The 72,089-nt window shown below is 42.9% G+C and overlaps 2 protein-coding genes and 1 long non-coding RNA gene across 6 annotated transcripts in view; 1 reads left to right on the forward strand and 2 right to left on the reverse strand.

Annotated features, from left to right (window-relative positions):
• Window positions 1–18,600: 18,600 nt before the first annotated feature.
• On the reverse strand, window positions 18,601–21,830 carry LOC144589090 (uncharacterized). Its single transcript, XR_013544996.1, has 2 exons — window positions 20,631–21,830; window positions 18,601–18,989 (listed from the first exon to the last, which is right to left on the reverse strand). It is a non-coding gene; the product is annotated as an uncharacterized LOC144589090 (long non-coding RNA).
• Window positions 21,831–22,074: 244 nt separating this feature from the next.
• Window positions 22,075–48,826, forward strand: VASH1 (vasohibin 1). Of its 2 annotated transcripts, none has more exons than XM_020793897.3 (8): window positions 22,075–22,210; window positions 22,612–22,953; window positions 31,353–31,441; window positions 32,248–32,304; window positions 33,362–33,436; window positions 37,470–37,851; window positions 40,418–40,530; window positions 42,808–48,826. In XM_020793897.3, exons 2-8 carry the CDS (start codon window positions 22,684–22,686, stop codon window positions 42,878–42,880), a joined length of 1,059 nt encoding a protein of 352 aa, XP_020649556.3. In that variant the 5' UTR covers window positions 22,075–22,210; window positions 22,612–22,683; the 3' UTR covers window positions 42,881–48,826. The 2 variants fall into 2 exon arrangements, with proteins under 2 accessions (XP_020649556.3, XP_078249138.1); XM_078393012.1 differs by having other exon boundaries at window positions 22,145–22,214.
• A 10,030-nt stretch (window positions 48,827–58,856) lies between these two features.
• Window positions 58,857–72,089, reverse strand: part of ANGEL1 (angel homolog 1) — a 26,347-nt gene continuing 13,114 nt past the window's right edge. For all 3 annotated transcript variants that reach the window (XM_020793892.3, XM_072986463.2, XM_020793895.3), the window contains exons 9-10: window positions 70,686–70,849; window positions 58,857–62,316 (exon numbers count right to left, since the gene is read on the reverse strand). In XM_020793892.3, the coding sequence (XP_020649551.3) occupies window positions 62,156–62,316; window positions 70,686–70,849 (325 nt within the window). In that variant the 3' untranslated portion in view covers window positions 58,857–62,155. The remainder of the gene's footprint in view (window positions 62,317–70,685; window positions 70,850–72,089) is intronic.

Below are 72,089 nucleotides of genomic sequence, written 5' to 3' on the forward strand. Positions count from 1 at the left end.
CTGTATTCTTAGAGGCTAAGTGATTAATTTTTACTTTAAAAAATTTGGTATTTTTTCGTGCTTTTAAAGGTAAAGAAAATCTTTTTTTAAAAAAAAACTATTATTCTTATTCTCGAAGGCTTTCATGGGCGGGATCCAATGGTTCTTGTAGGTTTTTTGGGCTTTTTGGCCATTATTCTTTGTCTTTTTTATATTCGCATTTGCCACTTTTAAGCTACTGTATATGCTTTTTAAATTTTTAAATGATGTCTACATCTTAAGCTTTGTATTTGAATATCTACAACTTCTCATACTAGTAAGGCTGTTTGGATAGAAATCACACTTACCGTATAACTTTTACGTGTTGCAATGATGTACTTTTAAGTACAGTTAAAACTAGGCCTACAATTTTCTTCATAGTTGTAAGCTATTGGATTTTACAACAACTCTGAAGTATTTTTTGCATATGGAACACAAAAGTAATGTAGATAAATAAAGGTTTTAGAAATGGACAAGCTGATATTGCCAGTAATTATTGCAATAAGACTTATACTTCGATACTCAGAGGAATTTTGACATGATTATGATTGCTTGGTTTCATTCTAGAATTTATCTTTATTGGGATAAATGCCAGCTTTGACGAACACAGGCTTCTGATTCCCCCTCAGGAGATCTGTGAAATCTTGTACGACTCCTGGCTGTGTTCAGGCATTGGCTGAGCCAAACTGACAAGTAGGCAGTGGCAGCCACCTGCACAATGTAAATGTGGGAAAATCACCCTCATCAGAGGAACAGACTTTAAAATGTAAAAAAAAGAGAAAAGACATCCACAGATGGTAGCCCAGTTCTATGGGGGGAAATAATGAATATGAATGTTAAATATGAACTTCAGGTAAAACATCTCTCTGTCCACAAGTGACCAAACTGGGGTGGAGGTGAGGAACACAAGAGGGTTTAAATGCAATGGTAAATCAATTTCTTCACGAAGCCATAAATTAATAGAAAATATTCATATGAGTGCTTTTAAAACTATACCTCTGATTTACATATACTGTATGTACTGATTTACATATACTGTATGTATTCTCACAGTGAAGGGAAGTTTTAGAAGAGGTAGTTGTGTTAGTCTATGTTAGCGTATCAGGCAAAAACAGGAGAAAAATTTTAAAAAAATTAAAAACCCACTTTGGCACCCTAATTGCTATATTTTAATGTAATGAAGGGGAACACAGACTGGAAACAATTCTCTACACAACACTTTATAGGGCTTCTTATGCGACTTACACAATCCTGATTTGACCTATATTTCTTTCATATTGTGTTTCTGGTTGGGGGGGGAGATTGAGAATGCCTGATCCAGAGCAAGGTTGGGCTGAGGACCATCTCCAAACTAGACCTGTGGTCCTTCAGAGAACAAACCCATTCAAAACAGGCTGTATTTCCAACAGTTGAACCTCTCAGGCAGCAATGGATTTACCAAATCATCTTCAACCATGTTAAAAGCTATTATGTGTCTCCAATAGTAGAAAGATATACTGTACATCTGTTTCTGAAGGAGCTATGCTGTTACAATATAAATTGGTCAGAAGGGCAACTTTCTGGGGGTTATTTTTTTTCTGATCACATTGCTTCAGTCTCATTAAATCCACTATCTTCTGTGTCCAGTTCAAGGTATTAGTCATCAGAAAACTCAGAAATCTGTATTCTACTGGGCTCCTAATGGGCTAGTCCAAATCATACATTTCACAGCTTCAACAATACCTACTAAGAACAGAACTTATTTGAAATGTTGAGATTTCATGCACATGCAGAGGCACAGTGGCTGGTATTGCCTTTTGTGAACCTAACAATAACTGGTGACAAAGAACATATTGATTAATACTATTTCAGCCTGCTTCAAGGACTGTCCAAACAATGTGAAATAAGATTTATTAAATAAGTTATGAGAATAAAACCCATTCACATTGATTTAAATGATGGCTCCGTTAATATTGTTCAATCTGTTCTAATAAATGACAAAACATACTCTGCAGAAATGAAGTTCTCTGCCCTCCTCCAGCAACCAAACAAGGCAAAAACATGGGACTGCTTTGTAAATTGAAACTTTGCCTAATTAAATTGATGCACTTTGCTATGTTCTATGCAAGCTTGTTATTTATAGATATTCTGGAGCAGAGGGGGGGAAGAGATTGAAATCTCCCACTTTGTTTTGAGAACAAGTGCAGTTTTAGATGACTGAACTGCTTACCCCCCCCCCCACAAGACTTTGGCAGATATTTGTCTCAAAATTCTGAACACAATTTTATTGTTTTAACAAGATGTGTCGCATATGAACAGACAAGAGGGAGAAAAGGCACTTCATGCATATTTCAGCATGTGTTCTTTTAACCACATTCTGTTGGGCTTTTAAAAAACTTACTAACTCCAATACTCTGAAGATCTGGGTTCAGTGTGGATTGCCCCTCTACTGATACACACAGCAACTATTCAATATCATTGCTTTATTCATAGCTGTTGCAAGATGGGGAACTTAGTAGAAAAGGATTAACACTTAGTCCCAAAACAATATCTTACAATGGCGGTTGTTGTAGGTTTTTCAGGCTGTTTGGCTGTTTTCTGGAGGTTTTTCTTCCTAATATTTCGCCAGTCTCTGTGGCCGGCATCTTCAAAGGACAGGGGTTAGTACTCTGTCTGTGTTCTGGTGTAGTGTGTGGGATAGTTGAGTATTTGTAGCTGTGGGATCAGCTTTTTGTCCTTTTCAGGAGATTGGGTGATTATGGTGATCAGGGTGTTTTTTGTTATGGGTGTATTGTTGTGATAAGGGGGGGGATGATCTGTCACTGTGATTGATGGGTGTCGTTAGCTAGTCTTTTGTGTGCAGTGACCATCAGTCCTTGTGATTGGGTAGAGTTCATTGAGCTTTTCACAGGCTGTATTTTTCAGTACTGGGGGCCAGGCTTTGTTGAGTTTTAGACTTTCTTCTTTCTTGTTGAAGCTGTGCTGATGTTTGTGGATTTCAATGGCTTCCAAGTGTATATCTTACAAACTAGAAACTGAAACAATATTAGTGTTACTTGTAGACCATTGTGACTGAGCAATCAATCATACTTGCAAGAAAAGCCCAATTTTCCTCCCAATGTCAAGGTCAAATGTATGACACTCAGCGTTCCTTCTGAGACTTGTAACACCCCTTGATAGTTTGAGTCTGTGGTGGTTCATCACAGCTGACACTTATCTCTGAAAGGGGTACTGCCAATATGAAATCAGATAATCTTTTCTAATCATATCAATATTTATATAGGTTTCAAGGTATAAGTTATTTCATTAGTGAAATGATTCCAGGCTTATCTATTTCTCCAAGCTTTATTCATCTACATTGTTTTTATGTTCCATATGCATAAAGATAGTTCAAAGTTGTTGAAAACTTGTAACTTTTGAGAAGTCATAGGCATGTTAATGTAAAAAAATCATTCTTACAGCTATGAGAAAAAGCTATAGGTACAAATACTTCAAAATATATGGAGAATGAACTTAAGTTGCAGGCAAATACTTGTCAGAAAAATGTACTGTGGTATCCACAGGAGAATTGGTTCCAAGTGCCCCCTAACTATGGATGCTGAAAGCTGTGGATATGTAAACCGTATATATAGCATAGTCTCTGGTTCCTTCTAGTGACCAGTTCTGGTAATATACCTTGAAAATATGTATTTCTCAGGTTTTTAATTTAATATTTTAGCAGATAATTGAAACCATAGGTATTGATCCCATGGATATGGCAGTCTTGCTATATTTCAATTACAAGCTTTAACCATAAAAGTTACAGAAAAGAAAAATACAGAAGCTTAAATGGCATATTCCACTTACCTTTGCTTCTCTACTCCTCATGGAATTCAAAGGGGATTAACCACAATTACTTGATAGCTGTATAGTATATAGAATGAATGGGAAAGTGTGGCTTCTTTGTCTCACTCCACAGTCTGGCTGCAAGGAGGGAGTCATGGGTGATTCCATCCAAGTGAAGGTTTTCCCATGACTTGTGAGTACACTTATGAGCACGATCCCTAGATTTTTTTTCTAGATAAGAGTAAGTTCTTCGGTTCTGGGGATTTCTGTTTCACAAGCTGTAATCTGTATCCAGCATTTCATGATTTTTGAACTGTTTTCCCTATCTAGCAATATCCTTTTTGTTTCCTTAATTTCCTTTCTATGCTTTCTTTTAATAAAGTTTATAAAACTTGCAAGCCTGGTTTGGTGAATGAGAGATGGGCGAAGGACTTTTATCTAGTCCTTTCCACTGGGCCATTTTGCTGTTATGTAAGTGTTTTTAAGGTGTTTTTTTTTTTTTCATTTTGAATCCAAAGGGACGTCTCTTCATACAGAGTGGTGGCAGTGATTACCGAAGATAGGAGAGCAGTGCAAGTTCACAGGTATCACCACAACCACCAATCACAGAACAAAGCAAGCTCATTTGTAAACTTTGGGGGATATGAAAAGCTTTTACTGTGATGATAACACATCGTTTAGCACTTAAGAAATTCCTTCTTCCAACAGCATGCTATCTAACACATAATCTGAAATCCTGTGGAACTCCCTCCCACTGGAGGCCAGGCTGGTTCCCCATCTTTGCTGCCCTTCCACAAGCAGGAGATACATAACACTGTGTAAGGCTGATGATGTCACCAACCATGGCATTTTTTAGTAATAAAAGTTTCCTGATTCCTGCCCCCATCTTAAAGTCCTGAAGTCTTTTCATCATCAGGAAGCCATTGGGGACCAAGGGATAGAGGGAAGTCTTTAATTATCAGAAATCACCACCACTAAGATGACTTTCTTCTGGAAAAGTGAGGGAGTAACCCAGTTCCTTATCCCTCAACTGTACTTAGCTAGAAATAGGTTTTCTAGTACCTTTCCTATCTCATGGTATCTCTGTGACATACAGTATACTAGATTTTCTGATTTTCTTATAATAAGAACTGGGGTGTGAATTCTTTCCAAACGAAATGTGCTCTACCAATTATTCTAATTACTAGAGGCTGCCTTTGCAAGTTAATTCAACTACTGTTTGGTACTGCTTCCTTTGTTGGCAGGTATGATAGCCATTTTTAAAAGAAGAGAGAGGAAGACACACTTTGGATCTGAAAGGGAAGTGTGACAAAGCAGCACAAATTAAACCAAGGACTTTAAGATGGATAAAACAGTGCAGGAAGATATACACAAACACACACACACACACAAAATTTGTTCATACCTGTATGTACCAAGAAAAGGAGTACATTGTCTAGATGGTAAGAGAAGCACCATTGCATTTTGTTACTAATCAGAACTTAAAGGAGTACAAATACCCAGTCTTCAAGAGCCCTAATCAGCAAACCAAGAAAAAGAGATATTATGTCTCTAAAAATACTTCTAGACAGCAATCATATGCACATTTACCTGCAGTCTATCTGTAAATTCAAATGAACTCTATGGGTTCTGCTTCTTAGTATACACATACTGGCTGAAATCCAGTAGTATGTTTTAACTAGAGCAGGCCCAAAGAATCAATGCAACTTATAAATGAATCAGTGGAACGTAACAAATCCCTACTGATTCAATAAGCCTACCCATTAAGATCATCAGGAGAGTTTTTCCCTCAGTCCCACTACCTTCGTTTGATGTGTTTAGTGGGGGGGGGGGGGACACAAGCACAGTTTATTTTTATTTATTTTATTTATTTGATTTATATCCCGCCCATCTGGTATAATTATACCACTCTGAGCGGCTAACAACAGAACAAATACAATTAAAACAAAAATAAATCCATAAACATCCATTATTAACAGACATACCAAAAATAATAAATGATAGATAAGAAAAAGAAAAAGTTAAATTAAATAAATTAACTTAAATGCTGGCAGGAGGGAAGGCCTGGACATAAAGCCATGTTTTTAGTTGGATTTTGAATGTACCCAGCGTAGGGGCCGCGCGAATCTCAGGAGGAAGATTGTTCCAGAGGCGAGGAGCGACCGCCGAGAAGGCCCGGTTTCGAGTCTTTTCCCTCCGGGACTCCCTCGGCGTGAGGCTCCTCAGCCTCACCTCCTGGCTCGCGCGGGTGATCCGGGTAGATCTTGGTGGGAGAAGGCGTTCCGCCAGATATCGAGGTCCCAAACCGTTTAGGGCCTTATAAGTAAGCATTAAAACTTTGAATTCGATACGGAAACGAATGGGCAGCCAATGCAATCTGGCCAGTATAGGAGTAATATGATGGTATTTCCTCCCTCCCGTAAGGAGTCTGGCCGCTGCGTTCTGCACCATCTGAAATTTCCGTATCAACCTCAAAGGCAGCCCCACGTAGAGCGCGTTGCAGTGGTCTAATCTTGAGATTACGAGCGCGTGCACCAAGGTAGTGAGAGCCCCCATGTCGAGGTAGGGCCACAGCCGGGCAATCCGCCAAAGATGGAAAAAGGCGGAGCGGACAACCGACGCCACCTGTGTTTCCATGGTGAGCGCCGGGTCCAGGTGTATGCCCAGGCTGCGGACCCCACTCGCCGGAGCCAGGGCCGCTCCCCCAAACGAGAGAGAGCCACCCAAGCCACCAACCACGGGCCCCCCCACCCTCAGAACTTCCGTCTTGTCCGGGTTCAGCCTCAGACCGTTCTCCTCCATCCATTCCAGTACAGTCCCCAGGCAGCGCTGAAGGGACAGGACGGCATCACCTGCAGTTGGAAAAAAGGAGATGTAGAGCTGAGTGTCATCAGCATACTGGTGACACATCGCTCCACACCCCCTGATGACCCCAGCTAGCGGCCGCATATAGATGTTAAACAGCATTGGGGAGATAATCGAACCCTGCGGGACCCCACAGTTGGAGCTCCACGGGGCCGAGACACTCTCCCCAAGCTGGACTCTCTGGGGACGATCCTCCAAGAAGGAGCGGAGCCAGGCTAACGCCAAGCCACCGATTCCCAGCTCGGAGAGCCTCCCCAGGAGGATACCGTGGTCGACAGTATCAAAGGCCGCTGAAATATCGAGGAGGACCAACAGAGACATTTTGCCCCTGTCAGCCTCCCTCAGCAGGTCATCGTACAGGGCGACCAATGCCGTCTCTGTACCATGACGCAGCCTGAAGCCCGACTGGAATGGATCCAGGGCATCTGTTTCATCCAGAAGTGCCTGAAGCTGATCTGCCACCACCCTCTCCACCACTTTGCTCATGAAAGAAACATTGGTGACGGGCCTATAATTGCCAATTTCGTCCGCCGCCAAATTAGGTTTCTTTCTTATGGGCCTAATGAGTGTCTCCTTGAGGGCAGGTGGAAACCTGCCCTCAAGGAAAGACCCATTTATTATTGCAGTGGCCCATTCCGTTGTTTTCGGCCTGGCTGCTTTGATTAGCCAGGCCGGGCAAGGGTCCAAGGAGGAGATGGTGGCCCGACAGCGGTCAAGCACCCTGGCTACAGAATCGGACGTTACCGGCTGAAAGGAGTCAAAAATGACCGGGCAAGACGGAGCGCTGGATATCTCAGCTCGACTCGCTGCGTTCAAAAAAGGAGAGAGCTCCCGGCGGATGGCCTCCACTTTAGATTTAAAAAATGCTGCAAATTGGTCCGGTGAAAGACTAGGGGGAGGCCCATCTCCCGGACCAACTCCGGATAGGTCGCGCACTATGCGGAAAAGCTCCGCCTGCTGGTTGGATGCTTCGCTTATCCGGTTAGCGAAGAATGATCTACATGCAGCCTTCACCTTGTTCAGGTAAAGATTAGTTGCGACCTTAACAGCTATCCAGTTATAATCCGTCGGATTCTTCCTCCATCTGCGCTCTAGCCTTCTCCTTATTTGCTTCATCGCTCGAAGCTCCTGGTTGAACCAGGGGGCCGGGCGAGTTCTGCGCCGGAGAGGGTGTTTGGGCGCGATCGTGTCTATGGTCCTGGTGGCAGCAGTGGACCAGCTGTCAACCAGGGCATCGACAGGAGCGCCAGCCAGGTCAGTTGTAATCCCTCTCATGGCATCCTGGAATCCATCCGGATCCAGTAGCCTTCGAGGGCAGACCATAGAAATAGGTCCCTGCTCCCTGCGAGGGGGGAGAGCCATTGAGAGGTTACGTTTTACCAGATGGTGATCTGTCCATGACAGGGGGACTGACACAAGGTCAGTCACCCCCAGACCACACTCGCTCCAATTGGTGGAAAAAACCAGGTCCAGTGTATGGCCACCCACGTGGGTGGGGCCGATGACATGTTGGGACATGTTCAAGGAAGCCATGGTTTCCAGGAACTCAAGAGCTGGCCCGGTAACCTCTGCCTCCGCATGCACGTTGAAATCACCCAAGACCAAAAGCCTCGGGGATCCCAACAATGCCACGGAGACAAAGTCGGCCAGCTCCAGAAGGGAAGTGGCTGGGCCGCAGGGGGCACGGTAGCCCAGCAAAATCCCAATTCCATCCCTGGCCCCTATCAACACGTGGAGTGCCTCTAGACCCGGCCTTACCACTGAGGAGCGCCTGGTAACCTCCAAGCTGGATTTGTAAACAATGGCAACTCCCCCCCCCGTCCTTCCAGTCTACCCTGGTGCTGGACATCATAACCGGGCGGGCAGATGAGAGCCAGGGGAGGGCCACCCTCCCCATTGAGCCACGTCTCGGTTATGCATGCCAGGTCTGCATCCTGCTCCAGGATAAGATCTTGAATCACCTGGGACTTGTTAGATACAGACCTGGCATTCAACAGGACCAGGGTTAGAGTGGAAGGCTGGCTGAACTGGCTACCTCGATATTGAGGGTTGGTCACAGCCTCAGAACAGTGAACAGCCTTCAGACATCTGTTCACTGTTCTACTGACACGAGCAGTCCTTCTCTGTTGCTGCTCCAAGACTGTGGAACTCCCTCCCACTGGAGGCCATGCTGATTCCCCATCTTTGCTGCCCTTCCACAAGCAGGAAAAGCGTTTTGGTTATTTTTGAGGAAAACATGTAATCACAGAGGCAGAATGCCTTGATAGGTCAAGGCAGGAGAATTACTCAGATAGATACCCACACCTGGATATCTGCAATTGGTCTTAGAAGTGGTCTGAGAAGCTGAGGCAAGGAGTAGTGAGAAGATATACTATGGATAGAGCTGCACTGAAAGACATTTCTGAGTCAAGATGGTTCATGTCTTAAAAAGCTTAAATATGGAAATAATCTTCTAAGAAAAACATGCAACATTTTCCAAAGACCGGCCTCTGGTACCAACTTCTGTATTTTGACACCAGTTGATTTAAAACCTGTATGTTGAGAAGAGTCACAGGCCAGTTACTTAAAGTCTCTCCCAAGTAAACTGGTGGGTGGGGAAAGTTCTTAAAGATAGAAGTGCCAAGTAAATAGAAAAGCAAACCCTGCTGAAAAAGGATCAGCACAGTTTTTGTAAAGATAAGCCCTGCTCCAATAATCTAGCAGAGTTCATTGAGAGTGCAAATAAACACAGAGGTGGCTTGGTCTGATAAAGGTTGTTTTCCTGGACTTTCAAAAGAAGTTTGCCAAAGTCTCTCATCGAAGATTGCTGAAGAAACCTAGGAGTCATGGGACAAGATGAGAGATTCTTTTATTATGAATTAAATAATTAAAGAAGAGAAAATAGGAACAAATGGACAGTTCTCACAATGGAGTCGTGCAATCTCTGCTGCTCCACATCTCAGTGTGTGTGGGGGGGGCTGAGTGCACATAATGGCCACAGAATGTAGGATGCCTGTTGGAAAACCAAAACAAGGACACAACAACAAATGGAAGGTCCTGCCTGGAATGGCTAGTTTGGCTTGAAATTAGAACAAAAGCACCTCTGTTAGAACAGAAGACACACTAAAGCATTTTGTTTTCCATTCCCACTTACAGTTGTATAATGATGGATTTCCTGTGTGAATCACAGGGGGCAGAGCATACTTCCTGATTAATTAATTACTTGGTGATTTTCTTTTCTCTCCCACTAAATATCACCTCTATTTCAATTCATTCCCAGCAATGTAAACAGAACGGCTCTTTTCTTTTCTTGCTAGTCTCTCTTAAAGCAAAATAAACTTTAAAGGATGGGTGGATTAAATTAGGTTGGAAACCTAATCAAACTGGAAACAACTGCTAAGTAATGGCTTGGACATGTGGATGTACACTAACGTTTAAGGAACAGGATGAGCATGTCCTCAACCTAGGAATTGTGATCAGTACGAGAACCACATTCAAATGTCTTTTATCACAAAGATCCACTGCTAGTGCATTCTTTTCAGCAGCCTGCTTTCAGTGGGTAACGTTTTGTTCTTGCCACTTTTAGAGAACCGGGAACCAGAAAGTCTTGCCAGTTTATTGTAAATCTGTGGATCTTGATCTGCTTCCTCATTCCTCCCCATAGCAGTCTGTCTGTCTGTCTGCCTGCCTGCCTGCCTGCCTGCCTGCCTGCCTGCCTGCCTGCCTGCCTGCCTGCCTGCCTGTCTGTCTGTCTGTCTGTCTGTCTGTTCTGGCTTCTACAGTGAACATTATCAAATGTGTTCCTCAAATAGTTTCAGCACCTTGGATAGCTCCTATAAGGTTAAAAAGAAAGTCTGGTGCTAATTCACGACCCCCACAAAATCCGACTCACCAACCCAGAGTAAACAGACCTTAGTGGTGTGCTTTCCTCCTAATTATTCTTTGAAGAATATGAACATAAGACCTTCTTTTTAAATGTCTGTTGATTCTAACTGATTTATGTCTTCCCATCCATAAAATAAAAAAGTGGAATCAGGCTACTACACCATTCTCACACATAACAAATTCTTTGATTTCCTTGCCAACCCCCCCCCTTCCTGTCTGACCTAATTGTTAGGATGGTGGAGGCTGAGTGGGTCCTCAGGTGCTCTGGAAATGATGGATGGCCTACGGCCAAGTGGAGGAACAACACTACAGCTTCAAGCCAACATAGCCAGTCTCCATACTAGCTTGGGCTTTCTGGAAGGTGTAGTCCAAAAAAGTAATTTTCTGAATAAGATAAAAAGGAAATATTCCATGTCTGGTGAATGGTCACTGGGTGAGGGAAATGGCCCAAATAGCACATCCTCCGATAGTGGCTTCAGCCTTGCAAAGATCAAGCACAACTGGGTTCCCTTTCCTGGCAGTCGTCCTATCTCATTGCTAGAACATCCATCACACACAGTCACCAAGTATTGGAAGTCCTTTGAGCAAAAGGAGGAAGCTGATGCATTTTTTTTTCATTCTTGAGTGCTCAGAAAAAAGAAGTAATATTGAGATTGGGAGAGAAAAAGTGCTTGGTCTTGAAGTTGGCATTACGGCCTCCACTTAGATGTAGGTCTTGGCCTGGACCCTGTAATATCAATTGGAATATTTGTATTTGTATCTCTGGGGATACAACTATGAATATTGGCACCACAGGTGCCTGGAACAACTGGACCCTCCCCCCTGAACTGGTAGGTCCAGTTACCACTTGCCACACAGTGCGGCTGCTTTCCAGTTTGGTGTGAGGAAAACGGTGTTGGCTGCGCAGCCAGTAGTAAATGGACCTGCTGTTTCAGGAAGAGAGTCTGGTTTTCCAAGGCACCTGTGGTGCCAATACTTGCATTCATATCCCCAGGGATACGAATACAAATATTCCGTGTCCAATATCAATACTCAAATCAAAGCTGGCACGGAAGGTGACAGATTCAGTCCCTGACATCTCCATCAAAAAAGATCAGGTTGCAGATTTTTTTTTTTTAAAAAAAGAGACCTTTCTTTGAAGCTATAGGGAGCCACTGCCTGTCAGAAATAGCAATATTGATTAAATGGCCATATGTTCGACTCACACAATGGTACTCTATTTGAAGAATTATCAGAGGACAGTCCTCTATTTCAACTTGTTCTCTATTTCAAAAGGTGAAACATTTAAACATTTTAAACATTTAAACATTTTAAAAACACACCAGAAGGCGGTTCAGGGGTCACAGCATTGCCTGTCTTGAGTTCAGTCTGGATAGCAGATTGAACAGACAGGCATATCAGCCACCCGGCTATCATCTTTCCAACTATGGTCTTAGGGTTGCTAGGGCTGCAGCATCCCGTTCCCTGAGATTCCAGGGCTGAAACCTGAAGCCAGGTGACAGGTCCTTCTGATGTGTAAGAGGAGAGATCATGGGATATCCCAGAGTTGGGTCATTAGAGTTTGACATGCTGTACTGCAGGACAGGGTATTTTGTACATTCGTAGGGTTGCTATAATTTGAAGATGACTTGATGGCACATAACAGCAACACTGCTTTTAGAGTGCTATAGCAGCTGAAATCCCGCTGCTTTCTTATGCATGAGGAAGGCAAATACTGCACTATTTAGTTGCTTCTAGTTGGCAATTAATGAATCCCCACTGGGATTCTTGAGCATGTGCTAAATCAGTGAGTGGGCCTGCCTCCAAGAATTTCAGCAGCAACTTATTAATTGCCAACTAGAAGTGACTGAATATTAGGCTATCTGCTTTCCACATGCATAAGAAAGCAATAGGATTTCAGCCAATATGTATTTCTAAAACTGTATATGTTTAACTTCCAAAGAACTAGCCACGTGAGTCTGTCTCAGCATTTCGGCAAATGCAAAGGGGGAAAAAAGATCAAAAAAGGCAAAAAAAAAGAGAGTGGATTTTGATCCATGAAAGTTCACATTGAAACAAAACTGTTGAAGTACTACAATATTTCACTTTCCCCCCTTCCCTTTTCTGTATCATTCAATTAGCAGATGCAACCTGTAAGTCAATCCATGCCTTTTTTTTTTGTCCTGTTAAAGGGAGATGACATATAACTGTCTGTCCTCTGCAGACTAAGAAATAGTCTGACCTGATACAAGTCTGCTTCCTGGGAATTGCCTGGGAATTCTACATGTGCCACAGAGAGTTATTGAAGAAAAGTGGGCAGTCTTTTAAAGAAATAAATTAGCAGAATGACAATCCGATATATTTTTATCTACTGCCACACAAAGCCTGCAAACCTCACAAACATGCACACCCACAAACTGTTGCTTAAGTTGCATATAAACATAATTAATCTCTGTGGGACTGATTTTATAACAGTAGATGTAACATGGGGATAATTTCTAGATAGCTTCATTAAAGTCTGCTGAAACATGCTGTGTGTCTTGTTTAGGACCTCTAATGCTGAAATCAAGGTTATAACCTGTAATAAGGCAATTGCTTACGCTACCAGAGACAGTAACATTGTTTGAAACATAGTGATCACTCAGAGGTTTTAACCATTTCCCCCTGTTTTTCCCATCTGAGTTCTTACATTTTTTATTCTGTTTCATCTTTAAAGTTTAGGACAGCTTACAATGCATTTAAAAATCTACTATGTAGAGAAAAACAGTGAATGGTATGGTTATTGACTCATAATTAAGCTGCACTGCATCCCTAATCAGTGGGTTAAAAACTGCAATTTTAAGTGAGCAAGTGAGTTTAAGGTTATACAGTGGGGTCTTGACTTAAGAACGACTTGAGTTAAGAACATTTTGACTTAAGAACCGCTCTCATAGGAAAATATTGACTTGACTTAAGTACTTAGATTTGAGTTAAGAACTGAAAAAAACCCACGTGAGAGGCAGGGAAAGTGCAAAATTTGAACTTTCGGTTAACTGTTGGCCAGTGAAAAGGGTGCCTGTCTGCTTCCTCACTCCTCCCAGCGTTTAGAGAGTGGATTGGGAGTCTTCAGACTGCCTGGTACTGCCTGGACTGTATTTTCCCTGCCTTCCCTGAACCTTTCTTGACCTAAGAAAAAAAGAAACAAAATATCCCCCTCTAGTGGTCGAAGGCGGAATAGCAGCTTCCCATTAGTTTCTATAGACTGAAAAGAGCAGATACGGATCAAATGGTTTTCAATGCATTCCTATGGGAAATGCAGATTTGACTTGAGAACTTTTTGACTTGAGAACCGCCTTCCAATACGGATTAAGTTCTCAAGTCAAGGCCCCACTGTAATTGTATTGTATGAACAAGATTGAAACTCCAAATATCACCTAACTGCAGGGACTGAAACTCAAAGCAAATGAAAAAAGACTTATTTCCTACTGAGAAGTCAGGGGAATCCTATTTCTTATTAGTGACAGTTCTGCCCCATTTGGGTTTGTGGGATAGAGGGCAGGCCAAATAATGGTAAATGGAGCCCGGGGGTCACATTAAATGGAGTTCTTTGAAGTGTGGGCAAATGGAAACACCTTTAATTGCAAGATCAAAAATGCAAACTAAAGAAAGGTAGGAGAGAGAAATAGCACAAAAATGCAGTGCTTTGGAATTACATTTTTTGTGTGTTCAATAAAAAAAAAGCATGCTGCTTACATACCACCCCATAGCTCTTAAAACAGTCTCTGGGCAGTTTACAAGTTAATTATGCAGGCTACCTTGAGCCAGCTACCTAGGACTGAACTCCAGATCGTGAGCACAGTCTTGGCTGCAATACAGCAGTTTGACCACTGTGCCATGAGCCTCTCTAATAACAGCAATCTTTTACATAGTAACTCAGAACTGGCACCTGACAATCATAAACCACTGGCAGCAAGTGACTCCAAGTTTGGAGGTGCTCTGAATCAATTCTGTATTTTAGTCCACACTTTATAGGAGCTATTCAAGCTGCGGGACCTTATCCCCTCCCCCTCCCCCTAGCTTCAGCCTTTTGTTTAACTTCTCTAATGTTTAGGCTAAAACCTGGAATGGGCTGGTGATATCTCCAAAACTGAAGCTGTGTGCCACCTCTGTCAGGAGAACGAAAGCCAACCTGAAGCAGCCTGAGTGACTTGAGGTACTTCTGACCAGGCCGAGTGCCATAATCCTAGCCACCAATGTGAATGGTCCCCACAGATGGCTGAAAGGCAAGACAGCCGAGGGGAGTGGCAAGATGGTGACGTGGGGGCATCTCCAGAGACAAGGTCTGAATCAAAGCGAAGGTAGGAAGGCTCCACTCTGGCAGCTCATAATGGGGTGGTCTACCCATTTCTTTTGCATACAATCTATACACCTGCAATGGCACCCAACCATCATGCTAACAAAATACCAGCTTTGGGGCCTGCTTGACTCCAGTTGGTCTTTGAAATGAAAATGTGGGCGATATAATCAAAAGAGTGCCCTTGGTTCCTCTTCCAGCTCATTGTAGCTCAAAAGCAAGAATGTGAATTGTGAGACACGAGTGATTGTAATGCACCCAAAACTGGGGTTGCCTCTGGAAAGTATTCAGAAACTTCAGCAGGTCCAGAACATGGCTGCCCGATTGCCAACTGGGGCTGGCCGCAGGGGCCACCTAACCTAACCCAACCCCACCCACACCCTGTTACAGCAGCTCCACTGACCGCTGACCTGTCTCCAGGCACAATTCAAAGAGATGGTTCTAACCTACAGTTATATACATTAAAGATTCTGGGTAAATGTTCCAATTGTCAGAATGTTCGGTCCTTGCAGAGTTTCACAGAAACCAGTTAGCCTATATCAGTGAAGGCTTGTGTGTGTGTGTGTGTGTGTCTGTTTATGAGAATTGTAGTCCAAAACCAGGAATTTTTAAATCTCCGTATTATGCACAAGTTGGTGATTCTATGACCTTTCAGAAACATCAATTCCCTTTTATTTTTCATAGGCTCTAGGGAGCTTGGCTAGAAGCTTAGGTTGGTGCTGCACTGAGGAAAAGAGCAACTGACAAAAATCGAGTAGGAAGTATGAGTGTTTATCAGCTTCCACTTGTTGTTGAGACTGAGTTTATGGTTGTTATGAATATTACAAGTCTGGAAATATCTTTCAAAGAAATATAATGAAATGACTGTGCCTTTTTCAAATAATTAATTCTACATGTATTTAATTTGGCAGTACGGTTTGGCACTTTGAATGGCCCATTCAAAGCACATATCCTAAATTAAACAGATTTTACACCTTAGCAGATGTTTTTAAGCCATAAATATATTTGTATTTATTAGGAACCAGAATTAGGAAAAGTTATTTTCTTCTAGAATCCCCCCAGCCAACATGGACTGTGACCCTTCCAGATGTAGGATTCCAGATGGTGCAATGTAAAAACTTTTTCTTAAGTTCATATTTTAAATTGTCTCCTGCAGCCACTGGATGGAGCAAGACAGCTGTGGATATCAATTTCTTGTGGAATTTGATTTCCTTCAGCAAATGCTCTCTGAAGTGCTTGTGATTCAGAAAGGAAGGGCAACACTTCCAATTAACACTTTCAATAAATTACAGACAATGAAACTATTTCTTTTGGAAAACCAAACAGAACAATTGAATTTCAAAAGAAGGTAATCAAATTCCAGTCTCTGCACTAATGAAAAAAACAACTGCTGGATAGCCCAGTAGTTTAGGTATCTGGTTGTGGACCCAGAGATTGAGAATTCAATTCCCCATTTCTGCTTTCTTGACCCACAGGGTCTCTAGCAGTTCTATGATGATGATGATGACATGATTCCCATAACAGAGCACACCTGGCTTAGGCTCTTCTGTGCAAATTAATACAACACACTGTAACCGAAGAGTGAAGCATCAATGTTTAAAGGATTGTAGTTTAAAGGAGTGGTTCACATGTGATCATCACACTTTAAAGTTGCAATCCTATGCTCACTTTCCTGGAAGTAAACTTCATTAAATTAAATGGGATTTATGTATCAATAGATAAGCCTTTAATTTGTTTTCTTTATATTCTGTGTTTAGAGTTCATATTGTCATCATCCTATATGGTGTGCTGTGAGATCGGTTAGGCTGGGACAGTGTGACTTGTCCAAAATCTTCCAGGGAGCTTCATGGTAAAGTGGGGATTTGAATTGATACATATTTGGCCTCTCAAATCCTAGTCTGGCACTCTGCAAAGCTTCAACTGAGCAGCCCTCTCACCTGACCTCATCTTTAACAACTGAACGATGAGCTTTTGTATCTTGGAAGGAACATGCAGCCAGCAGAATGCCTGCTTACAGAATGCAGTTGATACAAACATGAAATCTGGGAAAGGCTAAAGGCAGCAGGAAAAGAGGAAGATCAAATATGAGATGACTGACTGACTCTCTAAAGGAACCCACAAGCTTGAGTTCACAAGAGCTGAGCAGGCTAGTTGAGGACAGGACATTTTGGAGACTGCTCATTTGTGGGAACACCGTAAGTTGAGAGTGACTTGATGGCACATAAAAATAACAACAGAAACTGGGGAGTCAGGAAATAAAATGCCATGAAAAGTTACTTCCTGATTCCTATTTACCAAGTTATTGTTAAAGGCACAAGAGCAATCCATCTTGATGCTTCTCTTCAGCCTAGGAAGAAAGCCAGGAGGTCCATGTTTGCCAGGGTGCAGGACAATTACTTTTTGGACAACTTCCAGAATCCTCAGCCAAGTGTGGTCCAAAATGTTGTTTTTCAAAGCTTGGCACTTGGCCAGGTTGGATTGCCACTGAAAATGCTCCTCACCAACAATCTCTCAGTAGATGCAGAGCATGTAAAAGGACCTTAAGGCATGTCCACCAGAGAACTGCATGTTCAGTGGCTGTGAGATCCCAGTTACCTTATGTGGGAACAGTGAGGACCCTGCTCCCAAGGCTGGTCCAATGGAAAGTGGACTGCTGACCTCCCAACCCCCAACAGTGGACCTGCAGTTTTCCAATGGAGTGGGGCTGCAGTGAGGAAGCGGAGGAGTCAGCAGGCAGCAAGATCCAACCACAGAAGGTGGAGCTGGGGGGACAGAGAACCATCCCCAGCCGAGGAAGATAAAAGGGCTGAGGAGGAAGATGCGGAGGAGAATCGCTGGGAGGAAACTTTGCAGACTGCCAACTGGAGGGCTAGGGAGGCAGAGGAAACTGCAGAGACAGAAGATAAATCCTAAACTGGCTGGCTGATGGTTCACTGTCATGACCCCTGGATGGGCGAGTGGGTGAAGCTGTCCAAAGAGGCCAAACGTGCACGGTGGGCACAGCATCGCTGGATGTGCTAATCAAGATGTGCCAGTGCAGACACTTCTAAGATGCCAATCTAGAGAACTAGGATCACACAGTGATGCAACCCTGTGTGTATATTGCTAGATGCTTGTCTAGCTTTTGCATTCTGGTAAATAATCTATGGCTGGTGGAGGATGGCTACATGGGGGGGGGGAAGGGTGCAACTGGTCAGTCCAATCCAACTTGTCTTCCTCATGCCTTTTTGAATACTCAGAGAGGTTGTACAGACTCTCATGCTTTGTATGACATAAAGATAACTTGATCCTGTTTGGGGCATCAGATTTCCAGAAGTGAGACCCATGTCTGTTGCAGCAAAACAAGAGACATGAGCAGCACCTTAAAGGTTAACTTGTTCTTTATAGTACAAGCTACTGTGGACTACATGCATGGAGTACCCTTGCAGGACACACATTATTACACTGAAGTGAGGTGTGTGCAGATAATGCTTTGAATGTTTAAAGGAAGTAACTTGTCAATTGTACCCAAATATGGTCTAGCAACCAGTTAGCAACACCAGGGACTCCAGAGAGTCTCCACATACGAGGGTTTAGGGGTATCAGGCAGATTCCAGACAGATATGAGCTCTAGTGTCATTTTTATAAGCACAGAATATACAACCTATTTTTTAAAATGTGTGACAATGAAACATTTGTTGAGTGTTGAGTACAGGAATTGTTAACATATGTCCGTGGGGTGTGCGTGTGTGTTTTCATCTGCAAGGTCTGGATGATTTCACGTGTTAAAAAAGACGCCATTGATTAAACAACAAAACAGCACTTCTTCTCTCAGATGCTTGTGGCTCCATAGAGTGAGAAGGAAATAAGAACAGAGGCAGCTGACTCTGCTCTTGCGCATTTGTGATGGCTGTGTTACAACAGAGCATTAGATCATAAAATATATCATTAACGTAATTCTATTACACAATATATCTGAAATAGGTACTCAGTGGCTGTTTTCTGAATATAGTGCCTACAGTGGCCTCCTTTGAGAGAAGAAAAACAGAGGTGCAATGGGATTCTGCTTTCTTGTGGTTCCTCTGATGTCCCCAGCAAATCTGATCTGAAGAATCTTCCAACGCTCTGAAGCAAATGGATGTATGTACTGAAAGATTCAAGGGAAGAGGGTTAGTTTTCCCACACTGATTGCAATCAGACACCATTAGATGCAACCCATCTAGCTTTGGTAAAAGACCTTTGGCAGTTGAAATGCAACTTTTAGCTTTTAATTACACGTGCACACAATCTTCAAACAAGTGTTATTATTTAAATTTTTAAGAGTGACGTAGGGACCCTACCAGAGAAAAGAGGTTTGTTACTTTTGCTTGTTTGTTGTTCCTTTGACTTCATCAGTGCCAGCCTTTCCCAATCTGAGGTTCTCCAGATGTGTTAGATCATAACCACTATTGGATTATAGGAAATCCAGTCCAACACATCCAGCTGACACCAGACATGGACATTAAGAAGACAGCAAGTTGCAAAGGGAATCTATCAATTGCCTTATGTGTCATTCTCCTTCCTCTTCTACTAGAGGCTGAACACTGTCATGCCTTATCTTGACTAGGGATGTGCCAACTCTTAATGATGTTGTATTGCAACCAAGTCACATTATTAAACCAATTCATTTCTTCTCCTTTCTGCACTTTCCCACCACTTACCTGATCTTGAATGATCGTCTGCAACTATCTGTACAGTTATTTTATCATTACATGACTGACATAACATTTCTATATTTTGATTTCTTGGTCTTTATTCACCTGCTCAGTCCAGGAAATTCTTAGCATCCTGTAATAAATCCATATTTCAGATATTTCTGTTTTACAGTGCTAAGCTGTACAGTAACATCAAGAATGTGGAGCACCATTTCCAAAGCCATATTTAAGTTTTAGTTGCCTATTATATTCTTCAAGTGGAGACTGCTCCAGGCCACCTCTCTACTGACTATTCAATGTTCCTGCTCTGTGTTGGGGACCGGAAATGGTCCTGGAGTGGCTTCCTGCTGAGCTCCCACTACACTAGGTCACCAGAGGCATTTGAACCAGTTGACCTTCTACTTGACCTTATGATTAAGGATATATATTGAAAGACAGGAAGCAGCGGGTGTACAGGAAGGAAATGATTACAAATGCTCTAGATTCAAGAAGTTAATTAACCAGGATGTGCCAGATTACAAGAGGAAAACAAGCGAAATATATTGATGTAGCTAACTGTGCTTTTTGTGATAAAAATTAAAACACATGTTGTAAAACATCTTCATCTCTCTTTAACTTACATGCCAAGCCCACATTTTTATATGGAAGGAACTCACTCCTCTGAATATTAACAACTAAATTAGGGGTGGGGAAAACCTTTGGTTTTCCAGATATTTTAGACCTCAATTCCCACAATCCCTTGCAATTATCTATACTGGTTGGGACTTCTGGGATTTGAAATCAGAAACATCTGGATGGTCAAAACTTCCCCATCCTTGTCCTTAATCTGAAAAACAGATGCATTGCCCTGTCAGCTCTAAATTTTGCATCCTCCTTTGGAACATGATTGTTGATTGATTCTTGAAGGCCTCCTTCCTGCTTTCCTTTGGGCGGGGAGGCACAGAACTGTTAGTTAGCCTGCCAATATAGTATGCTTTTAGCTTTACAGGTTGCTAAGCAAGAGCCTTTTAATGGTTGTGTTTTGCTTTAAGTCATGTTTTTTATTTAACTGTGTTTCAGTATTATACCTTCCTTCTTTTTTTTTAAAGCTGTACCTGTTTAAAGTCATGTTGTGAGCGTCTTCAGGTTGTGCACAGGAAGAAAGTTGGAATATAAATAAATTTTGGGAAGGATTTGTCAACCTAGTCTTCAAGAGGTAACTGCAAAACAGGGACAGAAATCCACCCATAAGGTTGTCAGACACTGGATGATGCATTATCCACATTTAGTGCTGATTATTTTGCTGTCCACCATACACATAGTCCTCACACAGAGTTGTTGTCATGTTCAGCAGCACGACACGTTTCTCCTATCCAGGGAGTGACCAGAAGCAGGCCTGCTCTGTTTGAAAAGTGTACCCTTGGTCCTATGGTTTGGCTCTGTTACTGAAACTAATGCAAACCAAACAATTTTCATTTCTGTTCCCTCACAAACATTTTCTTCCAGCCAGGATTAAAGGTGAGCCCAGTCCAGAAACTGGCAGAGTTCAGGTCCAGAGCACGGGAAATAAAACATGAAAGAGGGATGGCTTTGAGCATGTACAGAGTGCCATTCCTTCCACTTAGTGACAACGATCAGTCTCAGAGTTGTGGTCCCAGAAACCGTCTCCAGGGAGATGATCCGTTTCTTATCCTCAGGCTTGCAAGCGAGCCAGCTAAGCCACAGATACACGGTCCTGACCCGACCACCCCCCTCCGCCTCCGGGGGTCCTTCCCTCGCCTGGCTCCAGCAGGGGCGAGGCTGGATTATGGAGGAATCTCTGTCCCTTTAAGCAGCCCCGGTCGTTAGGAAGACACGCATGCGCAGGAGCGTTTGGCTCCTGGCATGGGTGGGGTATGGGGGGGACACCCAGTGGTGGTCGCCGCCCCCCCCCGGGCACAGAAGCCCCGGCGTGGCAATAGCCGCCTTTTTCCTCTCGCGCCCCGCCAGGAGGCGCCGCCTGGAGGTCCACGAGGACGCGACTCTCGCGCAGTGGCCGCAGCTTTAGCGCCTTTGTTCCTTGCTTGCAAGAGTCTAGCAGGAGCAGCGCAGCAGAGGCGGCGGCGGCAGCGGTCCAGCCTCCGGCTCCTCCTCCTCCTCCTCGCCCAGCGGCAAAGCGAGCCGCTGCCTCAGAGGCCGGCGGGCCTTTGTCCCTCCGGTCGCCTGCCTAGTTAGCCTGTCTGGCGGGGAGGAGGCAAGCGCCGGGCTGCCTTCTGGCCCGAGCGCGCCTCTCCCGGGGGCTCCAGCCGGCCGCCTCCCGGCCTTTTGCCCCGCCGCCGCCGCGCTCGCTGCATTGTGACTTGCTCGCTGAGCTCACCTGCCCCTCGCCGCGGCGGCGGCGCCCAAAGACGCCCACCCTACCCCACCCCACCCCACCCGGAGGGCGCCTCCTCTACCCACGCCTGCCCGCCCGTCTGCGCCCTTCGGCTTCTTGCCCGCCGCTTGGGCTTTGCTGCTCCCTCAGCCTCTTTTGTTCGGCTTCCTTATCATCTTTTGGGCGGCAAGGGGCTCCGAGGTTCTGGATCCCGGCGCTCGGCTGCTAGCCCAAGGGCGGCAGCGCTTCTCCTGCTCCGGCGGGATTTGGCGCCCGGCCCTGGCGATGGTTGCTTGGGACCTGCGGCTGCTGCGGCGCCCGTGGTTGACGATGTCCTGCTAGGTAGGTGAGCGGGATGTTCCGTTTCTTACCCTCGGTCGGATTTTTGCATGGCATGTATTTCTTATCGCTGCCCCGCCCCGCCCCAGTTTCCCTTAATCGCCCTATTGTTGTTTGTGGTACTGCATCATTAAGGAAAAGTCCCCTGATCTAAATGAACAAGCAAACGTGCATTTTTTCCCTTTTTCTTTTAACTTTTCTTGAGTTCTTAAGATTCTGCACCAGCTGCCTCAGATTCATGGCTGTGTTTTTTTTTTAAAGCAAGCACTTGATTTCTCTTGGGTGGTGTGTAAATGAACCACACCCTTTTTGTCTGTCTGTCTGTCTGGTCTTGTCTTAAAGGGCCTCCTCGGCTCTCTTAAGCGCCATGCCTGCAGTGTCAGTTGTGGTCCTTCTCTCTCTAGCAACCTGAAGAAGCCGAGGGGACGGACGTGCTGTGCTTCCAGCAACAGAAGGTCAAATTTACGGATGCTGGGATGCCAGGTGGCAAAGCGGATGCTGGCGGCAATGCTGCCGCCGTCCCACGGAGGTCTGAGGCCAAGGAAGGGGTGGCACAAAGAGAGGAGGAACAGGAAGAAGATGGAGATGAAGATCTCCGAGATGGGGGCGTCCCTTTCTTTGTAAACCGGGGAGGGCTTCCCATCGATGAAGCCACTTGGGAAAGGATGTGGAAGCATGTGTCCAAGATCCACCCAGAGGGCGAAAGAGTGGCGCTGAGAATCCGGGGAGTTGCTGACCTACCCAAGGTGAGAAGGTGCTTTGTGAGAAAAGAGGGTTATGGGGAAACTGCATGTCAAGAGTTGCTGAGCAAATGCCCAGTGGGTGGGGAGGTAATGAAGTGGAATTGAAACCATGCAGTGCTTTAATAATTAAAGTATGTTTCCTAATGATGTGACAGAATGAGACAGTCACCTCAAGCAGAAGCAGACTAGTAGTGTAAAGGAAGCAGTAATGGAAACCCTTCTCCAGTGTAGAACATAACTGAGAGTTTCTTGGGTAGCCTGTCTTGCAACCACTGGGCTAACCTGCTGCCCAAAATTGACAACTGTCTTGTCACTTATTATCTGCCTAGTTGGTGAAGGGCGTTTTGTCCTTCACTTCAGATGGCAAAATGTCATGGGACAATCTTCAGTTCCAACTCATATGGATATACATCATTAGAACACTTGTGAGAGTGTTTTTCCTACTGTGACGGGACATTAGTCACACATGGGCCTCAGCATTGCTTCTCCTGGTGCATATAAGAAACTGAGCTGACCACCTGTGCTTTCTGGAAAGGGCTGCCCTTCTTGTTCTGAACAACTTTGTTAAAATATTTAAAGAATCCCTTCTAGTGCTAACAGCATATAACACTGGGGCTCACCATGGGAAAGTAACTACATTGTGTAGGCACCACCGCCCTAATTCATTTTGAATATACTGAGTTGGGCAGTATAGAAGTGTATGAAATAAATAGATAAAATGAAATAATTTCTGAAGGGGGCTTGTGAAATAGAAAAACCAGCTGCAGCACTCTGGGACTGAGGATGGAATAACTCTGAGAAAAAGATAGTGTTTGGGAAAGTTTATCCATAACTTTTAGCACTGGATTGTGAACAAGCAAGTAAGATACTTTGGATGCTTACAGATCTCCTACAGCAGGTTAGGGCACCAGTTATCTATTCCTAGAGAATCACTTAAAATCTGTAAGTGTCTGAGACAGAAGAATCCTATTAAGAAAAAGCACATGCTGAAGGGCAACGATGCAGCACTTTTTCTTCACTGGCTGGCTGGCCTTTGCCTTGTTTTGCAACTAGTTCATAACTAGCCACATGAAGGAGAGTCAGCTGAAGTGAAGAAAACATGTTGCTTCTCTTTCCTGACTGTATAAGTGAACAGGGTTCTGCCCGTTGTCTTTCTCATCAGGGAAATATATGTGGCCTCTAAGAGTGAAAATAGCCATACCAAAACCACATAAATACAGATTGAGGATTCCTCTTGCTGCTGCATGATTCAAGGGATCACTAGAACTGGAGTGGGGAATGTGTGGCCCTCCAGATGTTGCTAGGCTGAAATTTGTGTCATCCCTTGTCTCTGTGGCTGTACTGCCTCGGGCTGATGGGAATTGTAATCCAATAACACCTGGATCACTTTCCTTCCCATCAGTGTTATTCAACAGGTGTAGTTGGTGGAGTGGTGCACAAATGTCAGAGAAAGCAATGAATCTTCACTGCCATGTTGTTTTCTTCCCCAATGATGCATATCTGCACCATTTCCAATACAGGCGCATAAGATGCTGAATTAGCCATATTAGGCTGGAATTTACGGGAAGAGGATCCTCGTGGAATAGACCAGTGGCTCGTTTAATCCAAGAGGATCTTTCTTTTGTATGGTGAGCAGCAACACCAGATGGCTGAGCTGCATGAGCAAAGGGAGGTAGGACTCTGTGGAGGGGAGAGACAGATGGGAAATCTGATACAGTATTGCCAAAATGATGACATGAGCTTGGGCTCCATTGAATACAGACAGAACCTGCTAGTAATGGCAGTATTGTACAGGGTAGGAAAAAAGGATCTATGGCTGGTAATAAAGCATGCCACTTTTGACAAGAGGTGTGTTGTCTTATTGTCAGCTTGCAATCATGTAGCAACTCATGCATTTCTGACAGTTGAAATACAATTGCCACTCCCTGAAAAAAGAAGGCTTGGAAGTTTGTAGTTGAAAAAGTTACAGCTTTTGTACACACGCTGCTTACTAGCCAGGTCTCCCTCTGTGCAGGTAACTTCCCAGCTCCTTGTATGAATGAGGTGACTTGACTCCATCTTAGCACTGCCTGCCTTTTTTGTTGGCTGCCTAGAGGTGGCATCACTACAGCTATGAGGCATCTTATCTCTCAGTCTGCTGGCTGTCCTCAAGTACAGTGGAACCTCGCATTACGACGTTAGTTCATTCCAGCGAAATTGCTGTAGAACGAAAACGTCATAATGTGAAAATAAAAAGCCCATTGAAACGCATTGAAACCCCTTCAATGCCTTCCAGTGGGTTGGAAACTCACAGTCCAGCGAAGATCCTCCATAGGGCGGCCATATTTGGTGCCTCTGCAGCGAGGAATCCATCCCAGAAAACAGCGGGGAGCCATTTTATTTATCCGGCGGCCATTTTGAAACCGCCAATCAGCTGTAGGAAAATTGTCGTTTTGCGAAGAATCAGTTCCCGAAGCAGGGAACCGATCATCGCAAAGCAAAAATCCCCTGTTCAGACCATCATTTTGTGATTGCAAAAGTGATCGCAAAAACGTCGTCGTAATGCAGGGCAATCGTAAAGCAGGGCACGACTGTAGGTTATTTTGCTTTGATTCCCCCCCCCCAGCTTATAGAGGCAGTTTTGTAGTTTGGCAGTTCTACCCCCTCACTGAATTAGACACAGAGATTCTTGTGCCAGTGCAAATTGACTACTTTGGTATTTTACTGGGAACAAATCCTAGCTCAGCTGCAGTCACAGATACTGTTGGATGACCCTGTGATGTGGCTTGGCAAGGGTCACTTGCCAAGTCACTGGAGGTGGGCAGGGGACAGACACTAGTCCACTGTTACTGCCTTCAGTAGGATTCTAGGATCTACTATGATATTAGTGGCAGATATTAATGCATCCTGATGCCACTCTTGGCCTAAATGGCTTGATAGTGGCTTTCCCTTGGTTGGAACAGGGTCAGATTGCCCTGCTTCCCCTGCTAGGGAAAAACATTTGTTTCTGCATCCCTCCTCTTCTGTCTTTGGCTTTTCTGTATTCCCCTTGGAGATATGGACAGCTTCTCAGAATGGTTGTTATAAAGCAGTGGTTCCCAACCTTGATCCCCTGGTATTCTGGGACTACAGCTCCCAGAACTCCTGGCCAGTACAGCTAGTAATGAAGCTTTCTGTGAGTTTTAATCCAAGAACACCTGAGGACCCAAGGCTGGGCGTCATTGTTACGGAGGATACAAATGGACTGATTTGTTTTGAAAGAAGCAAGCAGAATGGGTGGCATGAACAGAAATGCATTTTGTTGGCTTATAGTGTATACTGTATTTTATGCTTCCTAAAGGCTCCCTGGAGGGATTGAAGACATCTCTCGTATCTTGTTCACTGTGTTTTTTGCACATTATTGCCAAGCATTGTTTTCCCTAGATGCTTTTGGGTTTTAGTGCTCAGTTGTCTGCATATGCATGCTAGACTTGCCAAATCTCTACAATTCCAAAGCTTGGTTGTAATCCTTGTTACGTAGGCTTCCTGGATGAAATCCAGTCTCAAACTTTCTGAGTCAGATAATAATGTCTGGCTGGTCCAGTAGACCAGTGTCAGGAGTTCACGTATAGATTCCTAATGGAGGTTGTGCCTGCATTGTAAAAACTGCAGGGATGGTTGGAAACTTCCTTGTCTCTGGGAAAGTCCAAGCTTGCAGCAATGCTTTGCAAGTCTCCTACAATTTTGCTTCTCCAGTCATGGGCTCTTTCTGCTGGAGTCCTTTTAAACAGTAGCATCCAAAAGAAAAATTTGCTACCAATGCACTGTGGTGGAAGTCCGCTTATTTGTGTTGCTGATTTGATTGATATCCCAAATTCCTCCCAGAACTAGGACCCAAGATAGCTTGCAATATATTTTTTAAGTATTAATTTTCAAAAAAGGTTATTCTCTTCCAACCCAGTTAAGTTAGTTGTAGCGTTGCAACACAATAGAGTTAATATTTTAAAGCAACTCAGTTAATATAATAATAAGAATTAAAAGTTAAGAATTAGGTTTTACACCCATTAAAAGCTCTGTCTTTAACATCTCGTCAACCCAGTTGGCAACTCATAGTATGACCCTTAGCCCTCTTCAGGGAAGACTTGTGGAGAAGAATCATAGAATAATGAAGTTGGAAGGGGCCTATAAGGCCATCAAGTTCAACCCCCTCCTCAATGCAGGATCACAAATCAAAGAATATCTGCCAGGTGATTGTTTGAATTTCTCTTGAATGCCTCTAGCGTTGGAGCACGCACTGTCTCTCAAGTTGATTCCATTGCTGAAGTGTTCTAACAGTTAGAAAATTTTTCTAACTGATATTCAACTGAAATCTGGCTTTCTGTAACATGAACTCATTGTTGCATGTCTTGCATTCTGGGATGATCACAAACAGATCCTCCTGCCCCTCCTATGTATGACAGCCTTTCAAGTATTTGAAAGTGCTATTATATTTCCCTTTCGTTTTCTTTTCTCAAGGATAAACATGCCAAATTCTTTCAGTCTTTCCTCATAGGGCTTGGTTTCCAGCCCCCTTATCACCCTTGTTGCCCTCCTCTGAATTTGTTAGCATCCGTCTTGAAATATAATGTTCAGGATTGGGTACAGTACTCAGGATGAGGCCTAACAAGTGCTGAATATTTATTTATTTATTTATTCATTTGATTTTTATACCACCCATCTGGCTACCAAGGCCATTCTGGGCTGTTTACAAATACCATCATTATAAAACAACAATTCAAGAATACTCTATTAACAACTTAAAACAAAGTGCAACAGTTCCTAGCAAGGAGTGCTAAGATAAATTTAAAGACATCCGTTCAGTAGTCCTATCAACAACCCCTCAAATTAGTACCTTGTGGTATTTGGAGACTGTACTTCTGTTAATGCAGCCTAAAATAGCATTTGCCTTTTTGGTAGGCACCTCACACTGCTGGCTCATGTTCAGATTGTGATCTAGCCGCCTAGAGTGGTTGTTTTGACCAGATAGGCAGGGTACAAATAGAATAAATAAAATAAATAAATAAATAAATATGATGATTCCAAGATCCTCCTCACTTGTAGTATTGCTGAGCCAGGTATCCCCCATCTTGTAACTGTGTGTTTGAGTCCCCAGCCCAGGTACAGTACTTTACATTTATCCCCTTTAAAATTCATTTTGTTTTCAGCCCAGTCCTCAAGCCTATGTAGAAGCATGAAGGCTCCCACCTAACACATGCTCAGGGTGAACCTGTACTACAGGGAGTATTTTCCATTTGTGGGTATTCTCCATGCAAAATGAAACCCTGGAAAATTAAAGTTCTGATAATATGAAGAATTCCCATTTATACAAGAGGTTCCCAGTTGCAGAGGTTAAGCTTCCATATGAGGAGGGCAGTGGGATCAGAGCTATTTAATTATTTGTAGTTCTAACCTGCCCTGTATCAGCAGATCTGGAAGTGTCACTTTTAAGATCAGTTGAAAGCAATTTTAGTGGAAACACTTGAACCTTTTAAAAAAAAGTGGAGAAAATTAGCTCTAACAACACAAAACCCACAGCCTGACCTGCTTTGATCTTGTTGAACCCCAGATGCTTGTGTGAATGGCCAGGTTTCACCTGTGGGCTAAAAGAAGGGCAATGTCAGTGCTAATCAAGCCTCCAGGGAGGGACATTTCACCTCAAGGCTGTTACAGCCAAGAAAGCCCACTTGCATATCTATAAAGTGTCATATTAACAGTGTGGAACGAAGAGGTCCCCCTACTCAATCCCTTTGCAAACCAGGCTGGTAGAGAGAGAACAAGGAGACATATCTTTGCCCTTACTTGTTGCAAATAACTTTTAGAATGCCCAGAGGAAGTTCCATTTCATTACAGGTAACCCTCTCGCCTTCCAGTCTACATTACTTTACTATAATGAAACACGTTCTAAACACAATAGTTGAAGATTCATTTATGAGGTATGTATATAGATTTCTCTTTTCTCCCAGGGAGCCATATGTGGCTCGGCTCCCTTCTCCCTTTGTCTTTGCAACAATGGTTGAGGTAGATCAGACTAAGTGAGTGAATGACCCAAGGTCACCAGGTTCATGAGGGAAACTTCATAGGAGCAGGCTGTCTTATGATAACTGTGACCATTGCATGGAAAACCATGGTAATATGAATCTGCCCGCAAAATTTACTCATTATTTGAGATTTGTTGCTTTGGGAGTTTACACAACAGCCGGTGAACAGGAGAGCTTCAGGGGTCTCTTCTTAGCCATGTCACAAACTTTACTGCATAATCCATGAACAAAACAATCTACCTGTCAAAACTTTGTTTGGAAGGAAATAAATAGCCAGCAATAATGTGACATAACATTCGTTTCTATTTAGCAGTTGCTTAGATTAACTGAAACTTGTTCTGAGTGAAAGAAATTGCAGAATGAATGATATCTCGACAGAGCATTAATGTTGCTTGTCAGTTAGCTCTGAGGTGAGAGAGGGACGGATCATTCTCTTCTCTCACCTTGCCCCCCCCCCTTCAGGGGAATTACTGGAGCCCTGCATCTGCAGGAAACATTAGCTGTGTCTGGGCTCTAAGCCCAGGTTTGTGTATATTGAATTCCTCATCAGTCTAATTGCTTAAGTGAGGGCCTAACTATAGGAGGAGGTTCCTCCTTACTTAGTATGGTTTCTATTACATTGTCCAGGGATATTGCATGTACCTTAGATGTAAATGCAGTTGGGGAGTAGCAGCTGCTGCTGCTTCCATAGTGAAACAATCAATTAAAACAGCTGTTGCTAATCCAGCTGAAACTGAGATGGGGCTAGAATTCTGCACAAATATATTTTTCCCCTTCCTTCTCTTTCAGTTGTAATAAAGAGCTTAGATCATTGATTTGAGCAGTCTGCAACTGACTTTTGAAACACACACACACACACACACACACACACACACACACACACACACACACACACACACACACACACACACACACACACACACACACACACACACACACACAAAAAAATTTGCCCATTCCTAGACAGCCCTCTACTGCACAGCTTTTGTGGCTTTGGTATTGAGCCTTTTTTAAAAAAAACACACACACAAATTAAGTGACAGTGCCCATTTGGCAAGTATGAGTCAACTATTTTTTGTTTTCTGTGGGTGCTGCCATACTGGGGAAACAAATAACTTTAGATACTTGTACTCATCTGGTGTCATATTTCTTACATTGTGTCCATCTGAGAGCTGGCTTCCATGACTATATATCAGGTGACCAACAGTTAAAAAAAAGAAAAAGAAAGAAAAAAGAAGCTATCTCATGAGATGGCACATGTGATAATTTAGAATCAGTAGATATCAGACAATACTCATATTTTTGAGTTGTTCCAAGTCCTGTAGTGTCAGAAATGGATTAAATTGCTCTTGCACTTTAAACCCCTATTTTGTGCCTTCCAAGTACACAAACTAGAATTTTGTAATGTTCACTGGCAAAAGGAAAATGTGTTTTTCACTCACAATTGTTCTTATCATTGTCACACTGAGAGGTGCATGAGGGGCTAAAACTCCTTATTACTAAGAGTGCTGAATCTTACAGATATATCAACGTTTCTTGACTCCTTAAGGACAAGCAAGTTTTATTTACCATAAACATTTGTGAACAGCCACTCACTTATTCAAGTGTATCAGTGGGCTGCAATCGACAAAAGCTTATGTCAGATAGAATTTGTTAGTCATCAGGGTACTACAAGATTTTGTTGTTCTTCCATCCAGAGACTTAAGATGGTTACCCCTCTGGATCAATTATCTTTTACCCACATTAATTTATTTTTTAAAAGTTGTTTTTAAAAAATTCAAGTTATTCCCATTGCATTTCTGAAGAAAAAACATGTTTCAGAATTTTATTTCAAAATGACAAAGCACATGAATTTCTCATCCATCCCTACTTTTTCCTGGTACTTACTGTTCTTGTTGATATTCTGCTTCCTAAAAATCTATATTGTGCATTGCCATTTTTGCAGTGTTTGGAAAGTTGTTTACTAGTCTATTTTATTTATTTATTTATTTATTGCATTTATATGCCGCCCATCTAGACATCGTCTACTCTTAGTCTAGCCTTACAACGTTGTCTGTCTCCATTTCCACCCCTGTTCAGGCATTTTTGAAATCAGCCCATTACTTCTTAGCTGTCCATAAATGGAAGTATAAACTCACTCCTTTCTTTTTCTTTGCCTCTCTCTGTGCCTGACTCACTTCAGGTGACCAGCAATTTAAAAAAAGAAAAGAAAAGATGGGTTATCTCATGTGCTGCTTATGTGGGCGTAATGATCTCATGTGCTGTGTCCGGGTGTGGTGTCTTTGTGTAAATCACTGTCTATTTGGTGATCTCACATCTTTCTTCACCTCTTCCTCTCCTCCTCCTCTCTCTCTCTCTCATCTACAGATTCCTATACCAAGTGTGCCTACTGTCCAGCCGTCTACTCTTGTCCCTGAACGCCTGGAAGCTATACAGCGCTATATCAGGGAACTTCAGTATCCTTTCAACTTCTTCCAAATGGCCGAGGAGTGAAAAGGGAAGCAAAGAAACTTCCCTAGCTTGACCACAAGGAAGAATTTCTGCCTGCTTGATCCTTTAGCCCAAGTGGAAAATGAGACTCCTTCCCTAAGGAAATGGCTATTTCTGACAACCTGTGGTTTTGCTACCTGGCCAGTTTTCTTTGGTTTGTTCCCTGGGTGTCCTGTTTTCATCGCTGCAAGTTAAGACAAATCTGTTCTGTTACAAACTCCCCTTTCCCCAGTACCAGAAGTATAATTTTCATTTAAGGAAGCTGAAGAACAGTAGGAACAGTAATCAGCCATGAAAACTCCAGCCTAGTTTTGGTGAGAAAGACAAGCTTAGCACTGAGTTATTCGGTACTCCTGTTTCCATTGAATGCCAGTTGTTAGTGTCAGTAAATTGCATCTGGCACCAACAGGAGCTTCCCCCTTTCGAAGGCCAGCAGCCACATTGTGGGGAATGAAGGTGGAGAGGTTCTTGACAGGATCACAGCTGGCAAGGAAATGGTTAAGGTCTGCATCCCCATATACTTAAATCCTGAAAAAAACTGAGGGGAGGAGACACATGAACTGTCCACACCTAGTTAAGCCCTTCGTACACAATTTCTTTAAGTTGCTGATTTTTTTCTGGCATCTACATGTTCTCTAAATGTAGTGTCTGGCTTCCCAAATGTGAGAGAGTCTGCCATGGGATGACAATGATGGCTGTATCTATGGTGGCATCTCTTGGCTGCTCCAACCATATTTTCTCAGCAGTGTGGCCCTTAACTCCTTGTTCCCAGGTACAATCATACTGGGACACAGTTCTTTGAAATCAAGAAAAGCAGGCCTTTGACTGGGTAAGTGATGTTGCTCAAACCTTCCTCCCCCTTCCCATCCTCTGGAGTCTCTTCCCTTTCTGAATTTCGCCAAAGGCCTGGGTTGACCTCCAAGCTGGTCAGTGTCTGGATTCCCTTAGGAAATGCAGTACGAAAGCTCAGCTCTAGCTTGGCTGCAGCTGCCCAAGAGCTATGATTTCATGCTCTTTTATAAGAACATGGTTTTCTTACAGCTGTTCAGGATCCATTAAGCAACTCCCCAAATATGCATGCATATCATCCGCTAAAAGAGCAACATAGGCTATATAATTACTTCCAGGATTGCTAATTCTTTCCTAGATAGTCCAAAGCCTTCTTAAGAAAAGTTTCTTGTGTTCCAGTATCTTCAGTATCTTCTTGCCTAGAATCCTAGGGAATTTTGTTGTTGGCAGTGATGTCTTGCTGGTACAGTAAATACTGATGGAGATGCACATTGTATTCACGAAGGCTTTCATGGCCGGGATCTAATGGTTGTTCTGTTTTTTTCGGGCTCTTTGGCCATGTTCTGAAGGTTGTTCTTCCTAACGTTTCGCCAGTCTCTGTGGCCGGCATCTTCAGAGGACAGCACTTACAGAGGACATGAAATTAAGAATGGGCATCATCAGAGATGCACATTCTTAATTACATGTGTCCCCCATACTGTGGCCTTTGGGGAGGCTCCCCTTCTATACTGTACTTGGTCTTCTGGCTTCAAGCATCAAGTGAAAGAGATCTGAGGACCACCATCGTACTGACTGTCATAGGACCTGATTCAGATTCTTGGGGGTGTGTAAAGGTCAGTTTAGAAGATAAACTGTTAACTGAATCATTCAAGGAAAATTCTGTGTCAGCAGAGAAGAAGGGGAAGGAAATGATGAAGAACTGAGTCTAACACTTTACTTCTCCTCTGTCTTTATGTGACTAGGCATTCTTTGGCTTCCCACTTTCTGTCTCCCCCAGGTGGTTCTCTATTTTGCTTGACACATGCCTTAAAAAAAACCCCAAACCTCTTTTTTAAAAAAAACAATCCTCATGTTCCTCATGTTCCTTTTTCCCATAGGCTGATGGATCTGGCCAAAGAAATGACAAAAGAGGCCCTACCAATCAAGTGTCTGGAGGCTGTGATCCTCGGAATGTATCCTTTCTTTTAGAATCACATAGACATACAGGCTCACATGAAGCCCTTTTCAACATTACCAGCCTAATGCTGTGCATCTCAAATCCACTCTGTATCCTGTATTGTTACTCTAATTTGCAAAATGCTGTATATTTGGGTAGATCCTCTCTATCCCTCCTCTCTTTTTGGACAGGGAGAGTGTAGAGAACTTTGAAGATAAGGTGGCAACTTCATGTTATGTCTAATATTTTCCTTTTCGCTGGCCTAATAATCTGTGAAAAACCAGATTAATCTGTGTAGGGGAAGACCATCATCATGACGTGAGTTGCAACACTGTATTTCTTGTACAGATCAGTATTTTCCCTCAGTGACTGAAAAATGATTTGAAAACTTGTGAGGGTATTTGAAGAATATTTTCATTATATTGCATGTTATCCTTATGAACTAGCATTTCAGTTTCTGGGGAAATAGGATGTATTTCAGAACTTTAAATCTTTGATATTTCCAGATTAGTCCATTCAAGGTCTGTCTGGACTCAACAGTGCTTCGTGTGAGCAGCTTCCTGCCCCTGAAAGATCACAAGGATATGCTCCACTGTATTCTGTGATTTGACACAGTTTGCCCTCCATTTCATAGTTGGTATTGGTGCCCGCCTAGGCAAAATAAGGTGGATGCTTGAAGCAGCAGAGTAAATTAGGAGCTGTAAATTAGGGTCCCCACCCTGCCCCCCAGGGCCACTGTTGCTGATCTTCAGACATCTGGAGATTCCAGATGCTGTCTGCATTGTTCTGCTTCACCCAGTCCACTTCTCCATTACCCCAGGTAATGCCTCCTTCCTGGAAAGATGGCCTAGCAATGTGCCAGTGAGAGGTAAGGGTTAAATGAGTGGCTCACACTGCATATCTTTATTTTGGTTCCTCCTGTAGCACTGACCACATTTGAAGGATCTCATGGCAACTTATAAGTGATAGGTACAAAATTAGTTTTTTGACGTTGAACTAAGCCCCATCATTTCTCCCTTCATGTGAGCTGGCAAAGCAACCAAAGTGACTTCAATTTAACTACCATTTCCACTGCTGCTGTCCCTTCCAGGAAACAATGGCTAACCACTTTGGAACAAGGCAAGGCAGTAAATCATGGGTGGGAGACTTCCAGAAGTCCAAGAACTGCATTATCCCACATTTGGACTATGCAGGGTTTCATTTGATCTGTACTCCAGCACACTGAAAACAATTTGAAGAATTCTTTATTCAGAAAGCATCTTATACACTCTAGTGGGTGTAGGAGATCATTTTTCCAGTGTAGTTGTTTTCTGTTAAATCCCTTTGAGCTCATGTTGCAGTGAATGCAGGTAAATAATGAATGAATATCAGGTTGTCATTCTGTTGTGAATGGCCAATAATGACAGATGGCTCGGAGGTGAAGAGTCAAGAGCATAATAGCCATCATTTTGGAAGAGTCAACCCACCCCTGGTAAAAATCTTAAGTTTTCCTGCATTGTGAAATTTAGTCTGTTGTTATGTTCTATTATTGTTTATAGGTCATCACCTGCTAAATTTATGATTATGTTACCTATCTGCTGTTCCCTCTGCATTTCAGAACATAAGCATTTCACCTAAGCCACAGCTTTTTTTAAATGGCTGGCTATATACTGTAGGGAGACCTTTAATCCTTTTTGTCATGTCCCTCACCATCATTCAGTGCCTAATCATAAATAGAAAGTGGAGGATTTATGCCAATTTAAATTTGTTCTGAATGGCCAAGTAATGGCCCATAATAGCCAATATTCAGAGGCAATCTGATTAAAATTCATTATTTGCTTGCTTTTAGCAGGAAAGATTTCTCTAGCTGCTGATAAGGGATCCTAGGGAGAATAGCATCCAATGTATCATGTAAGGAATTAATTACAGGATTTCACAGAATGAAACTGAGGGCATTTCGCTGGCTAAAAAGATGGGGCAGGAAATCCCATAGAAAGGTATAGGACCAAGAAACATCTAGATTCACAACCCTAGTTTGAACATCATGGCTTGTTCTGGTGTTTGTTATCCATAGTTCCTTGACTTTGACAATATGTGGGAACTAGCTCATTAAAGATTTGTAGTTTGTTTACTAGCTGATGTGAAGACACTACATACGTGGACAAAAGCTAATATTAACATCTTTACCTATTAAGCTGACATACGATAATCAAACCTTCCCACTATCTGTGGACTGCAATGTTGTTACTGAAAACCATCCTGGTGACAAACTTCTTTCTCACTGCCTGCACAGTATAGAAATCTCTACTCTTTGAACTTAAACTGGGATAAAAATGTATCTTAAGAAACAGATTAAAACACCAGGAAATATCCTTTTTAAGGGGCTAGGGTGGATCAAAAATAACACTTTTTAAAAAAAAATTGATTTAAAACATGATTTAAATCACAATTTTAATCTTGAAAATCAGTTTTTAATTTAAATAATCAAAACATCTGTTTTTTTTTTTAATTTAAATCATATCCACTGTGATAGTCAAATTGCAAGCATATATTAAGAATGGAGTATATGCCTGGGTGGGTTGCTATGTCTGCCCAACAAAAAGGGGGAAAAAGCCATGTGTTTCTTGTGGAAAAATCTTAAAGTGGAGATGACTAATATCTTTATTAGACAATTGAACTGTCAATAACAGGTGAGCTTCAGAGTCCTGTAGGACCCTGCATAAGGCTGGAAACTGCAGAGCTGTGGATAGAGGAGAAACATAAAAGTAGCTACCAAATTAAGCTGGTGGGTCTGCAGTTCAAAGTAAAGTTGCAAGAGAAAGACTACAAATTGCAGAACTAATCTCAGATATCAGGTTCTCCACCCCCTGATGGGAAACTAGATCCTTCAAGCTGCTTCCACAAAGTTTCTGTCTCCCATTTCTTTACTTCACATTATCAGCTCTGTAGCTGCAGAATTTGCCAGGATGATTTTTAGATTTTGTTGTTTTCCTCCTCTTGGTTAAAAATCCCCAGGCTAATGAAGAGCCTTCCAAGGCTCAAGCTTGCCTGTTTATTTTTATTTTTTTAAAGTTTTTAGTTGTCTAAAGAAGGTGCTACCCATGCTTGTTCTGGCTGGTTGGTCGGTCTCCCCAAGGCCTCTGTCCATTGTCAAGAGACGACTGCCAGAGGGTAATACTGTATAAGCCTGTCTAGGCAAATATGGTTGTTACTTAGATGCTGTCAGAGAGAATGCCGCCTCTCCCATTCTGAGCAACTGCCTTTCTGTAGCAGAAATGCTGAGAACCAGATGAGCCTTTCATCAAATAAGAGAGGGATACTCTTAAGGCAGCCGTCCCCAACATTTTTGGGACCGCAGGCCAGCTGAGCCTCTGAGGAAGGCGGGGCACCCAATCCTGCACTTGCACGGGTGCGCTCTCGGGCACATGTGTGAAGCGGTGGGGGAGCGTGCGCCTGTCAGCGCTGGCATGAGCGCTCCCCCAACCGTGCATGTGCAGGAGCGCCTGCACACCCACCCCTTCGTGCAGGCGCTTGGGCGCATGCACGGTTGGGGGAGTGCTCACACCGGCACTGGTACGGGCACATACACAAAACAGCTGTGGGGAGAGGAGTGTGTGCAGGTGGGGATGGGAGGTATGTCTCCGTGGCCCAGTCTGGCTCAGGCCACGGACCAGCACTAGGACGCAGACTGGGGGTTGACGACCTCTGCTCTAAGGCAACCTTGAGTAACTCAGGAGGACTACAGTTCCCAGAAGACTGCATGACCAGCTTTGCTGGCTGCTGTTTCTGGGAGTTGCAGTTCAAGAACATTTAGATTACCCAAGGTTAGGAAACACTGCTCTAAAGCCATTCGCCTGTGTTGATGCCTATATATGTCTCAACTGAAGAACAAGATCCCTCCTTATTTAATGGCTTGTCTCTTTAGATGGAGTAAATAGGATTTAGTATCTATGTCTACTCATCAGTACGAGTAGAGCCAAGCTAGGGTTTTGTAGGAGCTGTGCAGAAGATTCTGTATTATTTTCAAAATTGAAATACTGTTGCTTTCCTAAATATTTCACCATTAACAGTTACCTCACCAACAACATGCCAACACTGGAGCGGTTCCCCATCAGCTTCAAAACCTACTTCTCAGGGAACTACTTCCGCCATATTGTGCTGGGAGTGAACTTTGGGGGCCGCTATGGTGCACTGGGCATTAGTCGGCGTGAGGATCTCATGTACAAGGCACCCACTTTCCGCACACTGAGTGAATTGATCTTTGACTATGAGGAGGCGTACCGGCGCTGCTGGCATACCCTTAAAAAGGTGAAGCTTGGGCAGTATGTTTCCCACGATCCACACAGTGTGGAGCAAATTGAATGGAAACACTCCATCTTGGATGTGGAGAAGCTGGGCCGAGAGGACCTTCGCAAGGAGCTTGAAAGACACTCCCGTGACATGAGACTTAAGGTGAGATGGATGGAGCCATTGCAGTTGCTTGTGGGTTTGGAGTAACAACTAGTGCTATATGTGGGCTAATCCTTGAAGCAGGGATGGGGAACCTATTGTTCTCCACATACAGGACTGTCAGTTTCCATCACCCGTAAGTATCGACAACCGATAATAAGAGCTGGGATCCAGCAACATTGGGGGCGGGCATGTTCCCTAGCTCTGCCCCAAAGCCAAATCCTTTTAGTTGAGTTTCTCTAGCTGAGTCCATTCCTACGGATCAAATGAATGTGCCACCTTAGCCCCATTTAGTCATTAAGGAAATGACTAAATGCCCACATGCATTGAAGAAAGAGGGCTAAGACTCTCCACTCTGCTATCAGGTTCAAAATGGAAATGTGAACCATGTGAAGAAGACAATGCTGTTGTAATCAGCATTGTTGTAATCAGTTTCCGTGGGAGCCCCGTACCTCTAGGCTCTATATACTTCCTCAATGATGGAACAGGGCTCTGGTGCAAAGTCCTGAAGAAATTATTGTGTTCAGTGTTAGGCAGAAGTAGTCAGGAAGGGATGGGAAGATGGGTCTTAGGTCTGTTTGTTCACTGCGTTATTATATCACCTGTCTGGCAATGTAAGAGCAGCAAGAGCATCATGCTTATGTTGATGTCACTATGAATTACACAGTTGGAGGGACTATCAGAGGTCATCGGGTCCACCCAATTGTTGATGTGGCAGGTGGTGAGACAGGAAACTTGCATGGTGTTTTACATTCTCATAAATCGCTGCAGCTGAAAGATGCAGCATCCATAAATGCTGGAACAATCTGGGGTCATATCTCAGGCCAACCAGGCTCATAAACCAACTTTAGATACACCACGGTTTTACTAGCCATAGACAGAGCCATAACTAACAATTTTTGTACCCAGGGCAAGAAGTAAAAATTTGATTGATTGATTGATTTTTATACCACCCATCTGGCAGCCAAGGCCACTGGATGGTTTACAACAATATAAACAGCAACAATGACAGAATAACAAAATATTGAACAGCTACCAAATAAAATGCAATAAATACACAACAGATAATAATAAGGAACACCATAAAATATCATAAAATAAAATAAAAGGAAGATAAAATAGAATTAAAAATATAGAAAGTGTTCTTAAATCAGCTTTTTAATTCTTCATGGGGAAATAATGCAAGAAGTAATTACAGCAGTGAAAACCTGGCCAGCATTCTCTCACTCACAGGAAAGAGTTGCAAAAAGAATGAAAATATGTTATTCATATATTTCTATGTAAACCTTGACATTTTTTAGTCCAGTCGTGTCCGACTCTATGGGGCGGATATATCTATATATATGAACACGTACACACATATACAGTGGTGCCCCGCATAGTGACGTTAATCCGTTCCAGATTAACGTCGCTATCCAGAAACATCGCTATATGGAAAGAATAACCCCATAGGAATTTATTTATTTATTTATTTATTTATTTATTTATTTATTTATTTATTTATTTATTTATTTATTTATTTATTTAATATCCCGCCTATCTGGTCGGGTCAGGACCACTCTAGGCGTTTAATGCGTTCCTATGGGGGGAAAACTCACCGGTAAGCGAAGATTCCCCATCCGACCACCATTTTCGCCACCTCGGTAAGCGAGGGCAGGGTGTGAAAACACTGCGGGCGGCCATTTTCTGCACCCGGCAGCCATTTTGGAACCGCCGATCAGCTGTTTCCTAACATCGCAATGCGAAGATCGGTAAGCGAAACGCAATGCGATGTTTTCCCTATCTAATCGCAATGCGATGTTTTCCCTATCTAAAACATTGCAATGCGATCGCATTAGCGATCACAAAAAACGTGTCGCTATGAGGATTCGTCGTTAAACGGTGCGCTCGTTAAGCGAGGCACCACTGTACATCTATATATATGAACACGTACACACATGTATTTGTGCATGTGTGTGTGTGTGTGTTTTTATAGACACACAGAGAGAAACAAATCTATACTGTGTGATAGAAAGAGAGAATTCAGTGTACCACATATTTTAATAAGTTGACTTTTTTATACCTTCATGATAGAGGTATACTAGACCTCCGTCTGGATACTGCCAGATCAAATGACTGAGCTTTTGGTAGGTTGGTCCTCCACTGCCATGGGGTCCAGCATACAAACCACTCTTTTCTGTAGCCTGCCAGGTCTTTTGATCTCTTTTTCTATAGATCAGGTTGTCAGGCCAGTCTTGGAAATCTGGATAAAGGGTTTTACCCCAAAAATTTGGCAACCTGGGGCAAAGTTCCAGTTGTCCCATCCCAGTTGGCCACTGACCCCTAACCCTGTAATATAGAAACAATTTTTATATAGCTTGTCATTTTGCTGTAAGGATAGATGTGTCATGTAATGATCAACTGGTCTGACAACTCAAAAAAGAATAACGTTATTGCAAGATATGAGTATCTGTTACAGCCCTTTGCTCCGTACTTTCCATTGCTCCTGCATTCCCCTCCCCCCAATCTTCTAACAAAGGAAGCAGTTGATGGCCTATATTGCTTACCATAATTTTCCTTCTCCTGTTAGATCAGCAAAGGAACAGGGCCACCATCACCCACCAAGGATAGGAAGAAGGATGTATCGTCTCCACAGCGAAGTCAGTCGAGTCCACATCGTCGCAACAGCCGGACAGAGAGGCGGTGAGCAGATAAAGCTGTTTGTTCTGTGTGGATGAACGATCTTAATGTAGGATCTCCTACCCCACATTTAGTTTGCAAATTATTGCTGTTTAGGTGCTTACACACAATTCATACCTTAAGTCCTGTGAACCGATGCATATTTAGACACTGCTTTAAACCATTTTAGCATTTCATACAGAGAACTCTCTGTTGCTACTTGAGGAGCAACTCCTTTTCATTTGGTGCGGGAGTTGTGAGTTTGGCCATTGTAGCTCCCACCAACTTTGAAAGTGCTCTTTCTTCTTTATATTTCACTCTCTCCTTTCTTCTGAATGTAGCTGGAAATGACTATGCTTCTCTGTGGAAGAAGTCTATATATATTTGAATGAAAGTAATTCCCACTATGTTCAGTAGAGTTTAGGTAAAGGTAAAGGTTCCCCTTGACAATTTTTGTCCAGTCGTGTTCGACTCTAGGGGGCAGTGCTCACCCCGTTTCCAAGCCATAGAGCCAGCGTTTTTGTCCGAAGACAATCTTCCATGGTCACATGGCCAGTGAGACTTAGACACGGAACGCTGTTACCTTCCCACCGAGGTGGTCCCTATTTATCTACTTCCATTTGCATGCTTTCGAACCGCTAGGTTGGCGGGAGCTGGGACAAAGTGACGGGCGCTCACTCCGTCGCGTGGATTCGATCTTACGACTGCTTGGTCTTCTGACCCTGCAGCACAGGCTTCTGCGGTTTAGCCTGCAGCGCCACCACGTCCCTTCAGTAGAGTTTACTTTGTAGCAAATGTCCTTTAGGACTGTTACCCATCTGCACCCATTCCTTTTCCATGGAAGTCCACAAAGACCTTGGTTCCCAGTGAAAGAGACCAGCCTCACCCTATGGCGCTGGCCATTTCCCATTGGGCTATGTTTAAGCCCAATGGAAAATGGGAAAAGGTTGCCACATTTTCTTCTGAATCCCTACATTTACACAAAGACTTAGGGAAGGTATTGATGTTGACCCAACAGCCAGACATAGTTGCATGTCAAACCTACAGTTTAGAACCTCTGCCGTGAATTCCCTCCATAATTTGTTTTTTTCAAAAATTGTATTATTATTAATAAGTTACAATCCTCTAGTCACATAACAAAAAAAGTAATAATTACCTATAAATACAGTTACACTTCCAATAATTTTCTTACCTATAGTACACTAATAATATTTAAAACATTTATATATGTTCTAACCCTCCAATTGGTCTCCTGCACCAGAGGCCAACAATTCTCTCCATAATTTGACTTCAGAGAACATTTAGGATGAATAGCTGATTAAAGCTCTCTACCAGCACTGCAAGAACATCAGAAATGTGATGCTGGATTAGACCAAAGTTCAGCCTAATCCAACAATCAGTTCTCACAGTAGACAATGTGCCAACACAAACCCGATGTGTTTGAAAAATCCAACAAGGAAGATGTGAATTTAATAGCATTATGAGGGTTACTGAAAGAGGGGATGTATAATGAGTTACGAGCAAAATAATTACCTGTAACATAGTTACTTATCTTTTCCTTTTTGTTAATAAGGCTGTCAAAAAGTTGTATGTCAAAAATAACGTCATGACTTGGAATGAATTCACTCTGTTGGTTGAGTAAACATTGTCTAGCTACCTTTTAAGGTAAAGGTAAAGGTTCCCCTTGTCATTTAGTCCAGTTGTGTCAGATTTTAGGGGGCGGTGCTCATCCCCGTTTCCAAGCCGTAGAGCCAGCGTTTATCTGTAAACAGTTTCCATGGTCATGTATCTACTTGCATTTGCATGTTTTCTAACTGCTAGGTTGGCAGGAGCTGGGACAAGCGACGGGACCTCACTCCGTTGCATCGATTCAATCTTACAACTGCTGGTCCTCCGACCTTGCAGCACAGAGGCTTCTGCGGTTTAACCCGCAGCACCACCATGTCTATTTTAGCAACATTTTAAAAGATTTGCACAGGCATTTTCAACATGCCTTTCTTTTGTTGAACCCCTGCCCTCAAAGTAGTTTTTTTAAAAAAACTAATGAGTAACATACAGGGTTCCCCCACACACACACACACACACAACATTGCAAAGGCAATGAATTATGTTTTAAAGAGTAATGGAGTTAATGATGTTTATTTTTTTGAATTATTATAATAAGCAATGGAATGAATTCCTTTTTAAATGTAAGTTTGCAAGCTCTGGAAGCACTTCCCCACATTGGGGACTTTTTCTCTGGATCAGGATTCTCAGCATTGACTTTCTATCTGTGCTGTCTTTTCACTTTTTTCCTTACAGGTCATCAGGGGAGAAGAAACCTACAGAGCCCAAAGCCATGCCAGATCTTAATGGTTACCAAATCAGAGTGTAAAGCATCCCTTGCCATTCGTGAGCCACTTGCTGGAAAGCGTCTGGATTGATTCTGCCTGCAGGGTGTGCAACAGAGGAATTGGGGGGGTTGCACACAGCTGTCAAGAAGTAAGGGGTTCTCCCCCAAAGTATTTCTTGATGCTCTGCTCCAGGAGCTTTACTTTGCAAATGACAGGGCATTGACTTCAGTGATGTACATGAAGAGATGTTTCTAAACTGAGCAACTAAACAAAACTCTTAGAAGTAGCAATCCTGCCAGTCAGTGATTCAGTGTCTGTAGTATTGATCAGGAAAGGAAGGTATTGTTCATCCAGAGCTCGAATGCTCTTGAACTTTCCTAACTCCTTAACAGGCCTTTGTCTCCTTCCTTGGAGGAATCTAATTAGCATGAAGCCTCACCAAGAGGGAGAGTAGAGGCTGGGAACAGAACAGAACTGATTCCTGTTGGAAGAATTATCGAATTTTTATCTTCTTATACTTTTAATATTTTTACTAAGATGGGGAAGTGGGGAGGGGAACAATTCATATCTTCACAGATGCCCTAAAATCACCATCCGGATTCTTGAGTTCCTGTTTCAAGTGATGGAGTGCCTTGTTTGATGCAGCTCCCACAGCAGGGTGACTGGCTTAATCCCTAGGAAGTCAGTCTTTATAGAAGGCAGCTCAGAGATGCTTGAATTATTGTACATGGAAGGCAATTTGAGGACAGCTGTGTCTTAATTGCCTGATAATGGCAATCACTCACCACGATGCGTACAAGAGATTGGTTGGAGACCAGATTTCCATGTCTTCATTTTTCTGGTGCTATTCTGGTGTTGAAAGTGTTGGTGGAGCATCGTAGCCGCTCAGGTGACAGTGAAATAGCGAAGTGAAAAGCAGGTCTCTCTTATAAGACTTCTCAATTACATGTACCTTTGGATGGAAAGGAATGTCTTCTTTTTTTACTAGCAAACAGCCCTTTCTTTTTCTCCCTGCCAAGATGTACATGTGTTTTTGGTTGAAGGGAAATTGCTTACTGATTCTTAGGCTGTGTCTAATGGATCTTAGCAATACAGTATCAGAGGGTTTGACTTGATGGCCTTATAGGCCCTTTCTGATTTCACTTATTCTCTGATTCTGTGTGAGGGCGATTCAGGCCCTGAGCTTAGAAAAGTTACCTTCCTGAACAATTCCCAGAGTCCCCATGAGCTGATTAGGGGATTTTAGGTGCAATGGTTAAAAAAAAAGGACTTTCCTCAGTTCTCATCATCTCTTTGGTGGGACCTGTCAGATTGTTATGCCACTTCTTCTGGTTCTTCTTTCGCCTCTCTTCTCATTTTCCACATTTTTCAACATGTGGAAAATGTTTAGAACAACAAAGGCTTTCTTTGACTGGTCTGGACCAAAGTCTTGTATTACCGTTCTCCTTGTCCGTTATATTTTAAGAGTGTGTTTACACCACGGCACCTGTACATTCTTTTCACTTACATACATTGTTCATTAAATGCAGGAGCTGGTTTTAGCAGAAGCCAGGTCTGGTTACTGTGTGGTCCTTCTCAAGGCTTATTTCATGTCCCCTTGCCACCACATTGATTTGGCGGGCGGGGGGGGAGGTGGAGCAGCAGTTTCACCAAGTTGTCAGTTATTTAAAAAGAGATGGGGTGAGCCAACACTCCCCATAGTATATCTGCATAACTGGCCTGGGTGAGTACAGACTTAAACAGAAGTTGGGGTGGGCGGGCAGTTAGTATGGGCAGAACTTTAAAAGAAACTCACACCATATAAAGGGAGTGTGAACAGCAGTTAATCCAAGAGGCTGTCATGGGGAATGATAGCATTCCCTCACCTCAGTGGATTAATTTAGTATCTCATTGGGATGCAGTGGGAATTGGCAGCAATGGCCACTTCAGAGTGGCTGGGAACAAAGAGGAGGAGATGTCCCAAGGGCTCATCTATTTTTTAGGTGAGAACAGTAGTCTAAAAACCCACAACACAATTCACAGTATCCTGTTTCCCAGGTCTGTTCAGGATGGCTACCACAGGCTGTAGCTCTTCTGTCATAAAAATATCTGAATGCTTTCTGTCATTATTTCATTTTCTTCCCTGTAACAAACATTTATTTTTCAAGTTAAAAAAATTAACTAGTTCAGTATCTTTTCATAGCAGGACAGAACTGGTGTTTATCTTCACTAGTAAGCTGCTGTGGAGTATTTCTAAAAATAAATGTGTTGTGGGCATCTCTAGCTACAGAACCAGTGAGCATTGTTGATTAGTATTGCCATTTATATGAATTAGGGGAGTGGTTGGAGACACTATTGTATGAATTTCAGGTCCAAATGAGGTGGAATCTACTATAGGCTGACACAAATTGGGGGGAGGGGCAGATACGCAAACAAGTCTGTAAGTGAAATATTTAATGTGTGTTTTTATACTGCAGAATGTGTACAAACACTTATGAGCTATGACACTCATGTTGCATGTCATGTCAAAATACGCTCACAGACAAAGGATACATCTGGCATATTGTTTAAAAGGAACTAGCCAATGTACTTGTGGCTGGCCTCCTTTTATGTCTATAATGGTAAGAAAAAACCCACTTTAAATATGACTGGATCATATTTATGTTTAAATGTGGCTACAGTATTTTGTAGTTTACAGGAAGCCTTGTTTTTAGCTAATAAACAGTGCAAATAACTGAAAAATGCAGCCTGTGTTAGTCCATTTGCAACTGTGTGAAGTGTCTTGAACATCACTGTTCTCAAAATATCAGGCCTGCTCATTGAACATACTCAAGTCATCATTGTTCCATTTTTTTAGCATGTTAATGAATAAATCTTTCTGCAAAACAAATGAACAATAAAGGAAAGGTGAGGATACTTATAACCATGTTGTGATCGATTAGTGGTTAAGCTTTGAGTCACCCTTGATCTTGTAAACTTGAGCTAAACTCCAGGACTAAATGTACAGATATTATTAAATTTTAATAATTAAACTATTGGCATTCATCACTTTGCTGCAGCTTGGAGTGAACCGATAACTGCCACTAGTAATTTTTCCAGAAATGCACTATTGTGTATCAGTCTAACTTTTTGTTGTTGATGAGCCACGGCTAATGTGAAGGTAAACATAAAAGACAACTGGAGCATGTGTTCTTTTGCCAGGTCTGTAGCAATCCATGACCGTGGCGTGTGTGTGTGTTTGTGTGTGTGTTTTTCTTGTAGTGGTTGGCTATATAAGCTTAGGGAACTTGGCAAATTAAGAAAGGATTCAGAGGACAGTTCTAATGAGGCCCAAATGTACTTAGTGTAATGAAATGGTGGGGGAGGGAGAGAACTGTTCTGATCTTTTGAAGAGGAGCAGCAGCACTTTGCATTCCACCCCCCACACACAAGCTTTTAAACTTGTAAGATTTCACCAGTCAGATAGGCAACAGAGGTTGCTAGAATTCCATTATACAGAAGTATGTATTTCTTCATACAACGGTTTCTCAAGCATCTGTGGAAAGTACTTAAGGAATAGGGAAGGTATGTACCCCCACTTTTGTTAGCGTCAAACTCCCATTAGCCCCAGTGAGCAGGGATGATGGGATCTGCAGTTGTTTCTCCATCCTTGCTGTAGACATAGTGTTGTCTGTCTGGGATGCCTTGACAAAAATGATGTGACCATCTGTGAACATCATCCAATATGAAAACATGAATGAATCAAATAATATAGATCTTCCTTTAAAAAAATCCAGAAGCACTGCACTGTACACTTGCTGAATTTTAAATTGTGCAAAGTTCTGTTGTGAAAAATGAAAAAAGACAAAATGATCAACTGGGAAAGGTATGTTTGTTAGATCAGTGTTCTATATTGGCATTTGGCTGTACTACAGCAATGAATCCTGTAGCCTAGATTTGAGCTTTTACCTACAAATACATGATGACACCGAGTATGTTAAAATTCATGGTGGGGACTGTGTACTACTACTACTGCACTTTATTTCAAAAGTGCTGTAATGAAAGTTGGGTAGGGAAAGGGAAATTCCCTTCTTAATTTCATCAGGGAGAAGTATATGAATATATAGTAAGGTGTGTATATACAGTGATGCCTCACAAGACGAATGCCTCACACAACGGAAAACTCGCAAGATAAAAGCATTTTGCAATTTTTTTGGTGACTTGCAAGATGAATTTTTCTATGGCCGTGCTTCACAAGACAATTTCCCCCCCTTTTTTGAGGGGTTTGTTTTAAATCGCACAATTGTTAGTATCGCGCTTCGCAAGATGAAAATTTCGCAATACGACACGACTCGCGGAATGAATTTTGTTTTGCGAGGCATCACTGTAAATGTAACATCTGTACTGCATTGCTGCTCCCCAAGAACCAACAAAGTCTTAGAAGGAATGGTTACTGAGCTTTCATGATACTTGTGTTAATATTAATAGATCAGCCTCATAATAACAGAAGCAGAGGTGTGATTGGGCTAAGGCTTACAGGATTAAGAGTGACTGCACATCCATGATCAAAGGCAATGACATCATTGATTATTCTCCCCTTCCTTCCCTGTGTCCGCGACCCTTGCAAGCATAGCTGCAGTCTGTGAAGTTACTGGTGAGCAAACAGATGGCTTGGCCTTCATTAGTTGATTATACGTATGACCCCTTACAAAATAACCTGCTCCTGGGTGGGAGGAAAATTGTGTTTGCTGAAGGCTTTCATGGCTGGGATCTGATGGTTGCTGTAGGTTTTTTAGGGCTATTTGGCTATGTTCTGAAGGTTTTTCTTCCTAATGTTTCACCAGTCTCTGTGGCCAGCATCTTCAGAGGACAGAAGTCAGAACTCTGTCTGTGCTCTGGTGCAGTTTTGCTTGAATTCTGCAGGGAACTATAAGGGCTCTCTAGAGGACTACTTAACATCACTAAATTCATTGTGTGTGTTTCAGCTGTTTTGTGTTATAACAGTAGTTGGGGTCCAATTTCCAATTCATGTAGTAGACTGGTCATATATTAGTATGGTACCATGTCTGTATACTGTCTCTACATGTGCCTGTAAATAATCTCTGTGAGTGCTGCTGTGTCATGAATGGACAAATGCATTGGATTTTGTAAATATGAGTCCTAATTCAAGGAAACTACCTGGGTGTACACATTTTTCTACCATTAAGGTGCAATTTTCACACAGCCATGTCTTATCAGAGACCTCCTGCATAGTTCTCTTGGGTCATACTTACTCCAGTGGGGTATAGCTGTGTCTTTGAGTTACTTTTCATGAACCACATGGGCACCACAAAGCTGTCTGTTGTGGAGGGTGATGTAACCCCATCATTATGGCTGTTTGAGGAACCTTTGGTAAACTGTGGGTGGTGGTGCTTGGGACATAGGCCAACATGTGCCTTAGAAGGCTGCAAGTAAACAGGAGCCACTGTATCTCTGACTGCAGCATGCTGTGTTGGACTGGGCTGTTTTGCCATCTTGATGTATACAAGGAAGTTGTGACTCCGTTCCTTGTCACTGATTGCTGTTCCTGCCCTGTTAATAGGCCAGAAAGTCAGCTAAGTTGGTTTCCTCAGAGATTTCTACATGGAGCTGACTGCAGTAGCAGATGTCTTCTTTATCTACAAGCTACTCCTTCTCTTGCAGATGGTGTGTAGGCCACCTGGCTCAACAAACTGTGGCTGTGAGCTTTACAAAGCAGTCTCTCAGCTGGCTTTATCTGAAACAAGACGGTGCTAATGTGACTTGTGGTTTTGCTTGTGTCAGTCAGTATTATCCAGTTTTAGTAATCTCTAATTGTTTTTGGGTCCATTCTCATATTACTGTACTGAAAAAGTTTGCTTTCTTTATTGCCAGTTGTGAGTCTCTTTTGTGCCCTACTGCCCCTTCTGGGCTTGTGATTTTAAGTAGATGACACAGACCCTCCTTTTGTCTTCTTGCCTTTCAGTTCTGTATTCTTTTCCCCAGTTCTAATAAAATTCCTTTCTGCACAATTTGTGCCCTGTAATGGTTAAAACCCAACTGTTTATTACTGATGTTAGCAGCTGTCACAGTGAAGGGTATATTAAGCTCTGCTTTCTTTCCCCCAGAATGCACACTGGCATGCTTGGTGGAGTTAACAGGGAACATATCATTGTTGCTCACTATAACAGCGTTTATGATTGCACTCTGTATCACTACACCTATGATGAATTCATCAAGAAGATGCTGAAGGGCCTAATGAGTGGTAATGTGCAAGTTGTGGGTAGGGGAGGGGTGCATTCATTCCTGTAGAGTTAAGACCTGGATTGCACTGAGCTTTATTCCTAATAAAGGCAACTTAGGCAGCCTTCTCCAGAAGGTGGACTGCAACTCTTTCCTGTCATAGCCAGAAGTCCTAGTGAGAGTTCATGGGGGAGTAAAAATCCAATAAAATGGGGGGGGGGCTATATGCTGCCCACTCCTGTTGCTTTATGGATACTGTTGGTGAAACCTTCCTTGTTCTACAGAAGATAAGAAAATCGTGGCTGCTGCTGGCTAGTCAAGAATAGTTTCCAGTCTCTTCTGCTGTCCACATCCAAACAACAAAATATGGCAGAATATACTTTTACTTAAGCTGTAGCCAAAAGAAAGGATAGCTAGATTTTTCCAAGCCTCTTGAAAATACAGTGGGGTCTTGACTTGAGAACTTAATCCGTATTGGAAGGCAGTTCTCAAGTCAAAAAGTTCTCAGGTCAAATCTGCATTTCCCATAGGAATGCATTGAAAACCATTTGATCCGTATCTGCTCTTTTCCGTCCATAGAAACTAATGGGAAGCTGCTATTCCGCCTTCAACCACTAGAGGGGGATATTTTGTTTCTTTTTTTCTTAGGTCAAGAAAGGTTCAGGGAAGGCAGGGAAAATACAGTCCAGGCAGTACAGTGGACCCTTGACTTACAGAATTAATCCATATTGGAATGGTGACTGCAGGTCAAAAAGTCTGTAGGTCAAGTCTCCATTGAGCTACAGTGCATTGGAAACCGATTAATCCCGTAACAGGCCGTTTTTGTTCCATTTTGGTTTTTTCTGGTCTGTAAGTCAAATCTCAGTCTGCAAGTCAAATCTAAATTTTGCGGCCAGAGAAGTCTGTAACTCAAAAAGTCTGTAAGTCAAGCCGTCTGTAAGTCAAGGGTCCACTGTATGCTTTGTGACTGCAAATCGGATTCAGTTTGGGATGGACAAATCTCATTTCGTTTCTCCCATAAATGACTGTTATAATATTTTGTACATTCTGATCACAAATAAAATTTTCATTCATCTTTAGAATGGAATTGACATTCAGGTTGTATAAAATAGGTTTGCTAGTACTTAACATAACAGTAACAATGAGACGATAACTACAGAAACGCTCAAATGGTTTTCCAGAGATTCCCCAGCATCTCTATAGTAGCTAGTCATAGGGCTACATTCAAAAACACAGATATTGACACATGCAATGGGAATCCTAACCTTTGAACCTCTGGAGCATACTGGAGGTGCATAGACATGCAGGAGGGAAAGGCATCAGTTCAGCAAGCAGACACCATTCCACCTGCGGGTGGAATGCAATCCAGTAGTTTTCAAAGCTGGTTACCCCACAGACAAATCCATGTAAAAGGCTATTGGCTCACAAACATTCAAAGTATAGATGCCATTCTCTATGAATCAGGGTGTAAGATAGGAAGGTGTCAACTCAGGTGTGATGGACAATACATGTCCCTTAGATAAAAACATGAAATCTGGGCACAGTCTAACTCTGTCCTTTGTATATATAGAAAGGAATCATATCAAGACTTGCTGCATGGTAATGGTCTGTTCAATACTGAGGTACTGTTTAGAGGAAGGCTGTGCAAGTCATGATGGCTACTGGCTCATATGAACCCTTGGCAATAGCACTAGGGAAAAGTTCCAGCTTGGGTCAGGAGGCTAAACAGGTAAACACGTGTTGAAAATCATGCAGGAAACAAAATCATGCAGGAAACTAGGTTGACCCTCAGCAAGTGATACAATGGATTGGTGGTTTTGATTGTTCAGCTGAAACCAGGTAAGGAGGATGTGGACTGCAGACTGCCTTAGACTGAAGGTCTGGAGTTACAGCCACATCCTTTCAGTCAGCTATTCAAACTATCTCCCAGCAAATTTATAAATATTTAAAGAGCACATACATAATGAATTATAAAGCTCTGCTATTACTTTTAAGAGGTAAGGTCCAAATGCCGGAAAAATGCCTACAAGGGTACAGGATTTACATAGTCTGGATAACCTGCAAGTGATACTGTCCTTCAGCCCACTCCAGGTGGACTCCTTCCAAATAGAACTGACAACATGGTCAGGGATGATGGAAATTGTCCTCCAAAACATCTGGAGGGTACCAATTTGGGGAAGTCTGGTCTGGACCACTCCACGAGAGTGTGATTAATTAGAGACAAAGTAACAAAGAATCTTGTGGCACTGAAAGACCAACAGGTTTATTTGGCATAAACTTTGGTGGACTTCAGCCCAGTTCTTTAGATACATAAAATAAGGCCTCAGCAGAAGGACATACGTGCAAACATAATGAGAAAACATTCATTGGTGGGTACACCAAAATGAGGGTCTTATGGCAATGGGGGCGGTAATCTTAATGGTGGTCACTGAAAGGACAAAGGGAGATGACCTATCTAGGAGTTTCAATTTTTAAGATTATGCTGGTTAGTCTTTAAGGTGTCATAAGGAGACCCTGCTGTTTTGCTGCAGTAGACCAACACAATTTTATATATATTTAAATTGTATTTTAATTGTTACATATCTTTATTGTATTTTAAATGCTGTAAGCCGCCCAGAGACCTTTGGGTAGTGTGGGCGGCATATAAATTAAATAAACAAACAAACAAACAAACAAACAAACTACCCCTGGAAACGATTACATAAAATACTGAAAGCAGTATTCTTGCAACTGAACTGTGACTTTTAAAAAAAATCATATGGATCCACTGTAACAAATGAGTGAGAGCTGCTGGTTCACCCCAACAACCTAGCCTATTAACTATATATTCACCTTATTCTGGACATCAAGAACGAATAGTACAGCACTGCAGTCATTTCCAGGTCAAAGTATGTACAAGCTGAAATTTGAACAGTCCAGTTCGTTCACTGCAGTATATTGATGCTATGTTCACTTCAACAAAATGATTAAAATCCAGTAGTATGTCATAGCGAAAGTAGGCCAACTACTTCCAATCCTCACTGCCAGGGAGAAGTATGCTGCTTATTTATTATCCTTGTAAATGAAGACAAGTTACAATTTACAGCCCTTACAATTAGTGGGGATTTGGTAAGTCAGAACCTATTTAAGTAAGCACTGTGTGTGTGTGTCATTGAGCATCATGGATTACTGTGCACATGCATGCCAGCTGCATAAAACAATCGTGAAATATCACACTAACTATCCATTTCTCTTTCATATCCTTTCAAGAGAATTTCACTATCTGTAGACTCCACATAATAAATAGTCAGATCGTTTTGAATGATGGGATGGGATGTGGAGGGGGATGGTTTGGTGATATTAAACTGGAGGAAATGTGTTGGACAAGAGGAGGTCATATTTTGCAATGCTCAGTGAAAATGTGCATGACATCTGAAGATTCAGAAATCTGAGGACATGCTGCAGGGAAGTGGCAGCATTATATAGATCTTCTACTTTAACAGTGCAGTCAGTGGGATCATTAATCACTCCTAGTGGTACACAGCACTAACTCATGATACAGTGCTTTAGATCTGGGTTTATGTAAGGAATATGGAAAAGGGGGGGGAGACACTTACAGAACCACAAAAGGGTCTCTGTTCAAGTGTTATTTTCACACAATGACTAGCTACTTAGAAATGAAAAACCCACAGGTTTCCAGTTTGTTTTACAGTTGGGTTTTTCAAAAAACCAATTTCAGTTGAAGACTTAGCACTTTATTGCCTATAAAAGAAAGTGCTGCTTATATAGTGCGCCATAGCAGCATATATAGCTCTGGAGTGTCTCATCCAAATGGCATAAAATTAGTACTAATATCACCAAATCTGTCACACTTTGGATACATAGCATACTATATATAGGAACAGGTAGCCTTCGACACCCCTTCACGGATTGCTGCCTCGTCGTGGCAAAGGGGCTTGAGGAATTCAGAGAAGCTATGACTATGCCATGCAGGGACACCCAAGACGGACAGGTCATAGTGGAGAGTTCTGACTAAACGCGATCCTCCTGGAGCAGGAACTGGCATACCACTCCAGTATCTTTGCCAAGAAAACTCCATGGACAAAAACATAAGGCTATGTGATGCTGGAAGATGAGCCCCTCAGGTCAGAAGGCGTCCAACATGCTACTGAGGAAGAGCGGAGGACAAGTACAAGTAGCTCCAGAGCTAATGAAGTGGTTGGGCCAAAGCCAAAAGGAAGTAAAAGGAAAGTCCGATGCTGCAAAGAAAAATGTGTGTGTGTTTAGTCGTTTAGTCGTGTCCGACTCTTCGTGACCCCATGGACCAGAGCACGCCAGGCCCTCCTGTCTTCTACTGCCTCCCGGAGTTGTGTCAGGTTCATGCTGGTTGCTTCGCAGACACTGTCCAGCCATCTCATCCTCGGTCGTCCCCTTCTCCTCTTGCCATCACACCTTCCTAACATCAAGGTTTTTTCCAAGGACTCTTTTCTTCTCATGAGATGGCCAAAGTACTGGAGCCTCAGCTTCAGGATCTGTCCTTCCAGTGAGCACTCAGGGTTGATTTCCTTTAGAACTGATAGGTTTGTTCTCCTTGCAGTCCAGGGGATTCTCAAGAGCCTCCTCCAGCACCACAATTCAAAGGCATCAATTCTTCGGCGGTCTGCTTTCTTTATGGTCCAGCTCTCACTTCCATACATCACGACAGGAAAAACCATAGCTTTGATTATGCGGACTTTTGTTGGCAAGGTGATGTCTCTGCTTTTCAAGATGCTGTCAAGATTTGTCATCGCTTTCCTCCCAAGAAGAAGGTGTCTTTTAATTTCAGGGCTGCTGTCTCCATCTGCAGTGATCATGGAGCCCAGGAAGATAAAATTTGACACTGCCGCCATATCTTCCCCTTCTATTTCCCAGGAGGTGATGGGACCAGTGGCCATGATCTTAGTTTTTTTGATGTTGAGTTTCAGACCGTTTTTTGCACTCTCCTCTTTCACTCTCATTACAAGGTTCTTTAATTCCTCCTCACTTTCTGCCATCAGAGTGGTATCATCTGCATATCGGAGGTTGTTGATATTTCTTCCGGCAATCTTAATTCCGGCTTGGGTTTCTTCCAGTCCAGCCTTCCGCATGATGTATTCTGCATATAAGTTAAATAAGCTGGGGGACAATATACAGCCTTGCCGTACTCCTTTCCCAATTTTGAACCACTCAGTTGTTCCATGACCAGTTCTAACTGTTGCTTCCTGTCCCGCATATAGGTTTCTCAGGAGACAGATAAAGTGGTCAGGCACTCCCATTTCTTTAAGAACTTGCCATAGTTTGCTGTGGTCCACACAGTCAAAGGCTTTCGCATAGTCAATGAAGCAGAAGTAGATATTTTTCTGGAACTCTCTGGCTTTCTCCATAATCCAGCGCAAGTTAGCAATTTGGTCTCGAGTTCCTCTGCCTCTTCGGAATCCAGCTTGTACTTCTGGGAGTTCTCGGTCCACATACTGCTGAAGCCTACCTTGCAGGATTTTGAGCATAACCTTGCTAGCGTGTGAAATGAGTGCAATTGTACGGTAGTTGGAGCATTCTTTGGCACTGCCTTTCTTTGGGATTGGGATGTAGACTGATCTTTTCCAATCCTCTGGCCACTGTTGAGTTTTCCAAACTTGCTGGCATATTGAATGTAGCACCTTAACAGCATCATCTTTCAAGATTTGAAATAGTTCAACTGGAATGCCATCACCTCCACTGGCCTTGTTGTTAGCCAGGCTTTCTAAGGCCCACTTGACTTCGCTCTCCAGGATGTCTGGCTCAAGGTCAGCAACTACATTGTCTGCGTTGTCCGGGATATCCAAATCTTTCCGATATAATTCCTCTGTGTATTCTTGCCACCTCTTCTTGACGTCTTCTGCTTCTGTTAGGTCCCTCCCATTTTTGTCTTTTATCATGTTCATCTTTGCGCAAAATGTTCCTCTAATATCTCCAATTTTCCTGAACAGATCTCTGGTCTTTCCTTTTCTGTTATCTTCCTCTATTTCTTTGCATTGTTCATTTAAGAAGGCCCTCTTGTCTCTCCTTGCTATTCTTTGGAAGTCTGCATTCAATTTTCTGTAGCTTTCCCTATCTCCCTTGCATTTTGCTTCCCTTCTCCTCTCTGCTATTTCTAAGGCCTCGTTGGACAGCCACTTTGCTTTCTTGCATTTCCTTTTCTTTGGGATGGTTTTCGTTGCTGCCTCCTGGACAATGTTACGAGCCTCTATCCAAAGTTCTTCAGGCACTCTGTCCACCAAATCTAGTTCCTTAAATCTGTTCTTTACTTCCACTGTGTATTCATAAGGGATTTGGTTTAGATTATACCTGAGTGGCCCAGTGGTTTTTCCTACTCTCTTCAGTCTAAGCTTGAATTTTGCTATGAGAAGCTGGTGATCAGAACCGCAGTCAGCTCCAGGTCTTGTTTTTGCTGACTGTATAGAGCTTCTCCATCTTTGGCTGCAGAGAATATAATCAATCTGATTTCGATATTGCCCATCTGGTGATTTCCATGTATAGAGTCGCCTCTTGTGTTGTTGGAAAAGAGTGTTTGTGATGACCAGCTTATTCTCTTGACAAAACTCTATTAGCCTTTGTCCTGCTTCGTTCTGAACTCCAAGGCCAAACTTCCCTGTTGTTCCTTTTATCTCTTGGCTCCCTACTTTAGCATTCCAGTCCCCTAGAATGAGAAGAACATCTTTCTTTGGTGTCAGTTCTAGAAGGTGTTGTAAATCTTCATAGAATTGTTCAATTTCAGTCTCCTCAGCAATGCTGGTTGGTGCATAAACTTGGATTATTGTGATGTTGAATGGTCTGCCTTGGATTCGTATTGACATCATTCTATCATTTTTGAGATTGTATCCCATTACAGCTTTTCCCACTCTTTTGTTGACTATGAGGGCTACTCCATTCCTTCTACGGGATTCTTGCCCACAGTAGTAGATATGATAATCATCTGAGCTGAATTCGCCCATTCCTGTCCATTTTAGTTCACTGATGCCCAGGATGTCAATGTTTATTCTTGCCATCTCCTGTTTAACCACCTCCAGCTTCCCAACGTTCATAGATCTTACATTCCAGGTTCCTATGCAGTATTTTTCTTTACAGCATTGGACTTTCCTTTCACTTCCAGGCACGTCCACAGCTGAGCGTCCTTTCGGCTTTGGCCCAACCACTTCATTAGCTCTGGAGCTACTTGTACTTGTCCTCCACTCTTCCTCAGTAGCATGTTGGACGCCTTCCGACCTGAGGGGCCCATCTTCCAGCGTCATATCTTTTAGCCTTTTGTTTCTGATCATGGGGCGTTCTTGGCAAAGATACTGGAGTGGCTTGCCATTTCCTACTCCAGGTGGATTGCGTTTAGTCGGAACTCTCCACTATGTCCTGTCCGTCTTGGGTGTCCCTGCACGGCATAGCCCATAGCTTCTCTGAGTTACTCAAGCCCCTTCGCCACGACAAGGCAGCAATCCATGAACTTGGAATGTAAGATCTATGAACATTGGGAAGCTGGGTGACGGAATGGATGGGAATGGGTGAATTCAATTCAGATGATCATCATATCTACTATTGTGGGCAAGAATCCAGTAGAAGAAATGGAGTAGCCCTCATAGTCAACAAAAGAGTGGGAAAAGCTGTACTGGGATACAATCTCAAAAATGATAGAATGATTTCAATTGAATCCAAGGCAGACCTTTCAACATCACAGTAATCAAAATTTATCCTTATGAATACACAGTGGAAGTGAAGAAAAGATTTAAGGAACTAGATTTGGTGGACAGAGTGCCTGAAGAACTATGGATGGAGGCTCGTAACATTGTACAGGAGGCAGCAACAAAAACTATCCCAAAGAAAAGGAAATGCAGGAAAGCAAAGTGGCTGTCCAATGAGGCCTTACAAATAGCAGAGAAGAGAAGGGAAACAAAATGCAAGGGAGAAAGGGAAAGGTACAGAAAATGGAATGCAGACTTCCAAAGAAGAGCAAGGAGAGACGAGAGGGCCTTCTTAAATGAACAGTGCAAAGAAATAGAGGAAAATAATAGAAAGGGAAAAACCAGATATCTGTTCAAGAAAATTGGAGATATTATAGGAACATTTTGTGCAAAGATGGACATGATAAAGGATAAAAATGGTAGGGACCTAACAGAAACAGAAGACATCAAGAAGATGTGGCAAGAATACACAGAGGAAGTATACCAGAAAGATCTGGATGTCCCAGACAACCCAGATAATGCAGTTATTGACCTTGAGCTAGACATCCTGGAGAGTGAAGTCATTGCCAATTGTCCCAACACCTCCTGGGAAATCAAAGAGGAAATATGGAGAGAGTGACAGATTTTACTTTCTTGGGCTCCATGATCACTGCAGATGGTAACAGCAGCCATGAAATTAAAAGACTCCTGCTTCTTGGGAGGAAAACGATGACAAACCTAGACAGCATCTTAAAAAGCAGAGACATCACCTTGTCAACAAAGGTCCGCATAGTCAAAGCTATGGTTTTTCCAGTAGCAATGTATGGAATTCAGAGCTGGACCAAAAAGAGGGCTGATTGCCGAAGAACGGAGGCTTTTGAATTGTGGTGCTGGAGGAGACTCTGAAGAGTCCCCTGGACTGCAAGAACAAACCTATCCATTCTGAAGGAAATCAAGTGCTCACTGGAAGGGCAGATCTTGAAGCTGATGCTCCAATACTTTGGCCATCTCATGAGAACAGAAGACTTCCTGGGAAAGACCCTGATGTTGGGAAAGTGTGAAGGCAAGAGGAGAAGGGGATGACAGGCTGAGATAGTTGGACAGTGTCGTTGAAACTACCAACATGAATTTGACCCTACTCCGGGTGGCAGTGGAAGACAGGAGGGCCTGGCATGCTCTGGTCCATGGGGTCATGAAGAGTCAGACATGACTTAATGACTAAACAACAACAAAGCCTTCCACATGTTACTGAATTAGTATATGCTCATTAGCTTTAGACAATCATAGACAATAGTGAGAGATTATGAGAAGTGCAGCTGAATGACTAAAGGGCCACACTCTGTCCTTAATATAGAGTCCCCATTTTTAAAATATGTAAATGTGGTGCAGAGACACAACTAAACAGAGCTTCCAGTTTTGTGCCAGTTTTACTGATATTTCTCTTACTGATCTGGTCATAAACTGTACATAGAATCTGAGGCTATTTCTTCAATGTAAAAATAAATTGCCAAAGCAAAGTGGTTAAAAACTAATGAGGGCATGAATGTGCATTTTCATTCAGATTCCCAATCATTTTTGTTTTAAAAAAATAATGTATGTGGGCTTTTCTATTCATTTCGAAGCAACTGCACCCCTAACCTAGGTTAATACATTTCTGAAATAATCATTTTTAACATCAGGAGTGTGAAAGTTCCTCATGTCAGAAGCACTACTGTTAGTAAAGAGAGACTGATCCCTTGTAACTGCAGAATTTAAAAAAGAAAAACCCCCACCTTACCTCACATAATACCAAAGAAATCTTTCTCATCTTTCTTTTCTTGTCTGGAAGTAACATTATTCTCTACCTGTAAAACATCCATGGATAACCTCATATTCTTTGTACAGAAGTACATTCCTCATGCATGAGCAGCAATTTGGATTCTGGACATAGTTATCAGTTCCAAATCTCCCTCCCTCTTACTATTCATACTAGTTTGCATTTGTGCAGCAAGTAAGCCTTGGTTTTTACTGTGTAGCTTGTCATTTGTGCACACACGTACATGTTCATGAAAAAGCAGGTGCATGGGATGTCCTAGGTACACAACACCATATATATAAGATACTTGTACTTATTAAATAAAAGCAGAACTCATTACAATTTTGAATCAGAAAATATTTTAAAATAAATAAACTGTAAATCAGGTTCAGATGTATAAATGTAGAGTGATGTTATCTTATATTACAAACTTGCAAACTGGCCAGATTGCAGCCCATGCATGTCACTGGTCCATCTTGGGAAAATACCATGTTTACTGCAGCATTCCTTGTCTACTTGTATGCAGCGTTCACTACAATGTATTTTCTTGCAGGCTGCTGCCACATGCTTTTTAGACCAAAAGATTCAAATGCAGCCATAGGTGGAAGCAGAGTCTGTGAAGATGCAAGTGGCAGAAGCAACAGCAACTGAATCTGTTGTTCTTGCAAGTTTTGGTTCCTAACAATAAACAATGCCATTTCAATGGATAATTAAGATTAAATATGTATCTGAATTAACAACAGGCTACATTGATTTTACAGAGTTCAATAATTTCAGCAGCACCACTACATACAACCCACAATGAATAAAACCCACAGAAAATTTCTTATTATATTGTGTGAACATTTGCAACATACATATGAAAACAGCACTTCTGAATTCCCAGAAGAAAAATGCAGGTTGTGGATGTTATTTATATACATGAACATAAACAACCCCATCCAATTGGCTAAAATCCTAGGTTTGTGGTATAGGAATGCAGTCTCTCCTACTCGCTAAGGCAAAATGGGGAAACAAACAGCCCACAGGCCACAAACCCTACCTAGTCATTTCTGCTGCCGTCAGAGTTCCCGCAGTCCATTGCAAAAATTGACAGCACTGGCTAGACTCTTCCTCTTGAAAAGGAAGGAATTTGCAGGGCTCCATGGTGCATGAGGATGCACCATAAGGAACTGCCGCAACTTTTGCCAATCTGCAGCAAAAGTGTGGTTCCTAATAGGCTGGGGTAGGTGGAGGGTTGAATTTAAACTACCAGCTCCAGGAAGTTTCCTACCTGTGCTCTGTGGCAAACATGTATATATCCAGGGCTGTAGACAAATATATTTGTATTCATATATACAAATATATTTAATACATGCATGCACTATCTCTCTCAGATATTTGCTTCTGCAAAATTTAAGGCAGGAGGAGGTAGGCAAGAAGCTACACATAGCACTGAAGCTACACAAATTTTTCACTTTAGTCACTAGCAATCTTTCTAGGCCTTTTTGTCTTTGAGTTTTCTCTAGCTATTGTCCTCAACTTTCAACCATGTTCCCATATCTTTTAACAAGTATTATGTTAAGTGTTTTTTTTCAAACAGCTGAGATTCTCAGAATTCCACTCTCAACTTGTTATTGTACAAACCTCATAAAAAGATGGATGAGTACATTCCAAGGGCCCACAGTTTTCTTCTTCTTTAATTACTACACCAAAGGGCATTGACCGAAACCATATGCCAAATAGTGACGGGTCAAACCAGTTCTCTCCTGTGCTCCATGAGCCACACTCTGCAAATCCTTGCATATATGGATCCTTGCTCTACATCTAAGTCACAATTGATCAAAAATTTTAACAAAAAATTCTAGGAACAGTCTACACAAAGACCAAACCAAAGACAGCTGAGTAGTACCCTTATTTTATAGGTGAAGAACAGCAAAACTGATCAATCAGTCACTAGCAAAAGGTCAGGCACAGTTCTTTTTTTCATTTTTCATTTATTTAACTACAGTATTGTTCTTGTTGGATCAGAAATGATCAAAGATCTACTGCACATCACCCAGAAATTTATCAGTAGATCCTGATCTCCGTTCTTCTCACCAGTGGGAAGAGTGTCAAGTCCTTTTAGAAAATATTTTAGAAAGTACTCTCCTTCGCCTGTCCGCTTGTCAAGAACAACGTATCTTTTAAACTGCCTTACTAATCCAAAGTTTCCAACCCATAAAGCATATAACTTCCCCTACCCCTTCTAGAAAGCATCAGAATTCCTAGGACTTATTATACACAGGTAGGTGACTTTAAAGAAGATCTGCATTCACTGTTTTAAGCACACTTTGCTTCCGCTTAAATGTTTTACAGAGAAAACATACAGAGCACCATGAATCCTAAGCATTATCTACTATGTCCACCAGAGGGCAGTCTCACAGCTAAATCTCTGCCATCAAATATTTCTGTTCAATCATGTATGCTACTCTCAACAAGCAGAATTTACAACATTTCTGAAATCATATAATTTTATTTTTTATTTGATTCTGCAAAAACATTAAAAAATACTTTAAACTCCCAATTCTTTTCTGAAATATAATCGTGCCATAGCCCACGCACAGCTGGATTAAGATGATTTTCATGCATCGAGGAAACTGGTTGGTTTACCTAAAAGCTCGCCATACTCTGCAGCCACAATTCACTGATGATAAAACTGTTACCTGCAATTGCCAGGCCCAGCTGAGGTACCCAGTGATGTGCTTTTCAAGCTGTAAACAAAGAAAAAAAAAGGAACAACAGTCTTCTCTTCTATGCAAACCTGGATTCCATCTGAGACAACAACAATGTCCCAAGCTTATGAGCAAGAAGCAATTTTAAGAAATAAAACAGAACCTGAGAACAAAATGCAACTGGGCTCTTAGAGCTATGGTACAACTCCTTCATAGTATAAGCTGAAGGATTACAAATGTGTCTGGTGCTCATGAAGAAAAACTAAAGTCCAGTCAGTGGACTCCAACAGAAGAGTCTATCTGTGTGGCTGGTTGACACCAGTTGGCTTTATTTCATTTCTAAGTATGTAAATCAGACACTCCAATCAACGAGCACCAGCCTCTGGTGGTTTCAAGCAGCATAAGCACCAAAAGAGCTACACTTTGGCAAAACAAGGGAGTGCCACCACCTTGACCACTGGACAAGGGAAGACAGTACAAATGCTCCTTGCTGCTTGCAGCAAAAACTAAAGATGCAGAAAAAGTCAGTAAGACTCAGGTTCAAATCACCTCTTCTTTTACCACTAAAATGTTATGGTGAACAGTGACAAGTCCTGCTCATTCCTAGATCATGGTAGCAAAGTATCCTTGCCAAACTGTGGAGAGCAAAACAGAGAATCCTGCTGATTTGCACTTTAAACTATGCTCTTTAAAATAATGGAGCAACATGCCAGAGTACTAGCAGGCATAAACTGGCAGTGAATCTCACAGAACTGAAACAGCAGCATAACCCAAATATTATTTCCTCGTGAAAAAAGCATGGGAGAAAAGAACAATGGCATAGAGAAGGGGATAGGGGATTAAAAAATTGCTGCGGTTTGGAGTTTTTTTTTTGGTTAGCTGATGAAAATGGCATGATTCTTCCAGTCAGTCTAACTCCTGTGAGAGTCTTACAGATCTGGCACATGATCAGCAGTCAGAGATCTCTAGGCCAAAACTGGTCAGCAGACAAAGATGATCTGATGAATAGAAAGGGTTTGGCAAGCCATTTGCTGACCAAAGGATGTCTTCAGAGAGGAGGGAGAGGCGGCCAAGAAGCTTCAGGGCTCCATCTTGGTACATTCTGCGATCTAGAGATGAATCAAGAGTAGCATGTCAAAAAAGCACTCAAACCTGACAAGGAAGCATGAGGTCAGCTACATACAGAAACTGCATTATTAGATGGTGAAAAATATGAACATTTACATCACCAGATCACAGGCACCTAACAAAAAAGATTCAGTAAACAGAATCCCTAAAGAAGAAAAGAATCGGTTTGAAACAAAAGGCGATGGCTGATGATACCCTACAATGTAAGATAATTCAGACTGCAGAATCAATCACACCTCCCCAAAACATGGGCATATGGGCACATCTTTCTTGTACCTGAGCTTTCATCCCAGGTATGTACACGAGATGACTGCGACTCTTGGATTCTCTACAGAGAAAATACCTTGGCTTATCTCAGACTAAGCCCATCAAGCACAATGAGACTTTCTTCCTCCAAATATAGATCAGTTAGACCAGTGATGGCAAACCTATGGCACGCGTGCCACAGCTGGCACACAAAGCCCTTTCTTCTGGCACGCGACAAACCTTTTGAAGTGGCTGCAGCTGGGATTCCCCTTCTCTTCCTGTTCTAGGTCCTTTAACTTCCTGTCCATCCCCATGATTCCCCCTTTAACTTCCTATCCGTCCCCATGATTCCCCCCGAAACTGCCACTTCCTGCTCCAGTTCTGGTCTTCCAGGCAGCATGGCAGCCACTGGTTTCTTCCCCACCCCCTCATTTTGGGCACTCGAGCCGAAAAAGGTTTGCCTCCACTGAGTTAGACTATCCTAATAGAGATTATGTTAACTGTGAATAGAATTGCACTGCAAATCCAATGCTGCCTCATTTCAATTCTTCTGTACCACTACTGATGCAATAAAGGGACCGGGCTGGCTAGTAGAGTTGTGTTGTAGTAATTTACTTGTGGTAGAACTTAAAAGTACAAGAAGAGTCATGATCAGTATGACCATGTTTTGATGGGAGTCTTGATCTGTGGTCTGAATTTCCTTACTTTTGAGGATATAGCTTTAACTGTAACTGTTTTGCTTTAACACTGAATAGGAGGACGTTGTAGTTTAAGCCTCTCTCTTAAAGAGACTGAGGGTGCAACTATATAGGAAGGAAAATATGATTTGATCCACTGTGATTTGCACTCAGGGAAATCAGGTTTCCCTAGGTTAAATTGCTGTAGCTGTCCAGACCAATTTTCAGAGGTTAGCAGGGAAAATGTCCGAAGTTCCCTTAAGGTACTAATAAAGGTTAATTGGCAATTTCTTCCTCCCCTTTTAAAAAAAATTTGAAATTTCTTCATGAAAACCTGTTCCTGCGTTTAACTGAAGTGTTTTAAGGAAAAGTTCAAGGACCAGGGATGTTTGGTTGAGGGGAATTGACACATACCTGAGTGTCCCTACGCATCAGATCAGGTAATCACACTGGCACAAAAGTAGACAAGAGCAATGTCAAACTGATCAGAACAAATGTATACCATTCTGGCAGCTGATAAAAAAAGAGACGAAACCCCCTCCCAAAAAAGAAAGATAATTCCACAACAGGCTTCCCCCATTGAGCTTTACTTCATGTAGTCACTGTGTTTTAATCTGAACTCATCAGTATGCAATTCAATGTAAATTACAGGACAAATGGCCAATGTAGTCACCACCCTAATTCTAGTTATCACAAGGTATTAGTCAAAGATCTGCCTCCCCTTCCTTGATGCTAAGATTGTTTTCCATTGAGAAACACAGTCCAGGCCCAAACACATTCTACTAAAAGCTAGTCTTATATCTTTGTTCACCTAGAAAAAAGAAACAATGGGTATAGCCTTCAGGTTTTGAAAACAGTGGCTGAAGAGAGGCAGAACTACAGAATCAGTGAACAGCGTAATAAAAAGATTAACAAAAAGAAAAAGTGGTTACTTACCTGTAACCATAGTTCTTAGAGTGGTCCTCTGTGAATTCACACCAAATGGATCTTGTCTGCACCTGCACTGACGTTCTTGGAATATTCTAGAGCTAAAAGTAACAATTTTATCGCATGATCCCCCATGAGGCACATGCTCCTCCCACTCACCACTCCCCTCAGTTCCTAAAATATGTCCGCCGGGCAGGAGAGCTGTAATATAATTAAAATACCCATGTCGGACACAGGGGAGGATGGGTGGGTAGTGTGAATTCACAGAGGACCACTTGAATAACTATGGTTACAGGTAAGTGACCTCTTTTTCTTCTTTGTGGCCTCTGTGAATGCACACAAATGGATGACTAGCAAGCTTCACTTACCGGCAGGTGGGATGTCATAGTAGTAAGGATGGCAACACAGCTCTGCCAAAACCAGCATCATTGCATGCTCTCACGTCCAGCCACTAGTGCTTCACAAAGGTTGAAGGGGTGGACCATGTTGCAGCACAGCAGATGTCAGGAATCTCTGTTCCACGTTGTAAAGCAATAGAGGTGGACAGCGCTCGAGTGGAGTGAGCATTCAGCTGTTTAGGTGATGATTTTCCTGACAGCTGGTAAGCCAGAGATATGGTCTGAACTATCCACCTGGCGATGGACTGTGAAGAAGCTGGACCTCCTTTGTGAGGACCATGAAAACACACAAAGAGCCTATTAGTCTTTCTGAAGCTCTTGGTCCTGTCCAAATAAAATGCCAATGCACATCTTACATTGATGGTATGGAGCATGTGCTCTAGAGGTGATGATGGCGATTTGAAGAATGATGGCAGACGATAAGTTGATTAACATGAAAGTCCAATACAATCTTACTTTGAAACATCAAAGTATAGAGTCACCTTATCGGGATGAAACTGGGTAAAGGGAGGATCAGATAGTAGAGCTGCGAGTTCACTAGCTCTCTTGGCAGATGCAATAGCCACAAGGAATGCCGTCTTTAGAGTAAGAAGTTTGAGGCTCAAGGAGGACGTGGGCTCGAATGGCTCATTAGCGCATTTAATACTATCTGTAAAGACCATTGAGGAACGATACGTTGATGTGGAGGACAAATGTTATTTAGTCCTTTGAGGAATTTTTTTACCGTAGGATATGCGAAGAGCTTCGCCGAAGCAGAGTCGTCTGGCTGATGGGCGATGATCACTGAAATGTAAACCTTTAAAGTTGAATGAAACAGTCCCAACTTGAAGAGGTGGTGTGTAAAGGTAAGTAGTGTTTTGAGGGATACAGGTACAGCAGTTAAGTTATTTGCTTTTGTAAATTTGAGAAAGGCTTTCCATTTGTTTTCATATAGGAGCCGCGTCGATGGTTTTCGGGCTCGATCATTTACAAACTTCAAGGTGGAAGTATTCTCCAAGCTGTCAAACTCAGCAATGACAGGTGGGGGTGGTAGATCATTCCTTCGTTCAATGTCAAGAGGTTGGGAATCAGCGGGAGACAGAATGTGTCAGTCAAAATCGACTGGAGGTAAGTGAACCAGGGTTGTCTCAGCCACCAAGGAGCGATCAGGATTGCATTGGACCGAAAGTGACAGAGCCGTATTACCGTCCGTTGGATGAGTGGTATCGGTGGCAATAGGTATACTAGATTCCCTGACGAGTCCATGAATGCGTCCCAGATGGAGTCAATGTCTGCTCCAGCTCGAGAGCAAAAGATCTCGCATTTCCTGTTCGATGTCGAAGCAAAAACATTGACATCTGGAGTGCCCCAGCGACAGCAAAGTTGAAGGAAGACTGAGTCATTGAGGGTCCATTCGTGGGTCCTCGATGTCAAGCGACTCAGATGGTCGGCCACATGATTGTCCTCTGTAGAGATGTGCACCACAATGGGAAAGATATGAGTAGCACCATTCCCATAGGTCAACTGCTAAGTATAAAAAGGACAGAGAGTGAGTGCCTCCTTGCTTGTTCACATAGTACAGGGCAATCGTATTGTATGTTGCCAGCTGTACTACTTATTTATTTTTATTTATTTTATTTTATTTTATTTATTTCATTTATACCCCGCCTATCTAGTCAATTGTGACCACTCTAGGCGGCTGTCCCTCTATAAGAAGCAAGAATGCATGGAAGGCACGGATGATGGCTATAAGTTCCAATGGTTAATGTGGAGTGACATTTCCTGTTTCATCCACAGGTCATGAATCCTGTGATCCAAGCAGTGTGCTCCCCAACCTGACTGACTGGCATCTGTGGTGACTTGCACCATCGGTTGGAGAGCTGTCAATGGGTGCCCCACTCAAAGGTTCAACATGGACGTCCTCCAGGTGAGTTGGTCTGCTAACTTTGGTGTAACCTGAATGTTTACAGATTGATGGTCCTTGATTGGGTCAAACAGGGAGAAGTACCACGATTGGAGAGACCAGAGTTTGAGTCTGGTGTGTTGAATTACCAACGTCGTGGACACCATGAATCCGAGAAAGCGTTGGACATGGTGGGCTGAAATGAGAGCCCGAGGTCGGAACAGTCAAATTGTTGTTTCTAATTTCTTTATTATTTCTGATGATATGAATGCTCTTGCTTGTATGGAGTTGAGGAGGGCTCCAACGTAAATGATCCTTTGGAGCGGTTCTAGCTGAGATTTGGAGTGGTTGACCTTGAGCCCGAGACTTTTTAAGCTGTCAAGTGTGATTTCTGTTGCTCTCATGGCATCGTGACAAGATTTTCCTACTATCAACCAATCGCCGATGTATGGGTAAATGTAAATACCCTGTAGATGGAGGTACGCTGCGATCGGTGCCATACACTTTGTGAAAGTCCTTGGTGCCGTTGAGAGTCCAAATGGTAGGGAACATAATTGGTAGGTAGAATTGTTGAAATGAAATCTGAGGTACCTTTGATGAGACGGGTGGATAGATATATGAAAGTATGTGTCTTCAGATCAATCACCACAAGCCAATCTCCCTGCGAAAGAAGAGGGATAATGGTATCGAAGGTTAATGAAACTGTTCAAATCTCTGAGATCAAGAATTGGGCGGAGGCCTCCATCCTTTTTAGGTACTGTAAAGTATTTTGAATAGAAGCCATTGAGAAAATCAGATGGTGGTAATCGAATAATGGCATCTTTATTCAGAAGGGTAGTAATCCCTTCTTGGAGGGCCTCCGAATAAGGGGTGAATTTAAGATCAACTAACGGTGGCCAGGAATCGAATTCTATACGGTAACCAGATGAAACGATGCTGAGGACCCAGGAGTCATTAGTAATGAGCTGCCAAAAGGGTAGGTACAGGTGTAGTCTGGTTTGAAATGAGGAAGAAAAACTGATTGGAGATGGGATGTCAGTGTTAGTACTGCTGATAGGTCTTACCCTTCTTCTGTGGTTTACGGAAGGATTGGCGTCAGTGCTGTTGATTATGCTATCAAGAGAACGATGTTGATGGTGTCGGGATCAAAAAGGATCTATCAGGTTGTTGGGATCGATATTGTCTGTATGGTTGGTAGCGTTGGTATTGTTGAGCTGGTTGTTGATAGTATTGTGTTTGTTTGTAAGAAGGATTGTAGGGGTGAAAGGACTGCAAGTTTGCGTATGATTTTGCTATTTTCTTATTTTATGGAGATTCTCCATACTCATCAGTCTTCTGGTTGAAAAGCCCAGAGCCATCAAAGGGGAGTTCCTCAATTCTGGTCTTAGCATCATTGTTCAAGCCGGTAGATCTGAGCCAAATATGCTTGCGGATCAAGATGGAAGATGCTAAAGTCTTTGAATCTGCCTCGGCTGCATGCCTGGCAGCGATTCTCTGTTGTTTTGCCAGAGATGCTGCTTCTGTATGAGCGTTGATGAGCTCAGACTTGATCGGCCCAGGAGCAGATTCCAAAATCGTAAAATCTTGGACCACAAATGGCGTTGGTAGGTGCCCATTGCTGCCTGATAGTTGGAGACTCTAAGTAGAAATTATTGTAGTGAGTAAATTCTGCGTGCTATGACATCTAGTTTTCTGCCTTCCTTGTTGGTTGGAGAGATGGAGGACTTTCCTCTAGATTTGGATAGATTAGATTTGACGATGATGGAATTAGGTGTAGGATGTTTGCAAGAAATTCAGTATTGGGACCATGCATTCGGTACATGTTCTCTGTATGTCTCGAAATCTGTAAGTTTGCAGGTGGTTTGTCCCAAGCATCCTTAATGTGATTCAGCATAGAGGGAATAAAGGCAAGACTAAGAGGTTGGGATCTCTCTCTATTAATGTCCTCAAATATCAAGTCAGCTTCAGGTGAAGGAGGCTCCTCCACGGGGAGTTTTAATGCAGCAGCCATATGAGAGACATATGGCATCAGGGAAGGGGTTGAAATATTGGTTGGCGATTCCTCCGAGGAGTCAGAATCGGAGTCAGGTCCAGATTCAGATGGAAGAGATGAGGACTGAGTATCATTGTGTGCCATCACTTGACAGCGAGAAGAGAGATGAGAGACAAGCATCATCAACCAGATCCTGCCTTGTCTTGCTTGCTCGCTTTTTGCGCTGGGCGGCCAAAGCAACCATCCCGTCCCACACGCAATCTCTCTCAATACCAAAGGGGTGCCCACCACAGGTAAGGCTGGTAGACAAGGACTCTGCTCCCCCCCCCACCGCCCTTGCTGGCCTGTCTCCTCCTTCATCTGCAAGAAGCCAGGACGTGGTGCTACTTGCGGGTGGGGAGCGGCGGCGGGAGAGATGGTAATAGCAGAAGCCAGAAGGGGGGAGAGAGCTGGAGTGACTTTGCAGCTCTTGCCTCCCGGAGGCAGCGCTTCCTCCGTGCGCCCAGCCGGCCTGTCTCTGCACCTTCTCTGTTGGACCGGCGGGCAGGCTTTTTTTTCCAGGAAACCAAGCTGGGCAGGGCTGTATGTCTTTGTTGGGGCAACGAAAGGAAGGAGAAAGAGGAGGGACTCCTTTCCCTGCCCTTCAGGAGCTTCCCTCACACCTGACTTCCCCTACCCCGGGCTCCTTCCGTGCAACTCTGTAAGTCTGCATGAACAAAAAGAAGGGGAGGGGGAACGGTGGATCCATCTGTCCTCCTCCTCCACCCCCCTCCCTGACTCAACCAGCCCTCCCTTTTTGAGTGGGGCAGGGAGAGGATCTTTTAAGGCGGCTTTTTCTAGGAGAAGAGAGAAAGGGGGGCCGAAGACGCTCCGTGGTGGATGATCCTTGGGCTGGCGTTGCCTCTTTCTCCCCTTCTGCCGCGCCTTCCTGGGAGGCCCCGGAAGGCGAGCCGCACTCAGGGGCGGTGGTGGCAGGGAGGCCGCCCTCCCAGAACCTCGGAGGTTCTGCAGACAACCCCGGCCCAGCCCACCTTTCCCACCCAGGAAGAGTCGGCCAGGCAGGAAGCAGCAGGATCGCGCATGCGCTCCCACTCAGCCACTCGCCCTGGGTGGGGTGGTGCCGAGCCTGGTGGCCAGCTTCCCGGGTAGGCTGCCCCACGGCGGCTTCCATGCAGGGAAGGGGCACTGCTCTCCTGTGAGGGGTGCTGGGGGAGTTTAGCACCAGCACGGCATGCCCCTCCGCAAGTGCGACACACCCACCCATGAGCGTAGGAGTGTCCCACCCCCAACCAGTCCTCGTATGGAGCCCGCACCCCCCCAACTGGTCCGTGGACCAAAAAAGATTGAGGACCACTGCTCTAGAATATTCTGAGAACGTCAGTGCAGGCGCAGACAAGACCCATTTGTGTGCATTCACAGAGGCCACGAAGAACCACTGTTAGTTGCTTGGGGAAGATATCATGGAAACCTCTCATCAGCCATAACCATACAATGTCTTCAGTCAGCATATACTACCTGTATATATGCAGGCACTTACACAGTTACTCACCATCACCAGCCATTTACTCTATTTCCTTTAAAAAAATTGCTATCATCCTCCCGAATGGCAACATATCAGATGCCAGTTCAGCTGTTCCTCCTGAATCTTTCAGCTTTCTTGGGGATGGAAAAAAGTTTCACAAGCACAGAAATGTCTCAGTAAGTATATAATTCCAGAATGTGGTGTTATTGCCATGCACATGCCCAACGGTCAGCTTTTGTGATAGTAAGTTTAGGCTCAATCTGTTTTCCTCTTGCTTCACAAGACTTGAGGCCATATGTTAAGGGGGGCAGGGACAGAAAAGGCCGAATAACACTAGCAGTAGATGTGACGCTAACATTACCTTTTTGCCAGTACTAAAAGAGTCAAGTTAGAGATGTAGGCAAAGATCCTGCTGGGGAAGGGCAGAGGAAACAGATCCAAGCAGGAATACAATGAGATGAACTGATCCCAGAATGTCAGGAAACCTTGATCATTGTTCAAGGAAAAGCCATTAGAAGCATAAGAAACAGAAAATTAACTACTACAAAGCTATCCCCAGAAGAAATCTTCTGAATATGTACACTGCCACATCTACTGATCCACTGCAAGAATGGGCAGAGCTTGAAAGGGGACCCATCATAGCATGTTCTCAAAATGTACACACTAGCTGCAACAATCTAGGCTACTCTCATGTGCCACACTCACATTCCTGGTTATCATTCCTGATCGGCTTTGCTGAGTAGAAGATGTAATCAACAGTGGCCCCCACGCCCATTGGCATGGTGGTAATCTCAGGGCGACCTCTCTCAGGCAAGAAGTGGCTGTAGGCAGAGGTCAGATTGAGACCGTGCTGAATAGTGCCTGGATACCTGCAGAGAAGAAGGTGGGGAAGGGGATGAGAAATTCAATACTGAGAATCAAAAGCAAGAAAAGTTTAGCCAGTATTCACAGCCTGTTCCTATAGCTTCTAGACTTGGTTATATGCTGAGAGCCTACTTAGATATATGGCTTCAAATATACTTTTGCACTTTAAAAAAAGTAAATGGTAACTATCCTGATACGATATTACTGGGAATATAGCAAGCAGTGTGTGGGGCTTAACCCTTTTTTCCTGCTGTGCTCCTGACAAATTCAGTCTTTTAAAGCTATTCTTTCCATTTTAAAAAAAGACACAAATGAGATACCCAGATAGTATCAGTAACCCCCATCGCTACCTGCCACTGGCTGCATTTTTAAAAACATATACAAACATGCAAAGACTCATTTAATGCTGTGCCTTATTTGGCCCTGAGAAATCAGGTATATGAGAATTTCTATTTAAACTTTTCCATCCAAAAATGCAGAGCTGCATTATCATCCCAGAAGAACATCCTTACATAGATCTCTAATGTGGCATCACTGCTATGTAAAGCACCAGTGAGTTTCGATGTGCTGCCTTTTGCAGATATCTTGTCGTTCTGATTAATTCTGGGGAACACTGCACTGAGATTTAAATAAGGATACCACCACCACAGGATTAGTCAATACCAACAACTTTTATTAACTGTTCAAAACTAGAGCAGCATATCTGAGAAAAAAATCAATGTCAAAGGGAGTCTACACTGAGAATAATGGCTCCTCCCTCAATTAGTACCACCACAGCTGTTCATTAAGACTGCAGAAAAGTGAGATGAGGGGAGAAGTGGGGCCATTCCATGAGTCCTGCTAAAGGACAACTAGTCTCTCTCCTCGTTCCTTTCACATCCTGCCCCTTTGGAGTCCAACCTCTGAAGGCAAGCACTGTATTTCACTGACCATAACATAAGCCACTCTGGAGCCTTTTGGATTAAAAGCTAAGATACAACTGCTTCCAGCTGTACAACTGCTTAGCCATCTGTCTTCTTAGACAGATGGCTAAGAACATACAATCTTGTTAGAACTTGTATCAGGCTAGAATTACTGTAGTCTCAAAGCAGGACTTCAGGAACTGCTAGGCTCTCCTAGCCTCCATCTCATTGGATGCCTCCATTTTAATTTCAAGAGGCTACACTACATACTTAAGCCATTCTAGCTGGGAAGATTTCTTTCACTTCCATGATAGGAAAACAAAAACTCCCTAATGTAATCCAG

The sequence above is a fragment of the Pogona vitticeps genome, chromosome 1 (assembly GCF_051106095.1).
Source record: "Pogona vitticeps strain Pit_001003342236 chromosome 1, PviZW2.1, whole genome shotgun sequence".
NCBI lineage: Eukaryota > Metazoa > Chordata > Lepidosauria > Squamata > Agamidae > Pogona > Pogona vitticeps.

What these genes read in the sequence shown, in the direction of transcription:
- VASH1 (XM_020793897.3), top strand. Translation starts at nt 22,684, where the DNA reads ATGCCAGGTGGCAAAGCGGATGCTGGCGGCAATGCTGCCGCCGTCCCA. An exon ending in AAAAGCAGGCCTTTGACTGG is followed by an intron (nt 32,305 to 33,361) that starts GTAAGTGATGTT and finishes TTTTTCCCATAG; the next exon opens with GCTGATGGATCTGGCCAAAG. An exon ending in AACAGCCGGACAGAGAGGCG is followed by an intron (nt 40,531 to 42,807) that starts GTGAGCAGATAA and finishes TTTTCCTTACAG; the next exon opens with GTCATCAGGGGAGAAGAAAC.